The 72,089-nt window shown below is 37.6% G+C and overlaps 2 protein-coding genes across 3 annotated transcripts; both read right to left on the reverse strand.

Moving 5' to 3' along the window:
• Positions 1–10,983: 10,983 nt before the first annotated feature.
• On the reverse strand, positions 10,984–36,794 carry LOC140153597 (uncharacterized). Its single transcript, XM_072176380.1, is given in 12 exon segments — positions 10,984–11,362; positions 12,245–12,534; positions 13,823–13,914; positions 15,080–15,203; positions 15,832–16,176; positions 16,179–17,163; positions 19,189–19,282; positions 24,236–24,339; positions 25,155–25,264; positions 25,816–25,870; positions 27,524–27,603; positions 36,530–36,794. Coding segments are annotated over 12 exon segments (2,664 nt in total). The 5' UTR covers positions 36,639–36,794; the 3' UTR covers positions 10,984–11,086.
• A 19,336-nt stretch (positions 36,795–56,130) lies between these two features.
• On the reverse strand, positions 56,131–67,172 carry LOC140153588 (monocarboxylate transporter 12-like). 2 transcript variants are annotated; one of them, XM_072176369.1, is made up of 4 exons: positions 66,655–67,172; positions 60,592–60,732; positions 58,305–59,102; positions 56,131–57,158 (listed from the first exon to the last, which is right to left on the reverse strand). In XM_072176369.1, exons 1-4 carry the CDS (start codon positions 66,878–66,880, stop codon positions 56,986–56,988), a joined length of 1,338 nt encoding a protein of 445 aa, XP_072032470.1. In that variant the 5' UTR covers positions 66,881–67,172; the 3' UTR covers positions 56,131–56,985. The 2 variants fall into 2 exon arrangements, with proteins under 2 accessions (XP_072032470.1, XP_072032469.1); XM_072176368.1 differs by lacking the exon at positions 66,655–67,172 and adding an exon at positions 62,623–63,046.
• Positions 67,173–72,089: the final 4,917 nt, after the last annotated feature.

Genomic DNA, 72,089 nt, shown 5'->3' on the forward strand with positions numbered 1-72,089 from the left:
TCAACAAGAATAACCCATTTTTGAGCAGACGGCACTGAATGGGTGACTCCATTTGAAATTCATACTCCCTGTGTGGACGATTAAGGTCATGTCTTCCAATAGGGGTGTATGGATTTCAACAAGAATAACCCATTTTTGAGCAGACGACACTGAATGGGTGACTCCATTTGAAATTCACACTCCCTGTGTGAAAAATTAAGATCATGTCTTCCATAGGGGGTGTATGGATTTCAACAAGAATAACCCATTTTTGAGCAGACGACACTGAATGGGTGACTCCATTTGAAATTCATACTCCCTGTGTGGACGATTAAGGTCATGTCTTCCATAGGGGCGTATGGATTTCAACAAGAATAACCCATTTTTGAGCAGGCGACACTGAATGGGTGACTCCATTTGAAATTCACACTCCCTGTGTGAAAAATTAAGATCATGTCTTCCACAGGGGGTGTATTGACATTAACTGGAACAGCCAACTGTCACTCAAAGAGATATTTTACAAGTAGGTATATAAAAATGCTATTCAAATCACAATATACATTTCAAATTGGAAAAATTGCAATACATTATGTAACATACAATTTGTATTTGTGAACACAATATTTTACAAATGGCACAATTCCAAGGATCACAAATGAAATATCTAACCCGTTATCAGTAGAAATGAAATTGAGAATTAAAACCGAACTATCTTGGCACTATTTAAAAAAACCCATTATATACATCACTACTCCGTAACGATTTTGCTTTAATAAAGCTTTAAGTAGAAAATTGCAGCTGAACAGAGGCAAAATCGAAACGATGAAAGAAATACCCACTAGCTTCCCAATAACGTGGTTTACGGCAGGCTGCCATGAGCTTGCGGCAATAGGCTATTTCAGTTGAAATCCATACACCCCTGTGGAAGACATGAGCTTAATCTTCCACACAGGGAGTGTAGATGTCAAATGGAGTCACCCATTCAGGTAACCATTTGAAATTCACACTCCCTGTGTGGACTATTAAGGTCATGTCTTCCATAGGGGGTGTATGGATTTCATCTGGAACAGTCTTAGTCTCAGTTTGAGATGAGATTCAATGCACTGGCCAAGATACAGACCTGCCAACCTATCGAAGTCAGAAAGAGGGACATTGAGGTCAAAACCTTGTACATGTACACAAACCAGGTACCGACAAATTCAAAGACAATACTTTCAGACTTCAGGTCTAAATTTATCACAATAGACTAAAGAGAATGCTATAGCAAAATTTTAAAAATTAAAGTGAAATTTGCATCATTTTCTGCTGTTCTCACATTTAAATTTGCCATCACTGAAATTGTTAGAAAGCAGGACTGTCCCTTATTTTCACTTTGGAAAACCCCAAATGAGGGACAGTCCCTCAAAATGAGGGACAGTTGGCAGGTCTGAAGATATGGTTTGAAATGGGACAAGCACCGATTTCAATCCACTTACCAAACTGGAGCTAACAAAATTCTCAAAACATTTGTATCAATTTGTTTGCTTTAAGTTATTTGTGCTCAATGTTACGGCCCTTCATAGTAGAGCAATAAGACCAGTTTGTGTTACTTATTCAGCTCTCCCGGACCAATTGACAACATTCACAGATAAATTTGCGAAAGCTGGACAAATAATCAGGTGCTAGTCTAAATCAAGTGGCATACACACAACATGTTGTTCTCTATACTGGGAATTTCATTTGAATGAACACAGCTGCACAACAGTGTGACAATCATCCGCATAAGCCGTGTGATGAACGCTCATGTGTGCACGACACAAAAGTAAATCTAACCATGGCATCTCACTTGCGATTGGTTAGTATTTTAATTATTGTATCCAAGGTTGTGCGTTCGCGTTGTAGTTTGAAATACGCAATATACGATTGCAGTTGAAAGCTGTGTTCATTAAATTGAAATTCCCAGTATAGGTAATTAATGTCAGTGATTTGTAGATGCATTTCAGGCTATTTACGAGATTTCAACCAAATTAAACCATATCTAACATTCTCTCAGTTTAATGCCACACATGTCGTGACCATCCACCACAAGAAGGGGTTAGAAAATATTCCTTTTAAGCTATTGAAAATCCACTTTCTCCCAAATCTTAAGTTTACTGCCATTTCACAAAAATTTGATATTAGCCAAACTGCCAAAGAAAGTTTGTGCAGACCCACTTAGACTAATTCCAATCAGCCGTCTACACTTCGCATGTACTGTGTATGCTTCGTAGTGACGACTGATTATCTTACAACCAATATCATGACGGACTTCTGAAAACTATTCAATGCGACTTCAGTTGTGCGCCGTAGCGCGATTGACTAGCGGCGCCCGCGTACCGCGTCGCTGTACCGCGCCGCTGTGACAAGATTGCGCTCTGAACTTCTAAAAACAACAAACTCGGTCAAAAGGTCAATTTGGACACAACTGCGCATGCTCTATGCCACAGGAATCCTGTTGCAAAATCCGTCACTTTTTTTCCACATAGTTTTCTCAGTCGTCAATCCAGACGGTTGACGACTGAGGGCAGCAGTCTACAGACCCACTCCTTATTTGTGGTGGCTTGTCACACCTGGACTATTCCACTTGAATCCATAATCTTCCACACAGGGTGTATGAATTTCAAATGGGGTTACCTGAATGGGTGACTCCATTTGAAATCTACACCCCCTGTGTGGGGGGATTAAGGTCACATCTTTCATACGGGTATATGGATTTCAACTGGAATAGCCCGTTGTGGAGCTATTATGTAGTTTTACATACAAAATAATACTTGAAAGGATAAAGAAATTGCTTATTATATCATGTACAAAAACAAATATGAGTCATCATTAAATAATTGGTCCCTACGATTACACATCTGAAAAAAAAAATAGGATGACATTTTTCAAATATTACAAATTCTACATTTTCAAAAAGCAAAAACATCAAAAAAAGTTATGTACAATATAAAAATAAGGTGACTTTACTTTTTAGCTTCGCACTAAAAACGAGAAGCATAAGATTGAGGTGAAGTTACTTTCCTCATTACAAATTTGTTAAAATTTGGACATTTGCTTTTGACCAATGAAATGCCTGATACCTTTTGAAATATGATGTAAGAATCCATCTCATTGGTCAATCAACAAATCCGCCATTGCAAGATTGAGGTCAAGCTACTTTACAAATTTGTTAAAATTTGGACATTTGGGTTTAATTAATTACATACAAAATCATTGTAAAATATCAATGCCGTGTTGATCAAGAAGTTTAGGCAGAATATTATTTCAATCCCCAGCATTATACCATTGCTTTTGGCCAATGAAATGCCTCATACCTTTTAAAGCATGAAGTAAGAATCCATCTCATTGGTCAATTATCAATCCGTCATTGCAAGATTGAATATCCTTTTCAACTTCAATTATAATATTCCAGCTGATCATAGAATTATGTGAATTAAAATCTGCCTCCTCTACCCAAGTTGAAGTGTTATCTAGGATGTGGACCTACATAGCATTTATTCTACTTACTTCAAAACAGTTTATTACACAATTTATGTGGATCTATAGCAGACTATAGCAGGTTAAAGATGAAGCCCCGCTTTTGGTTTAAGTTCCTTAGGGAGTTAGTCAAGGTTAAAATGTATCCATGTAAATTCTGTTCTGTCTGTCACCAAAGTAACAGGTGTAAGTCAGTTCATCTGTGGAGAACTGGCCAAGCAGGGCTTCCTGTTTAAGACAGATTCATAAAATGATGTGACAATTTAATGAAGTTAATGCTAAAAGTTGGCTTTTTCTGCTACGTCAAGCACCATTTTACAAATAAAGCCACAAGCATGACTATCTCTGCATTTGTACCACATATATTGTAAAATTACTTTGGGTGGGCACATTTGAAAATTTAGAAAATCCCATAGGAAAATTGCTGAAAAATGGCTTGTGCCGCCCCCCCCCCCCTCAGACTTGGCGCCCCCAATCATGGTCGGTGGCCTCCAATAGGCCGACTCAAGCTACGCAACTGATCATAGATAACACTATTCTTGAAAATTGTTACCCTTCCATGCTTGGGGATGGGTTTAGGCTTTGTAGATTCCTGTGAGTGCAGCATTTTTCAAACACTTTCCATTATATGAACTCATCTTCAACAAATTGTTTCGATTTCCTCTGATAAAATTACAAAATACTGGCTTGAAATAAAGAACAGGATTTTCTTCCTTTGAGGAATTTTGAAGCAAATAATTTAAATAACAAAATATTACTGTCATTCTTGGTTCATTCTTTAAAAGCACCATTTAAAAGAAGCATTCAGATTTATTTGTAGGATTACAATGGGCCATTCCAGTTAAAATTTATACCCCTATGGAAGACCTGATCTTAATCTTCCACACAGGGAATGTTAGTTTCAAACGGGGTTACCTGAATGAGCAACTCCATTTGAAATCTACACCCCCTGAGTGGTAGATTATGGTCATTGTCTTCCATAGGGACTGTATGGATTTCAGCTGGAAAAGCACACTAATAATTTAATGATAATATAGCTTTAAAAAGCAGTTGGTTTTAAAATATTAAATATTTCAATTAAAAGGAGACATTTGATAATTCCACCACAATAATCACATTTCCTTCTATTGCCAATATATTAACATCAATTTACAACTCTAGAGACCATAAACATTAGATCTCTGAACATACTACAATACCATCACATATGTGACGTGTCATGTCAAAAGCAGACACTTTTGGGCAGGATCGTAAATGGAGAAATAGCCAAAAATCTGCCCGGGGTGATTTTTTCACAGTTTGGGTTTGTTGCGAATTTGTGATGTTATTAATGTTAAAAATATTGTCTGAGTTGTCTGATAGTTTCAGACCGGAATATAACTGGCATCTTGTATTTTTTGAGACATTTTTCAAGGTAATTCCTACTCTCAACATTGTCAATAATATTTTTAAAAGCCGATATCTCAATTTCCAATTTTATAATACCATAACTTACGAACTCATTATCTTCGCTTAGGAATGTCCAAATTCATTGGGGAAAATGGCGTTATGGAGCAAATTATATTTAAGATATGTAAAAACCTCAAAATTTATAACCTGCCCAAAAGTGTCTGATTTTGACATGACACGTCACATATGCTGATACTTTGTGACCTCATTTGACCAGCTGATCAGGACCTTACCATAAGGAAACTACTATATTGTCTGTGATAAACATCCTGGGTGTGCAATTATTTTGAAAGAGGCGTTTATTAGAAGCAAATTTTCAGTTTAATAATTGGGTGAAAATTGCAAAGTATAAGTCAATATCAGTTTGGTTCTGGGTTCAGGTCCAATATGGAGGCACCCATGCACAACGTCATCATCCCTATATCTTTGTGTCAAAAATTGCCATGATAGTACGCCGAATCCTCTCGTTTTTCAATAGCTACGCATGGCGATTTTGTTTGATATAGGCCAAGCGACTCAGGCTAAGCATACCATTTACACGATATGAGATATACCACAGAGTTTCTATTCTACAATCATTACGATTTGCGCATGCTCAGTACCCCATATGGTATTGCCATTATAAGAAAATTTGATTTGTTGTCAGGTAAAACCGATGTTTTGTTTCCAATACACTAACTGGAAATCCAATACACTAATAAGCGGCGATTGCTGTTTGCTGTGGATATATTTACTGCATTTTCACCATAAAGATTTTAAATCAAACATCAAAATTGTGATATATTCCACTGTTTGAGAATCATAATTATTATAAAGGTCCATTCAGCTCAGACCATGTGCTGTTTAGAATATTAAATCACAAGTCTATAATACACTGCCCCATAGGGAGACAGTATGCAACTTTCTTTATCTGCGTCAATAATAGAATATTGATTGAATAGAATTGAATACATCTGTACATTTTGAGTTTGTACTTCAGCACTGAGCGATCTAGCGATTGATTTCTAGCCAATCAGATAGGACTCCTTTTCTTGTGTTCGGTGAAATACCAATCGCCCGTCGCTCACCAACGGAGTATGGAAAAAAACACAGGCTGTCGACACTGTGCCACGTAACAGCATGTTATCGAGCTAACATAACATAACATCTGTAAATACATTTTAAGCAAGAACATGATTTACTTACTAAAATTCTACCATAATTTGGTAATGAACTAGATAGAAGTTTAATTTAAAATAGGTTTTGTCCATGCAATTTTCTGAGAGTGACGACCAGCTCCGATGCCAGTTTTAAGCTTACTCACACTGTACAGTATGGAAATTGTTGTATTCCAGTCAATTTTTCATTTGATAAATTATGGGGGAGGCGTTTATTAGGGGGGGGGACCATTTATTACAGACAATATGGTATGTCAACTTGTATAATGTGTCCATAATCACATCATTGCCAATGAGAACACTGGGTTACTAACCATTCACATCCAGACCTGGAAACCATTGGGAGATAGGGAGACTCCCTCTTTGGTACACATCCAGATTCTTATTGTTGCCACTCCCAGAGGTACACTGCCGCGCAGCTACTTCAATGTTTTTCTAGAGTACCTGTGTCACACGTACAGTACTGGTACTGCGCAGCTACTTCGATGTTTTTCTAGAGTACTTGTGTCACACGTACAGTACTGGTACTGCGCAGCTACTTCGATGTTTTTCTAGAGTACCTGTGTCACACGTACAGTACTGGTTCTGCACTGGTACTTTAGAGTAGCCACAAAGTAACTTGGCAGCAGTGTACATCTGGGGTGGCAACAAAATAGGAATCTGGTTGTGCAATGTTGGTTTCTAGAGGGACATGCTTGGTTTCTCTGATACAGAATATATGACAAATTGTGCACATTTTGCTATCTTTGCACAGAATTTGACTTGGCAAAATCTTTCCTGACAATATACATTTTTCTCCAGACCAGGGTTATAGCTAGGCAAATTTTAGCGCCGGGTAAAATTTATATGAAATGGTAAAAAAATTGAAATTTTGATAAGAATTGCTCATTTTTATACCGATTGTTCATTGATTTTAAAACATTTGAGACTGGAGTATTTGGGCTCAAAATTAACTTCAGTACCGGGTGGAAATTAAGAGTGCCGGGCAGGGCCGCCCGGCATCGCCCAACGTAGCTACAACCCTGCTCCAGACCTGTTTACAGCTTCTCAAGCAAGCAATGTTCATACTGTAAAAGTTGACATTTTTGTGTTGTTAATTGTTCACGCTTTATCTATTTCTCAATTCTGAGCTTTCTTATTGACCTCTACACAGAAGGAATATATTTTCATGTTGTTATTTTCGCTGTAGTTACTTGGACCACAAAATAAATGGGCCACAAAAATTGTCCTTTTTACAGTATGTTTGCTTGAATTCACATCGATGAACAAGTATAGGCTTTCTTCTTTATTGCTAACATTCATCATTTCATTCCTGAACTTTCATTGTATTTTACATGGAACTAGAAAACAAAAAAATTGTATTGTGACAAAAATATATTTGTAACAAAATTAGTGAAATTACTACTCAATATATTAACACTGGGGTTGAATTGGCAGGAGAAATACTTGTATGCCTTCCAATGGAGATACCACATGGGATAGAAGTGATGTACAAAAACGATGCTAGCTTTTCTCTTTCCTCCTTCTGCCTCTTGTGCCCTGAAAAATATCAGAAAATCAAGGAATAGGTAAAATAGAATATTACATTTAACATCCACACTACCCCTGTGGAAGATTTTGGAAATATCTTCTACAAGGGGAGTATGAATTTCAAATAGAATGAACACATTAGGCAGGTCTATTTGAATTCTATACACCCTCTGAGAAAGATTCAATCTAAATCCTCCTCCGAGGGAGGGTGAGTATCAAATGGAGCAGCCTAATGTGTTCATTCCATTTGAAATTCATACTCCCCCTGTGGAACATATTTCCAAAATCTCCCACAGGGGTAGTGTGGATTTTAAATGGAATAGCCCAATATAGGACTGGGCAACACTTTGTGTCATAGATGTTAAGCATAAATACAGTCTTTGGTACTACATCCAAAAAATAATTTCACATGCACAAAATTTATAGCAATATCAATCCTTCAATATGACCAAATTTAACTTCATTTTCATGCACAAAGACAAGAAGCAAATTTTGGCAACATACTATATCAGTACACACAAAATGACACAAATGGCGCCCTCTAAGGCGGCACCAACAGCATGTGCCCTTAACTACACCACTGGTTTAACCACAAGTTTTGGTAGTGACGTAGGAGCATGTTTGACTATAAAGTTGTGTCAAATAAATTTGCCATGGTTTGTATTCTTGTTATAGCAGGGATATCACCATTACATGATAACACTGCTGCCCCTGACAAAGCACCAGACACTATGGGTAGTGTCACTCTGGTGCAGCCCATCACTGAGAAGACCCGGTAGTCAGAAGACCTGCTATTCAGAAAACCCATTATTCAGAAGGCACGTTAGTCAGAATTTTCTGAGGAGCGGACCTTCTGAATAATAGACTTTCTGAATATGGGCTTGTATTTTATGTAAAAGTCCCGCTACTCAAAAAATTTTCTGACTAGCAGGCTGTATCCGTTACCCAGAAGACCCGCAACTCAAAATGCCTACTACTCGGAATTCTGACTAGTGGGCTGTTTTAATCATTTGAAAGAACTGAGTTAGCTCTAACACTAAGAACTGGGTTTTCTGAGTAGCGGGTTGTCTGAATAGAGGGTGTGATTCTGCTAAGGGCCCGTTAATCAAAAGGCCCGCTACTCAGAAAATATATTCTGAGTAGCGGGCCTTCTGATTAACAGGTTTTCTGATTAGCTGGTCTTCTGGTTAGCAGATCATTTTAAATGAAAACAAGCCCGCTATTCAGAATTCTGAATAGCGGACCTTCTGGGTGACGGCTTCTGAGTCATGGGTCTTCTGAGTGACGGTTGCCCATCCCTACCCTTACCTTGGTTTGTGTTCTTGTAATTGCAGGGATATCTCCATTCAGAGATAACACTGCTGCCCCTGACATAGCACCAGACACTACGGGTAGTGCTGCCTGTGATTGGTTTTGTTGTTGTGACATCATTTGGTGGTACACCTGTAGTTGTGGCTGATGTTCCTGTCAAATTCAAATCAAATGATTACACACATTATAGACTTACATGCATACAAATGGCTTACGGAAGAACATTCTTTGACCTACATAAAGCACAAAGAAGATGCAGACTTGAGAACACATCCGACTGCTCAGTGCCAGAAATGGGCAAGTGCAATAGCTGCCCTGTGAACATTTGGCAATTTACACACAGTATAGTGTATTCATCTACACATGGAAGCTACGCATAGTAGCTATTGCACTTACCCACTTCTGGCACTGAGCAGCGACTGCCAGAATATGATAAAATATTTTCAAATAAAAATTAAAAATTGCCGACATGTGACTCATTCCCCTTGATCATGTCACAAATATCAATTTCATTATGCTCAGGGTTCCTGCACCTTGAAGCCTTTAAAATTCAAGGACTTTTCAAGGACTTTCAAGGTCCAAAAGCATGATTTTCAAGGACTTACCACAACACAAAAATCATGATGCGGCTGTCCATGCGGCACATTTTAACGAAAGTGACAGCTCCTCCCCACTCCCAAATGTTGTCAAAATTATACTTTAAGTAAAATTCCAATTTTGAAGGACTTTCAAGGACCTTGTGCAAATTCCCAGGAATTTCAAGGCCTTGACAAGGTGTTTTCAAATTCAAGGACTTTCAAGGACTCTCAAGGACAGCGAGAACCCTGTATGCTGTTTACATACTGCAAGCCTAATTGTTTTTACATTGTAGTCTCACTTACCATTGCCGCCAATTGTTGCTGTTGCATGAGTGAATGCTGTTGCTGCAATAACATTGCCGTCCCTGCAGGTATTTGCGGACTTGCCCTGTTCATTGACAAACCCCTTCCTCCTGTAGGGGTTTCACTGTTGACATTGAAGTGGAAAAATAAATCACACAAGAATAATTATGCTAGTGAAAACAGGTTTATTATACAGTATTTGATTTTACAGTTTGTATTATAGTGATTTTGATTACTGTTTTATCCTTTGCTATGGTATTGTTAGGTCCGTTCATACTACCACCGCATTTGCGATGCGTTGCATTGCCGCACTGCAAACTACTGCATTGCAATATCACAATAAACATAAAGTTAAATACATTTTAACTGGAAATGCGACGAGTCGCGTTGAATTGCGGCAAAAATTTATCGATATATCAACATCACAAAGCAACGCATCGCAAATGCGGTGGTAGTATGAACGGACCTTAAGGCCATCTTAATTTAATAGTTTGTGTTCAAGCCCTTCTTAAGTTGAAAAGCTTTTCTGACAATAAATTGACCACCTTTCATCTCTAAAGGAGGTTTCACTGTGGTCAAGATGAAGACTTTTACTAAGATTTACGATTTAGGCTATTTTAACGTCTGACGATGCCACAGACGTGTGGTGGATTTGGAAAAAAAATAAAACAGCGGAAAGAATAAATTAAATTTGAGGATTTTGAGACAAACTATAAAATTAACAGAGATGCCAGTGACTCGTTGCCAAAAAACCTGAAAATTGGCTAAGCGTAATGAGCGAAGCGAGTGTAGTGCTCGCGTCATACGGCCGGGGGTCATGGGGCCCTTTCATGGGGCCCACTTAAGGGCCCCTGGTGGGGTCCAGGGGCAAAGGCCCGGTGGGGGGCGAAGAAACACTAAAAAAACGGATTTCCGGTTAAAACCGGAAGACTGGCTTCTCTGAATTAAGATAACTCAATAAATCAACTTTCAAAATCCAAAAATAGGAAGATATATTGATATTATCTCACCAATTTCTATTTGCATCAGATGTTGCGCTCTGTGGCTGATGTCTAGCCTGCATAGTGGTCACTCTGTCATCCGATGTTACATTCTGTGGCTGATGTCTGGCCTGCATAGTGGTCACTCTGTCTTGATTAACATGATTCTGCCCTGGTGTGGCTCTCCCCTGCTGACCGCTACCCGCTGACCTGTCGTGCCCCATAGCGGGTGAGGTAATGTGATCTGAACTCTGCATCACATGTGATGTCATGTGAGGCGAGGGGGTTACACGAGACACATTGACTACTGAATGATGCGACGCGCACCAGGGCTGAGGCGATTTGTCACCGGACTGGGCGTGCTTCCTGGGCGAGATGGCCCCAGATGATGACTCCCGGACTGATTAAGTGAGTGATTCAGGGATTGACTGAGTGGTGTGCTGCTGGAGGACTGATTTAATGATTGATTTGGTGACTGGTTGATTGACTGATTCAAGGAATGGTTCAAGGACTGGTGAGACATATTGAGGCTATGTGAGCTCAGAGTGCTACTGCTCCCATGGCTACTGTTTAGGTCTCCCTGCAATACAAATATGGAGAGCATTCAAAATTATTATAAGAATAAGTAACAATTTCCCTTTTTTTCAAAACATTAACAATTACAATTTGATAACAAACCAAGGTAAGGAATTGCGGTTTGGGAAGAGCGAAGTTCTGCAAACTGTGAAAAGTCACTGTATACCAACATATTTTTTTCATGTTTTCGTCTTCTTTGCCTCTTTTTGTGTGGTTAAAAGGTCAGAACCGCAAAGCCTGCCAAATCATGCCTGTATTTTGATCCATTATGGTTTAATGTGAAGCTATATGAAACCAACCACAAAACTGGGGAGAACTATTCAAACTGTGTAGAATTAACACTGCTTAAATAACTTGTTATACAGTATTGCTCCTACATGTACTTACGAGCAGTCTCAAAGCAGGATTTATTTCTCGATCTAAGTTAAACTATTATGGACCGATTTACTACGCGACTTCTTCCCCATACCATAGCTGGGAGCCACTACCCTCATATAGCACACAACAATTTTGGGGGAAGAAGTTATGTAGTAAATCTGTAACAAATAGTTTCACGCACTAAAGTCATTCTAAGATGAGAAATTGCTTTTGTGTAAAGTTCAATGTATGGAAGCTTAGAATCACAAATTTAACCCCATGATAACTACCTGCCGATTGGCCAAAAAGAAGTTTTCATTATCAATTGGACCAATCAGCAACATTGTTAGAATAATTTCACCATGCAAAAAAAAATTGGGGTGAATCATTTGCAAAGCTCCATTCTGATTGGTGATTTAAGTGAAGATATCATGTAATTGACCAATCAGAGGCAATGTTAGATCGGCAGGTAGTGCTCATGGGGTTAAAAACAAGTGGAACACCAAAGTGGTGAAGCGTAACAAAATACCTGTAACGAAGCAGCGATAGCAGCCGTGCTGTCACCATGGATCACATTATTAATCCTTGGACTTCTTGATGACGCCCCCATACGAGTATCCGGAGACTCGCTGCTACGATTGTTGTGTCCACCGCCAGGCTGTAATCCTCGTGGGCTATTTCCTGAGATGACCAGAGGAAGGGACAGACGAGCACTGACGGCCAGAAGATGATCCCGACGCTGCAGCAGTGACGTCACATTCTCTTCTAATCTTTGGTTTTCTTGCCGTAATTGGTGGAGACAGGATAATAATGATGCAACTGGTGGTGTAAGCAAAGTCAAATGAGAGGTGAACATTTATAAATATGTAGTACTACAAGAGTGCTGCACAACAGTAAATACAAGTCTCCTACACCCTGGGAGGAAACAAATCAGTGTTTCAAACGAGGAAAAGTGCAACACAGCTTAAGGCCAGAGTAATGGAAAACACATTCGTCCACGCCCGAATTTAAGATTTCTCTATATTTATCAACACTAAGATGTATTCTTTCACTTGAAACTGGTAAAATACAACTTGCTAATATTTATTTGTATTTTTGCTTGAGTTTATTTCACTCTTTTCAACTCTAAAAAGTCACATGGCTCAAGACAGCTTAGTAAATTGGCGGAAATAATGAGTCAGAAATGCGCGAATGCGAAATATTGTGATTACGAGATTCGCGTTGCGTGACGCGGCGCAACTCTGCACGTATGTCCAACGCAGGGAAGGCGCATTCGGTATGTTGTTAATGCCAGCAAATATGGTGTAAACAAAACCAAAATTTGCAGTCAAAATGCCACTAAGATTTTTAAATTATTTTGAATTTTGGCGCACAAAAAGCAGACATTATAGATTCATTGGTACAAAAAGATACATATTTAGACCATGCACCAGATACAGCTTTTACAAGTGCGAAAGTCTTTTATTTAGAAGGATCCCTGTAGTAAGGCCTGATTACTTACAAAAGGGCTTGATCATACGATGGATTTTGAGACTTATAAACGCATTGTAAATCTTAGTGAAATTGACACTGGGTTTAACTAGTTGTACATAGTGGAACATTCGGTATGCGTTCAGCAACACACACACACACACCCCCACCCACATCTGTTGCAGGACAGACCAATCATGCTCCTGGACGAGGTTGTACATTGTAGCAAGAGCCTTGGGGGACATGGACATGGAGCAGTGCGTCCTCAGATCATATGTATTATTCATCCATGGTGTTAAGATAAAGTTAGTCGGTCACAACACATAATGGCGTAGAGTGATATTCTAAATTTTCCGTTTCACATAGTGGCGTATAAGTTTAGAGCTAGCTATTTTCCTATAATAATTATTCCTTGTTAACTATTAAAGATATAGTTTAATAGTTTGAACCTTAAATTTCAATTCAAATGGAATCGGGCCACTGAGAGATTACATTTGAGTACCGACTCCGTTACTAGTAGCATATCCTCCAGAAACGTTTTTGCTCGGAAACATATTTTGCCCTTCACGTATGCCTCTATGTGTTGCGACCAACGAGTTATGAACTTATCTAAAGCAAGAGCACACAATTTACTTACTGTCTAAATGTGTAGCTTGAGCCATCAAAAAATTAGAACCTTGTTCCCATTGTCTCTCTAGCAACTGTTCCATGGTAGCTGGCATTGATGCACTAAAACAAACAAGTAGTTACTAATGTTATCTTAATTTGAAATGAAAGATTTGGTACAACGTTCTGTTTTGAGATCCAAGTACGCTTCAGATCGAAATAAGAGTTGTCAGTCGATCTTTTTTATAAAAGCGTGCTGCGGGTATCTACTGGTGAAGAATGTCACTTGCGCTTTGGAACCCCTATGCTTGGTAGTTGTTATAATAGGACTGTATGTGTGTGACAGACCTCAAATTCAGGATTTGAAAGGCTTATCCACAGTAATTTAACAGGGGACAAAGTAAATGGTTCAAATGATTTGGACCCTTTTGTTTGTTAAAGTATATCTTTTATTCTATGATTTTAATTCAAATGAAGTAAGTTTACACTATGGACCACAATGGCCTCATCCCAATGGCATAGTTCAATAACCTCAATTAAACAATCATAGTGCAAAATTTGACCTCATGTTGCAGAGCATGAGTTTTGAACTCAAATTTTCAAAGGTCATTCAATGAATATGCAAATGGGGTTAAAGAACTGTGTCCGGTAGATGAGCATGTTGTGGATCCTAGTGTTGTACGATAGTTTGGTTCAAAGTCTTAACAAATCATTATCATTATAATCAAATCATTATCATTATAAATGTCATGAACCCAGTCTCTCTCCCTCTGGTTCAGAATTCAGATGGTGCAGGATTGCGCTGCTGGTCTTCACAAGATCACACCATCAACATGTACTTCCATTAAAAGCCAAATGTATTGTACCATAGATCCTGAACCTAACACTTAATTTAGTTTTTGACCATTTTGGCTATTGGTTGTTTTTATACAGTATAAATACTGCACTAAAGATGTGGTGATATCTATCCAAGGGAGCACGGCGGCCAAGCAGAACGGGCTCTGACTCATAATAGGAAGGTTGCGGGTTCGAGCCCCGGCGACGCCATCGTGTTGTGCCTTCGAATAAGGCACTTTATCTCAATTACTCCTCTCCACCCAGGTGTATAAATGGGTACCAACATTCTTAAATGCTGGGATGGTAACAGACTCGCTGTGAAGGTGTAGCGATCCCCCTATAGCAACATTACATGGAGGAGTCTGGCCCAATCACCAATGAAGGAGAGATGGGTACTCCGACCACTGTTTATACAGGATTGCCACCTCCTTATATCTATCTATCTACTTACCCTACTGGTACTGGATTATTCATTGCTGGTCTGTGATGGGTCAAAGTACTTCTTGGTTGTGGGCCAATAGTTAGACCACTTTGTCCAGCTGTACTGAAAACATCCTGAATAGTAGCAGCCTCATCTATATACAAACAAGATATGAACAGATTTCAAATCTAGTTTCAATTTTTGACAACTATTAAGCAAAAAATTATGTATAGTTGAGTTGCTTTATGAAAAAGGACTAAAATCTAAGCCACTAATCTACCCCAATTACCCCCTTTGTGCTTGCTCTCTGTTCCTGGTCTGGTTGGTTAATTGCTCATTGCCTCAAGGATGATAATAGTTGAATTAGTGGTTACACTTCTAAGCTCTTGCTGACAGCTTATCAGTAGGGGTACAACTGTATGTCCTTTTTCATAGAGTAACTCAACTATGACTGCCATTTCTTTCACCATTTAGCATCTGCGATGGGATGGAGCCAAACCGAGTTGTTTCTTGGCTGGTTCCTGTGACTTTGGTCTCTATCGCTTCATTTCATCTCCTACTGACCAAAGATGCAGCCAGTGGCAGATTATTGGCTAATGGAGTCTTGAAATGTAAAATCGCAAAGAGAGAGAAACACACAAGTCCCCATTTTACTTGTTTGCAGCTCCAAAAGACTCCTTCTTACCAGTACAGCGTCAGCTTCCAAAGACCCACCACCTCAAAATTCCTGGGAAACATACCGTACCAAATGTCCCCCCCCCCAATCGCAATGCCAAACTTACCAGTCAACTTATTGCTTGTCCTTCCTGCATCCACACACCCAGCAGCATGAAACAAAGCAGAAAGTCCTCCAGGAGAAATCGATGAGCCTTGTCCTCCTTGTGTAGCAAATCCATACGTAGCACCGTCCGCTACCATCGTCCCTGGGTAGGAAGAATTTAACAGGCCCACTCCAGTCGGGCTGTTTGGCATAGACCCACTGGATTGTCTTGCCCTTTTGACAGGCATATCGTCCCCCGTGCGGCCAGAGCGTAATGAGGATCTAGGCCTGCCTACTTTGCTGGCCTTCCCTTCCTTACTACGTCTCGCACTTCTGTGCTTTTTCCTCTCATGCTTTTCAATTTTGTCTAATTTTTCAATCTCAACAACTGGTTCAAGTTTGAGCTCTTTTCAGGCTCTTCAATTTTCTCAACAGGAGAATCCTCCTTTTCTTTGCCCCCATTCACAAGACCTGTATCCATGGCTTCTTCATGCCCACCACATTCACTAAGTTTAGGTTCCTCTGTAGTAGAGTCCTTTTTGTTCTTTTCATATCTAGCCATAAACTCCTCGAAGGAACTCTCATAAGTCTTTCCAGGAGTATTGTTAGCAGCACCTGCAGAGTTATTCTCCTCATCTGAATCCTTTTTCAAACCCTCACTTGGGTTGTCAGTATTTTCAGAATTTTCTGACGTAAGAGGTAAGTTTTGTTCCATCAACGTTTCAGTGATCACCGTCGGTGTCGCTGACGGCGTCGCCGACGGCGTTGTCGACGGGGTAGGAGTTCTTGAAGGTTCCCTCGAGGAAGATTTTTTGGATTTCCCAGATTTGACAGATGCAGTTTCATCGTTAGATTGCGAAGGGGATGTTGCAGCAGCTCCTCTTTCGCCAAAACTTAAACTAAACTCGCCCACACTTGTACCAACCGCACAATCAGAGTTCCTTCTCATTGGGCTGCCGGCATTGCTGCTTGCCGATCTGGATGACTTACGCCCTCTTTGGGTGACCTGAGACACTGAGTTCCTTTTGAATTTCAATATGAGTGAGTTATCGCCACTCCCAGCAGAGGATTGTTCTTCATTTGTGACCAAGACAGTCTCGGTAAAGTTTGCATTTGTAAATTTACTTGGGGTTTCCTCTGAGCTGCTTTGTGTGGATCCTGGCGTATTCGTGCTCAAACTCTCCTGTGATGACGATGGTCCAGTTTCTGATAACTTTGCTTTTCTTTCAGGTTTCTGTCGACATTTGTCTTTTTCTCCTTTTGGTTTTTCTTGTCCTTTGTCCTTTTCAGGCGTGCTGTATGAACTACCAAGTGGTCGAAAGGGTGGAATTGTCTTGATATCTTTGTCTTTCCTCTGAAAAAATGATAATTAAAGAATAATGGTGTATAAATTCTAGGGCTCTCAACTAACAGGTAATTATGTAACTCGGGATTCAGGGTCCCCGAAAATACAAAAAAAATGCATTTTTTTAAAATCACTTACAGGTAATTTGAAAAAAAAAAATTGAAAAAAAATTACGAACAAATTACAGTTTGTTATCCTTAATATGTAAACCACAAACTAATGTTTACCTCTTCATCTATCACATATTATTAATTACATGCATTTATAAGGATAACAAACTGTAATTTTTTCGTCAATTTTTTTCAATTTTTTTTTTCAAATTACATTGTAATTTTTTCGTAATTTTTTTTTCAGGCGTGCTGTATGAACTACCAAGTGGTCGAAAGGGTGGCATTGTCTTTATATCTTTGTCTTTCCTCTGAAAAATGACAATTAAAGAATACACAATGGGCCATTCCATTTAAAATCCACACTGCCCCTGTGGAAGATTTAGCTAAAGTCTTCCACAGAGGGAGTATGAGTTTCGAATACAACAGACAATTGGATAACTTCCATTTGAAATACTCACCCCAGTTGTGGAACATATAGGTAAAGCCATAACACAGAGGGCGTATGGGTTTCAAAATGATTAACTGTGACCAGTTACATTTGACAAACATACTCCCTCTATGGAAGATATTTCCAAAATCTTCCACAGGGGTAATGTGGATTTCAACTGGAACAGCCCAATGGTTTATAAGTTCAAGACAAAACTGTTCTGTTTGTCTAAACAGGTGAAAGGACAAATATGACAAGTTTAGTACTGTATGCATGACAAAATGATATCAAATAAAGGTGAGCCACCTTAACTTAATAGGTACAAATACTATTATCCCATGGATCTCTTGCAGGCTTTCTCTCCTGTCAGCTCATTGATACAATACGCTATTCCAGTTGAAATCCATACACCCCCTATGGATGACACAACCTTAATCTTCCACACAGGGGGTGTAGAATTCAAATGGAGTCACACATTCAGATAACCCAATTAAAAATTCACACTCCCTGTGTGGAAGATTAAGGTCATGTCTTCCAATAGAGGTTGTATGAATTTCAACTGGAATAACACATTTTGGAGCAGACGACACTGAATGGGTGGTTCCATTTGAAATTTGCACACCCTGTGTGGAAGATTATGGTCATGTCTTCCATAGAGGGTGTATGAATTTCACTTGGAATAACACATTTTGGAGCAGACAACACTGAATGGGTGGTTCCGTTTGAAATTTGCACACCCTGTGTGGAAGATTAAGGTCATGTCTTCCAATAGAGGGTGTATGAACTTCACTTGGAATAACATATTTTGGAGCAGACGACACTGAATGGGTGGTTCCGTTTAAAATTCACACCCCCTGTGTGGAAGATTAAGGACATGTCTTCCATAGAGGAAATATGAATTTCAACTGGAATAGCCCAATCCATATCAATAATTAAATCCCATTTATTGTTTCTTCTTTCCCCTCCCCTCACCCCCACCCCCTCCCCCACCTCCACAGGATGGTTGATTTTTTTTATTTAAATCGATTTTTTAAATTTTTTTTATTCCAAGAACCAAGAACTGCTATACCCTATGATAAAGTCCAAAGAGTACCAGTGAAATGCTAGTGATGTGCACAATCCTACCAGGTATTTACAAAAAAATCAAAACATGTTTTACATGTGAAAATTTCAAAGAAAAAATTTGGCAAAATCATGGGAAAAAAACCTGTTGAATTCTGCACCTTGAAAATTATTTTTTAGCAATAGATAAAGGGACATCATAGAGGTATTTTAATTGTATACAAAAGTTGAAGAAACATTAGAAATGAAGTAAAACAGTCAATTTAAGAAAGAAATTAACTGATATTGATCAAAAATGGTAAACAATTTAAAAAGTTGATTTAAATCAGTGATTAAAAAACAAATCAAGTGATTTAAATCAATGATTTAAATCGGCGTGATTTAAATCAAACAACCCTGCCTCCACATCCCTCCCGCCCTCAAGGGGATACATACCAGTTTGGTGTAATGAAGGCTACAATAGCCTGTGTATTTGACATTGTCATTGTACTGCCCTGCTTCCTCACAGAGTAATCCTTCTTGTTGTGCACTGAAAAATGAAACAGTCAAGGATTTTGTTTATAGTTTTCAGCAAAGTACTCCAGTGGTCTGCCAATTTGGCACATGGCATACATACGAAAGTGGGGTTCTGATTGGCTAATTGAATCATGTCATCATCACATCGCCTCATTCGCTAGTCAAACTAGTATTGCTTGACGTAGTTCTTTTTACACGATAATCAGACAGAGTGGTCGGACACCGCTGAAGTAATTTGCTGGATAGTATAGCATGTAATGACACAAAACTGCACCTAAATATGAGGCATGACAAGGACCAAAACAATATTATTTGTGCCTTATAGTTTGATCAGCTCGTAATAAGCGAGAAATGTTAGGCTTGTACCACTACGCTGAAAAGTAGACCCATGTTAAGAGTGCTATTAGTTGACCTGTCAGGTCCGTATTTTGTGTGTTAAAGAAAGAAGATAGAGTATAGGACTTGAATTAATAATTTGTAATGCTTGTGGCGAGATGTCACAAGAAATTTCTCAAAGTAAAATACTTTGATATTAATCCGCTCACCGTAGGCGTAGTTTTAAGGAGAGGCGCCCCAATGATGGCAGCCGCCTCCTCACTTGTGCTACATTAATTGTTTGAAAACTGTGTTCATTTTGTGATTTTTGCTTTAAAATTTATATTGGTGAATTGCACTAAATACCTGGATTTGACTGGAATAATTTCTGTTTCATTTATTGGATAACTTTAGTGGAAATAGTTATTTGCTTTTTATGCATCTTCTGCTCTGTGATGGAAAGGCCTACATGTTGTATTCTACTACACTGTTCACTATGGATTGAAGGACCTTGATGGACTTAATCAACTAGCCTTCAACTTTCTGCTATATACATGTACATGATACTCTCATAATTGAATAATGGGGCACAGCCAGGAGTGCTAGTGCTACTCATTTTCCTCTTGTTTTATGGATTAGTTTTCTGCAACAACAACAATATTTCTAGTAAATATTGGCCTAAAACAACTTCACCTGAATTAAATGCTCACTACAATGGATATAAGATAATACACAGGCTGAAATATCTTGGAACCCGCATTACCTACCATGGAAATACTTGTGCAACTTTTCAAATTGACTTGCTTCAATTTGGTGATATAAATCCCAACCCAGGCCCCTGTCTGACTCCAGATTGCTATGAAATCAGACATGATCCACAGCCTCAGTTATACAGATATACTACTGAGCAATTACTTCAATTAAACACTTCAAATTACAAACAAACTCTTCCACGATTAGCTGCAAATGTCTGGAATAACATTGTCACTCTTGGTGTGTGCCGCTTTTCCTCCTAAACGCCGTGGAAAAAGAGGTGGTCGGCGCAAAAAGGGCTCGCCAATAACCACTCCTTGTTGGAAAATTCTAACTCAATTCAGCAAATACCCGATTACATCAAAGACTCTGGTCATAATATCAATTATCAACTTAATAAACAGAAACCGTCAAGCATTTCCTTTGAAAATCTGAAATCTCTTCATGTTCGTAATGACTCTGGATTTAACTTTTGTTGTCTCAACATGCAATCTATAAGAAACAAAACGGATGAATTTAGTGATTATGTTTTACAACAAGATCTCCACCTAGTAGCCATCACTGAAACCTGGTTCATGCCAGGGGATGAACTTATTGAACGCGAGTGTACTCCCCCAGGATACACCCTCCACCATGTCCGAAGGCAGGTAAAAAAAGGCGGTGGAGTGGGACTTCTGTATAAATCAACTCTATCTGTGAACATTAAAGACAATCATAAGGAATATAATACATTTGAATCTCTGCATGCAGAAATCTCAAGCAACTCAAAATCAATTCGGCTGATTGTTATATATCGACCTGAGTTAGACACAAATGGACATCGTGTAACTTTCTCACTGTTTCTTGAGGAATTTGAAACCCTCATTTCCAATTATTTAGTTCACCCATCTGAAATTGTACTCACTGGTGATTTCAACATTCATTTTGAAAAATCGGACAGCTACTCAACTAGGTTTAAAGAACTACTATCTTCATATGCGCTTATTCAACATGTAAATGAGCCAACACATCGTTTAGGTCATTGTATTGATTTTGTTATTACTCGTGATATTCCTACACCATTTGTTTCCAATATTATCGTGAATCCCGGTTTTTCTGACCATTTTTCTATACTTGCCAATTTCCACTTGAAGAGACCGTCTGTGCCTAAAGTGAAAATAACAACCCGGCGTCTCAAAAATATTGATTCTGAAAAATTCTGTAGCGATATTGTTAACAGTCTTTCAAACACCGATTTTTCAAATAATGATATTGATTCTTGTGTGGAAAGTTATGAAAATGCGCTTCAATCAACACTTAACAAACATGCTCCTGCTAAAACCCGTGCCGTCAAACTTTGCACTGAATCTCCATGGTTTAATGATGATATTCGCGCAGCCAGGAAGAAACGGCGTCAGCTTGAACGAAAGTGGCGAAATAATGGGAAACTTGAAGTTTACAGGCTGGAATATCAAAATCAACATGCCCTGGTGAAAAATATGATCCAAAATGCAAAAGTGGAATATTATTCTTCACAAGTTAGTGACAGTGCGGGTGATCAAAAGAAACTGTTCAATGTCATTGACAGACTTCTTCAAAAATCTAAAATAACTGTGCTGCCGTCTTCTGATTCTGATGAATCACTTGCAATTAAATTTGCTGATTTTTTCCGTGAGAAGATAGAAACCATTCGGAAAACATTCATTATCAAACCTATCTGTGCTACATCAAATCCATGCTCGTCTGTACCAAAATTGAATTCTTTTTCGCACCCACTGATTGTGATGAGGTTAGAAAAGTCATCATGAAATCACCATCGAAATCATGTGAATTAGATCCTCTACCTACATCTCTAATTAAGGACAACATTGATATTTTTGTGCCATATATTACTGACATTGTCAACAAATCGCTTCTTACAGGAATTTTTCCACAAAGTCAAAAAACTGCTTATGTTCGTCCTCTTATTAAAAACCTACTTTGGATAAAGAAATCTTCAAAAACTACCGACCTATATCCAATCTCAAATTTCTTGGAAAGACAATTGAAAGAATTGTTTCTAACAGAATTTCAAACCATATCAATAAATTTTCCCTATCAGATCCCTATCAATCAGCTTATAAACACTACCATGGAACAGAAACTGCTCTTCTTCGAGTTAATAATGACATTCTCACATCACTTGACAATGGCCAAATCACAGCTTTGATTCTTCTCGATTTAAGTGCTGCATTTGGCACTGTTGACCACAATATTCTTCTTTCCCGTCTTCACTATTATCTTGGCATTCAAGATCTTGCCCTGGACTGGTGTAAATCATACCTTACAAATAGGCCGCAATATGTTCGCATTGGCAATGCTACTTCTCATTCTACCATTCTTGATTATTCTGTGCCTCAAGGCTCTGTACTTGGACCTCAGTGGTTTACCATTTACACCTACCCTGTACGGAATATCATTCTTCGCCATCAATTGAATTATCATGTTTATGCGGACGACACGCAACTTTATTTATCATTTGAATCTTCTCAACATAGTGCTAATTCTGCAATTGCTTCTCTTGAAATTTGTATCAGTGAAATCCGTAATTGGATGAAATCAAACTTCTTGAAATTAAATGATGATAAAACAGAATTTCTTCTGTTTGGATCCCACCAACAGCTCTCTAAAATCAACATTGAAAATGTTTGCATCGGTGACTCTGCAATTGCCTTATCTTCCAAAGCACGCAATTTAGGTGCATTTTTTGACACTCACATGACCATGCAACCTCATATCTCTAATGTCATTCGTTGTTCAGCGCTTCAACTACGTAACATCAGCCGGATCCGCAAATACCTAAGTCGCGATGCTACTGAACAAATTATTCACTCATTCATCTCTTCTCGTTTGGATAACAACAATGCACTTCTTTATGGATTACCAGCAAACCAACTCTATCGCCTTCAGAAAATTCAAAACACTGCCGCTCGAATTCTTACTTTCACCAGAAAATATTGCCATATCACGCCAATCCTAAAGGAACTGCATTGGCTTCCTGTCACACAAAGAATTGTTTTTAAACTAATGTTGATTGTATATAAATGTATTAATGATATTGCTCCGTTATATTTATCTGAACTCCTTTTACATTATGTTCCCACTCGTACGCTTCGATCTGGAAAAATGCAACTTCTTCAAGAAAGAAAATCCAACCGCACATGGGGTGACAGATCATTTGCAATCGCAGCTCCACATCTATGGAATGAACTGCCTATTTATATCAGAACTGCTAAAAATGTAACTGTGTTTAAAAAGTTGTTAAAAACTCATCTTATGTCAGAGACATTCTGTAATTCTTAAGTTATGTTTCTTAATTTAGTTCCAGTTTTCTTTGTCTTGTTAGTTTTTGTTTGTTTGTTTTGTTTTAGTGCCTTGAGCGCTCTTAATTGAGTGGATATGTGCCTTGTCGCTATTATTATTATAGTTTGATCATTACACCCTACCTTACCTAGGGATGGAATCAGTCAGGATCTTGTTGTTGACCTTTTCTAGGCACCACAGAGCAGGAAGTATTGCACCTACATCCATGTTCAAGGCATTCGACCTGATCATGTTAACTACAAATTTCCCAGACTCCTAGTTTTAAATTAACTTTGCTTCAACGTTTTGAAATGCTTGACGGCAGCCATTTTTGTTGCAAGACATACATGCCCCATACTTTTATCAAAGACCAATTTAAAAAGACTAGTTTGCGTTTGACGTCAGAGCACAGGTGCGACGTGATTGGTTACTGACCTGTGCAGTATGGCATTTTCGTTGTAGTTGACAGGACATCATACGCAAACTAGTCTTTTTAATTCGGTCTTGAATTATAGCTTTGGATAATCTGCCTTTGGTTTTACAAAGTACCAAATAGCTGCTACATAAGAGTACTCACCAAGTGACGTGAAATGCCTGACGGCAGCCATTTTTGTTGCAAGTCATACATGCCCCCATACTAGCTTTGGATTCTCTGCCTTTGGTTTCACATAAGCAGCACACCTGGAAAAGACATGTGTACATTGAACTGATCAATGTCTACACCCTCACATGCATCATATCAATAATCTATTGATTTCTCAATGATTTTAACAATGTTTCAAGTTGTTTCTTTAAATTCATTGTAATTGAACAGGGTCTAGGATTGTATTATTTAACTTGCACAGTAATAAATTATACACACACTATAAACATACTCATTTAAAATATATTTGTTGTGCATGTTACTGCCTGCTAATTATATAACATAAAACTTCAGGAAACTTACCTAACAAGTTTATCAGGAATTATTACATAATCATAATTATTAAAATACCTCTAATATTAAGCGCCCCCTCACCTTCACACCTGGGGACGTTCAATTGAGTAAATATGTGACCCGTTCTGACAAAACCAAGAACAAGTCGCATTTTTGACATTTCATGATTTGAATAAAAATGTAAGCACGGGACAATAAGCTTCAAAATGATACCAAAATTATATACATAGCATCAATACTTTTCAAGATATGGATAATTTTGCAAAAGATACCTTGATATTTTTGCCGAACTGCTATTCCGAGAAATTGGCTAATTAGTTTCCTGCTTTACACAGGATTGAATAGGGATTATCATAGTTCAACTGTTAATTATTGATTAAATAAACCTCTTTTTAATAAGTACATTCAAGAATTTGAAAGTCCACTCACTACCATGAAATTAAGAATTCCAAAATTTTTTTTATGCGAATGTCATCTTTAAAGGACTGTAACTCAAAAACATGCCTGGCGACTTGTTCCGAGCTTGTTGGAGCTGGTCACATATGGTATTTAGACTTACTTTTGAGTATCGGTCGTGAGGAACCGAAGTCAACAAAATAGGTTCCATAGTGCTCACATTGGCAAAGCAAACCTCAGGGATGTACAATGCACACACAACATGAGCCCAGCCTGAAAGAAAGGAGAACAAATATAATCTTACCATTATAAACAGTACACACACAATTTTTAATGACTCATTTAACATATTTTTGGTCTCATCAAGTCCTTAAAATGAAAATGTTTTGAATTTGAAAATAATAAAAAAAGTTCCAAAGCCTTTATCAAATGAAATTTACAGCTTAAAAAGTAAAAAAAAAAAAAAAAGAAAAAAAGGAATCCCGACCTACCTACGCTAATTTTTTTTTATGTTACTCCAATCAAACAATTTTTTAGGCCTAACTGTGAATTTTGCAGGTAAAAAAATATTTTTATTAACCTTTTTGGTAACTCCTGAAAGGCTTCATGATTCAACCCTACATTCGTCACACTGAGTTTGCACACCGTTACTGCGCAGTTCACACAGCACAATGACAATCTTTTTGCTAACAATGAGCACATTGGTGTGTAACAGTGACATATTTGGGATTAAATTGCCAAGTCTTTTTGGATTTTCTGAAAATGTGAAGTTAAAAAAAGCCTGGAAAGTTTCCTTTTGACACACAGTATTCAATTGAACTTACTTCCACTGTCTGTTCTTTTAAGGGCTCCTTCACGCTGAGGGCACAGCTCACATCTCTGTAATAAAAATAAAAATTCAGTTTTAAGTTTTTGAATTGCTTCACTTAATTATTTTCTTTACCTTAAAAACAGAAGTATTCATGGTAGTAATAATGCGCTTGCATCAAGATTCATACTCACAATATAATTACAACCTAAACCCACACTAAAATTCACTGACACAGGATTGATCTAAAAGGCTGTATCAAAATGATTGGTACCATCAGTTTCCATTATCCAACATTGGATGCAACAATGCAACATTAAAATTACCACAATTTATACTTCTACGACTTAAGGGGGTACTACACCCCTTGATAAATTTGTGACTATTTTTGCATTTTTCTCAAAAACTAATAAAACACTGGTAACAAAAGTTATGTATATTATAGGGGCAAGGAATCCAGTTACTACACTTGAATTTCAGTGACTCAAGACAAGTAGTTATTGATTTATTGATCAAATATTGGTTTTCCCTCATTTTTGACTGTAACTCCACAACTGTTGTCTGCGCTGAAATAAAATTTACAGTGCAGTAGTTGTAGTCCTTGCCCCTATAATATACATATTTTACTTGTCACCAATGCGCTATAATTTGTGAGAAAAATGCAAAAATAGGTTTAAGGGGTTTAAGTGAACCATAAGTTGCATTTGATTTGAACATGGAAGCAGGACTGGAAAAATGTGGAATGTGGGGAGCTCCTTCCCAGGAAGTTTGGAGGGAAATTAATGTCCTTAAATAAAGAAATACATAAGAATTTGGAAGGAAATTAGTCTTTTTTGAAGGAAAATTTTGATCATCTTCCAGGGAAATTTTCATTTTTTCCAGCCCTGCATGGAAGCAGTGTCCATAATCACCGATGGATTCCAATCATATTGAGATACATCCGGGTAATTTTGATCATCTTCCAGGGAAATTTTCATTTTTTTCAGCCCTGCATGGAAGCAGTGTCCATAATCACCGATGGATTCCAATCATATTGAGATACATCCCGCATGACTGGGGCAGGTGCCTACTGCCTTTAGCCTTTTAGGATTAAAGTGACGGTGGCATAATTGGTGACTTTGCCCAATCTTGCTGACCTTACATGTACAAAGCCAAGCATTGGCCTGAGAATATATATTTTGAGTTCTATGTCACCTGAACTTTGGATCTAAACATGACAACCACAGGGACAAGGTAACATGTGATGATGATGAACTCTTGGGCCCTACAATGCAAGTATAAGTATTGATAGATCAAGATACAGTCCAACCTCTCTTATCCGGACCTCTTTTATATGGATCTCTCTGTTATCCGGCTGTGAAATCTTCACAGGAAAACATGTTTTTGATGATTTAATACCTTAATTCCATGCTCTGAATGCTTAGAATGAAATATCTATGTTACATAAAGCACTCTAAAGCTATCTTTTAGTGCTATTAGCCCATGTTAAACCAATCTTTTGTTGTAACAATTTCAGTCCTTGGAACTTTCAATGCAGAATTACATGTAATTCACTTATCCGGATTTTTCCCTTATTCGGACAATGCTTGGTCCCATCATGGCCGGATAAAAGAGGTTGGACTGTACTTCGGTGTTAAAAAGGTACAGGGAAAAATCTTAAGTTGTGCAATGTAGCTGCTGCAGTAAACTTGCATGTATCATAGATAGAAAGCTACATAACTTACCACACGTGCTGCACGCTCCTGAGACTCACATTTGCGACAAAACCAGGGTCCAGTTGGAACAGTAACAATACCATAGCATGCTGCAAACACAAAGTGAAACATCATTTTAATTACAGGTGCCTGTTAATTTCTTTTTGAGCTCAGACAGGTTTGATGAGATACTTCGTCACTGGGCGGGAAAAACCTCGTATGTACTTTTTGCCCTTGAACATGGATAAAGCCTTGTAGGTGTAGACTTTATATTGAAGAGGTTGCCACTGTGAAAAAAAAGTAACTCGTATTGGACAAACCACCTCGTTTTTAATTCCCTGTAACAATGAGGAATTATCCTTTGTCTCCCTTTTGTATTGGTTACACAATCCACTTCAAAACGAGTAGCAATTCAAGACCAGCTCTTGACATTCCACTTCAAAACGAGTACTAATATGAGAACTAATTCGAGATCTTCTGGCCACTATTTGTATGGAGCATTGTCTTGTTTATTGATTTGTTATGCTGGGTGGCAAAACACTTCACATTGGGTGTAATAAGTACTCGTTTTGTACCTGGTTTTGCTATTTTGGGTGGTACAAGTACTTGTTTTATACCTTGTTTTACTACTTGTATTGCCAGGATAACAAATCTAATCCACCATTGTTCATGGGCACTTTAAAACGAGGTGATTTGTCCAATACGAGTAGTTTCCTTTTTACAGTGTTGCTTCATCCATGTTCAAGGGCCAAAAGTAAATGCAGGAAACACCTCATATTTACTTTTGGCCCTTGAACATGGATAAAGCCTTGTAGGTATAGACTTCATATTAAATGGTTTGCTTTATCCATGTTCATGTACATTCAGAAGACTTTGAGGACCCAGAACTTCTAAATTATTGAGGCTTTTGTATTTTGAACTCTTGTATTTGAAGTATCTCTGATAGAAGTGTAAACCTGAAAATTTAATTCCAATCTCATTCTCAGTTCTATTCTCAGTTCTATTCTATTCTATACAAGCATTTATAAGCGCTCTACAAAGAACACAGCGCTTTACAATGAGAAACATATATATACTACAGGTAAAAAAACAACAAATCAAAGCACAAAATGAAAAAGTGAGCAACAAAAACTCAACATGGGAATTGAAATGTTTTCAAGATATACGCTTGAAGCAAGACACAGACTCCGCTTCACGGATCTCCATAGGCACGTTATTCCAAATGCGAGGAGCACCGACAGCAAAGGAAGAATCACCCGCCTTTTTGTGAGATCTCAGAGTGGACAGACGGGTGCAGTCGGCGTGAGAGCGGAGTCGGCGTCTAGCACCAAGGGGATTGTTACTTCTTTGTAAACAAATAAGCTCTTCCAAATAAGAAGGAGCTTCACCATGAAGACATTTGTAAATATACAACAGGATCTTATACTGAATTCGCTCATTAACAGGGAGCCAATGCAATTCCTGCAACAAGCCGGCAGAAGGCTGGTCTCGACCGCAACTAAAAACCAACTGTGCGGCCTTGTTTTGGAGACGCTGTAAACGCTTAAGATCTACTGCACGTGTGCCCAGCAACAGAGAGTTTGCATAATCAGAGAGGTCACAAAAACACCTCTGTTGGCAACGGTTGCAGACGTATTCACAGAAATTGAATTTTTTGAGTTACTTGTGTTTCAGTTACAATTGCTCTGTAGTGTTCATATCTTTGATGGAAACTGATACAGTTTTGTTTGCAAGAGGGACAAAGCAAGAGAAAACCAGCAAAGAAAAAAATCAGAGTCTTTATCTTTTGGTCAATTTTCTCAATGTTTGGCCGTTGCAGACGTACATTTTTTTAGTTGCCGACGTACAAATTGAAATAATTTGCATGTCCGCAACGATGAAATATTATGACATATTTCTTAATACTGAACAGGGATGCAAAATCAAGATGCCTCATGCAGAGAAAATCCGTTATCAACTTTTAAAATATATATGCAAACTTAATTTGTTTGAAACTAAAAGAAGACTTTAAACAAGGTGGTTAAAGATGGCAGTTTTGGGAGTAAACATCCGCAACATTCGGTCAATTTTCACATTTGTACAGGATTAAAAATAAACTTGCTCTGATTTTCTCTGATTTCGCGCTCTGAGTTCCACGCCTTAAAAGAACCATTCATTATTATTATTATTATATCATGACTTCTTACTGCAATATTTGTTCTCGGCTTGCGTTATTCCTTTTATTTTCTTGAACGTTGATGTGTGCGTTACATGTTTAAGGTAGCTGTGTACTCTCAGATACGCATGTAGTAAAAGTGCCATAACTTTGTAATTATTCACGCAAGACAAGTAAAAATAACAATTATGAAGAAAATCACAAAAACGTGAATTTTTGGCAATTTTTGTTCGGTACATCATAACAAAAAAACACTTTTTCCAAACATTTTTGTTTTGTTTTTTTCTTAATCTTGAGGCGCCATTCCAAAAACGGTTTTTTTAGTTTTTTGATATTGGCCTTATTTTTGGAGATATTGACCATATAAGGCATCAGAATGAACTTTTTAAAATTCACAACCGCCTATTTGCACAAAATTGACGCCTAAAGCCTAAAATTGGAAATAGACCAAAATATAAAAAAATGAGAAAACCGTTTCTTAAGTCAATCATGCTTTTTATGATGAGCATAATTGCTTACATATAGATGCTGTATTTATTGAGTTATCGTGTACCTAAATCGTCATTTTACCGAGAAAATGAACATTGAAATAAAGGCCGTTGAAGTTTAAAGTGGTCACATTTTGCACTTTGATCGAAGCTTACAGGAGAATGCGGCAGTTCTCGTTTTTCTACCTTATATTACGTGAACATCGGGTAAATCCACATCCCCTTGAGAAGTTTGGGCGAAATCTATTCATATCTTGATGTTTAAATCGGGGAAAGAACTTGAAAAAATCACATTTCATCAGCTAAACGGAGCCATTTGACCGCTAGGTTTTTGTGAAATCAGTGCTTCCGTGGTGTTTCCATAAGATGCGCCACGCATGCAGATAAGCGTCAGCGTATCGTAAGCGATCTGTGCGTTACCAAATTGCGCTGATACGCGAACGCGATGCGTTGTTCGCTGCAAGTGTACCCTGCTGGTTCAACAAAGATTTTCTTTCCTTTTAAATTTCAAACACGAGTGGAATAGTGAAATAAAATCCTTAAAATATTGCAGTTGGAGTTTATAAATCTGGATTTTCATTCCTTGTATTTATAAAAAACATAACAAAGTACAAACATATAAAAAAAACTCAATTTCGCGAAAGAAACAATGTCTAGAGTACACAGCCGTGTTAACACGCATCAATGTCAAGTTGAAATACGAGTTGTTGTGTGCATGGCTGCATGTACGATATTGCTTACGACAAAGTTTTAGAATATTTATGACATTTTACGGTACCCCAAAATGCAATGCGAGACCCGCAAATGTGCAGGTCGCCATTTGGAGTAATTCCAACAATCGCGATTTTTGGACCACTAAATTCACAATTTAATCCAAGCTTTTATTCAAAATTTGATTAATATTTAGTTAAGGGGGTACTACTGTAACACCCATTGCATTTTTTGGACAAAGTGGTATGCAAAATGAAGGGGCAAATCTTCTCGTTCTATTGGTGGCATCCATACCGCGGAAACATGACATGTTGCCTCAGGGGATCGACGCTCAGTCAGGTACCGCGTGAGCAAACTCAAAAATAGCGCAAACAGCGCGAAATACACAAAAAGAAACTTCACAGCGTAAGATAAGCGATGTCGCCAGGTCTGTACGCTGTACCGGCGTCAGCTGAATTCGAGCACGCTTAGAGGGCACAGGCATGAAAAATTCCAATCTGTGTATTAATAATCTAAGGTGGCATCGGTATCAACGTAGCTTACATGCTTTTAAAGGTAGAAGCCAAAAAGCACTTTCCGTAGCAACGTTACATCTTGTCAAAGATAGACTTTCATCAAAAAGATTCAGCTAACAAAACAGCATTTTGGTGGTGTTTCTAGATCTTAGTCTCATGATGATAGCAGCTTTTCTATGTGGAACTGCTATCAAAATCCCTCTAAAATTCCATGTGCGAGTGTCTCATCACCATAAACAAGAGCACCAAGGGTGCTGTAGCTCAATTGTTATTTGAAATTTTAAATGTTCGGATATATGTATAACCGTTGAATATATCAAATTGGGTTTTTTTTAATACACTGGTATTTAATTGTGTTTATAACATTTCTTTATTTATTTATGTCAAGAATATTGCTAGTTGGTTTTATAAAACGAGTTAACTCTCAACATTAACAATAAAACTAAATAATATAGTATTTGGTGCATCTCACATTCTTACCAAGTTCAACAATATGACATGCTTGATCATACAAATGAATCCAATTATCTTGGTGTTACATTAGATCCACTTCTCATGGTGGGGATGTGAAACAAAATTTTAATTTTACGTGGCATAATGTACATGTATATAAAGGTCATTTATGTGCAACAGGGCCCTCCACCTTTGTTCCATAACCATTAAGGTGTGGCCATGCGTTTTGAGTTGGGCCGGTAATGCGTTACATGTTTTTGCGAGATGAAAATTGCATGTTTTTCGTTTGGATATGAATATCTTTCACACATTATACCCAACATATATAAAAGTATACATTTTCTGGCTGCAAATGAACCAAGGAATCCAAATATGCACTTTAAAATGACACAGGGTGTGACACTAAGGAGTTATGAAACTGAAAATACCAGATATTTTAGGGGAAAAATGTAAAATTTGACAAATTAAAAAAAAGAGTTAGCTTCACCCCACATATTTAAAAAGTTCCATATTTGAATTCCTCTCAATCAGAGCTTTAAATACATATATAACATCATAGGGTTCAATAAAATTAAAATGATTTTATGCGCCAGCCTCTTTTAAGGCATATTTTCCCATTGACTTCAATGTGTAACCTGAACGGAAAATAAAATATGCAAAATTGCTTCTCAAAGCAAATTAAATTACCTGGAATATGATTGTATGGTGTTATAGTATGCAGTTTAAAGTGAATTGTAAAAATGTGAAAAAAGAAATGGACCTCTTGCATCATGTGACCCCTGGGGGTCACTTTTATTAAATTTGCTCCTCCTGATCCTCCTCCTCCTGATCCTCCTCCACCCCGCACATTATGCTAATTAGATGCAAATTATTCAAATGTTAATAACTTTTTACAACTTTTTTAAGGTTTACCTAATTGGTCTTATCACAAGCTTTAATTTGACACCAAATTTAACTACATAGGCTGCATATTAACTGAGAAAATTAAAAAGATGAACCCTAAAATGCCGCGCGCATGTAACATCTCCACCTATTTACTGGCCCAACTCAAAACGCATGGCCGTATAGGAATTTTTTTTTTGCTATAGCCCCCAAATGAAATGTATTTAATTATGCTTGTACTCACTAAGGTAGCATTGTGTGTGAATTTTACAGCCGAACTAAGTGCTATTCTTTTTTATGGTCATTTTAGTGACTAAAATGGCCCAAAATAAGGGTTTTCAATATTGCTGTCCATTTCTAATCCCATAGACTTTACATGTAAAATAAAAAGGCCCATAAAAATTAAATAGCACTTAGTTTGGATGTAAAATTCTCACAAAATGCTTTTGAGTGATTACAAAAATAATTAAATACTTTTAATTCAGGGGCTATGTGGAAATTTTTTTATTGTATTTCTTCATTTTCTTGTGCAATGACATATAGGTCCTTTCACAATAAAATGTCCATCTGAAACAAAGGTGGCCATAGGAACAACAGCATAGCCAGCATTTTAGTGTGCGGGAGTAAAGCCAAACTCTGTCCCCATTTGTCAATTTTTGACCTTTTTCAGTCATTTTAATGACACTTTACTCCGATCCCCATCTCCATTTTCAGCACTGGAAATTTCTGTGTTGGGGATGCAACTTTCCCCCTAGCTCCCAATGCCACTGCTCAGGAGGGAGGCAAGGTGCTGAGGTTATTCTGCATATAAATTGTTAATGAATAATAAATAAATGAATGGGCACCAAATATCTTCAGGTATAATCTGACAGGAATATTAGCAGTAATAAATATTTGTCTTTAGGCATGTCCACACAGCTAAAGGAATTTTTGCTTGAGCAAAGCGGTTCTCGAACAAAAACTTGGGAGAAATCTACCATGTGAACGCTCTCAAGGATTCCAATTACTAAGTTTACCCCAAATTTATCTGTGTCTGTTAATTAGTTGAATAAATGTAGGCTTTCAAGACATCCAAATTGCACCTGCATTGCTGAAAAGCCACCCAATTTTTTTTTCTTAACCATCTGTTTCTGTGGGACAGGAAATTGTTGAAAGTCTCAGGAAAATCTTCAAAAGTTACCCATTTGGGCTACCGAACTATGAGTTTGGCAACCCTGATTACTTTGTCCTTGTCAAGCACTTGAACTAATTCTTAAACAAACACTCTGTTAACAATAGGTTTTAGTGGTTTATGCATATTTAAGAGCTTTAGAATTTTACAATCTCACAGAAAATAATTACTATGTAAAACTATCCTCACAAATATCTGAGAGGTCTCTGCAAAAATACACATGCTCCAAATCTAAACCTCCATAAAACACAGTAACATCATTGGCAAAGCTAAAATGTAAACATGTAACAGATGACTTATATTGCTTAAAACACCTAGTTTAAACCTGGTGTAGCATGTAAGAAATCTAGGAATGAGATTATTCTTGTGAAACTGCACAATTTTTCGTGACAAATTGCTCGAAAAAGCACACTTCCTGTCCATTTTTCCCAGCAAAATAAGTAACTTTCATGAACAAACTTGCAAAGATCGCCACCTCAAATTACCAGCTCCATTACTCAAATGATGTAGCAAGAGAAAGTAAACAAGAAATGTCTTTAAAAAGACAACGCCATGGATGAAGATCATGTTTCATAATTTTGCATGCAAGTACTTGGAAAGCTAGTTAATTTGAATGTTTGGCACAACTAACTGGGTGCGAAATATTGGCATTTATTGGTAAATAAATACCACCAATGACATACTAGGAAATACTCAAAATTTTCATGTCGAAAGCTGAATTGGAAAATGTGTGCTAAGGAAAAACATAGAGAAATCCGGATCATGCCTATAGTCTCAATTTGCCTTGCAAATTGAGCTAAAAATCATATTTAATATTTGGGTCAAGTGAAGTATAGACAACATATATGTAGGTTTCCTTGACCTACTCGTGCCAAGACCACCTGAAATGATGCCAGCAAATGAAGCGTTTCTAGATGATTTCAAGAACACCACCGCGCATGTGGAAGACATTTTTAGCCTACATTTCGTATCCTACTATCAGATCGTTGAAACAAGAAAACCTCATTCGCTACCATGTGTATAAATTTAGTCTCAGGCCAGCCGCCAGACTGTATGTGGCTATCATGGGTTTGTTAGGATCGACGAGCGTCAGGCCGACACAATCTGGTGGTGTAGGAGACTATCATCGTGACGCCCACGTTGGAACCATTGGATTAAGGAAGAAATATTCATTACCAGTGCAGGACTGAAGCAATGTGGTAATTTATATGTTTGTACCGGGCAAGTACCGGACATTTTTCAACCCGGAGATTACTACAAATTCGTCCAAAGGTTACCCTGAGTAAGGATAAACACTTGTGCTGAACGTCAAATTGGTCAATTATCGCTCACTGTTCAAAATGTGACATCTATACCAATTACAGTCCCCGAAATGGTCTACTTTTTAGCCGACCTCAATTCCGAAACATTTAGTGATAGTTAAAAATGCGATCCCCAACCCTTTGGTTACCTTTGGGACGAATTTGTAGAAATCTCCATGAGTCTCTGTGTCTGAAATTCCCGGTACAAACATCGAAAATGCCGCAATTCTCAGTCCCGGTGATGATACTATATCCGCATCGCTGTTTTCATACATGAATATCCATATCTCTGATATCACCGATTGTGACCACGTGGTCGGTTTCATGAATATTTAATAAGCAGCTTGATACTGACGTCATATCTGAGGCTAGTTCTCTGTGTTTGACCTGCTCCGACGTCTCGATTCACACGGAATTATTCGTAGCTGCTTACCATACAGCAATACTGCGTATTGCTGTATGGAAGAGATTTACTTGTTTGAGTAAATAACGGGTAATAGTAGGATTTCAATTTTTTATTAATGAAGTTACTTGTAGTTTTGAGGAATGACAAAGTTGTTTTTGGAAACTTAGGATGTTTCTTTCAACTGATGATGTAGGATTGCAAGGTGAGTGAATTCGTGAAGAGATTTGCTTGTTTGAGTGATAGTAGGATACGGGATGTAGGCTAGTTCTCTGTGTTTGACCTGCTCCGACGTCTCAATTCACACGGAATTATTCGTAGCTGCTTACCAGACAGCAATACTGCGTATTGCTGTATGGAACCAGACATATCCAAAGGTAAAGGGCATGAAGGGTTGCGGATCGTATTTTTAACTTTGACTAAACTGTTTCGGAGTTAAGGGTCGCTAAAAAAGTAGGCCATTTCGGGGACTGTATTAAATTTGTTATACATGTCACATTTTGAACAATTAGTAAAAACCGACAACATTTGTTGGTGAATTATAGCGACGCTGTAGTAGACCGCCGTTCACGGAAGAACGGCAGTATACAAGTTCAAGTAGACCTATCCTTCAGACCTACCTGTTCTATTAAATTTCTATGTAAATTATGTATTGTGTTCTACTAGCGAATTTGGCTGACTAGCAAATATGTTAATTAGTTAAGGTTTGTCTGGCATACCTACTTGTTGACCTTGAGGCTTGAAACTGAATTGTTCAAGTGCTCTTCTTCAACAACTCAAAAACAATTTATTTACATCTTCTGCTGTCTAAAAGTAAAAATGGCCTTAAGCTTCAAATAACATACACATAATTAACTGTTAATCAAACGTTATGAATGTTTCATTTTCCATTCAAATATCATTAAAGCATCGCGCTATTTATTTATATAGCTCGATGATTTTAAGCTTATTACTGACCTTGATGTACAGCGACATTGCAACCATGTCCATCACAGTAAACCAACGGGTTCTCGTCCCAGCCACGCTCGTCTCCACAAACGCAGCAACCGCCGATCATCTCCTTCATTTTAATTGGTAACAATATTAGTAGGTAAGACTTTAACACTTGGAAATTCGGCTATAAAGCCTATTTTATCGTGTTTATTACGCCCATTTCAGCGTAATCGGTACGGTAGTACTTCATTATTTTCATCTTATTTTGTCGGAGATTCCGTTCATTGCGCTTGCGCAGTGACCTTACAAAGCATTATGGGAAGGAAACCCTGCGCGTACGTTCAGAGTCCAATACTTATTTCATGACCGCTAAATAGCGTTTACGATCTTCATATTTCAGGGTGTTCATAATGGTAAACTCAATACAGAAATCCGGTACTGTGCACACTCGATAAAAATCGAGGCTGCCATAACATTATTGCGGTCAAATGTGTCAATCAATTAGTCAGTCAGAGGGTAGCAGTCGCAGTTCCTGGCATGGTAGCTTCTTTGATTGACGGCAACAAACGAAATACAGAAATGAGCGTTCCTTTCTGGAGACATGGTATAAAATTTGTTGTAAAAGACAAATGTCCACCTGATTTGCACCAGCAATATTGCAAATTGCAATAAAAATACAATGCCGCTGATATTCCCATCCGATTTTGCCAATGATGAACCGAAATCCTGCAATTTTGTAACTGGAAATGCTCCCTTGCGGGATGATCTCTGTTTTTTAATTAAAAATAATGTCACAAAGTAATCCTTTACTTCAAAAATGTTTTAAATGTTGGGGGGGGGTATTAATACCTCTGAACATCCCCGGAACATCATCATTTATATGACATGCCGATTTCGCGGCGACAAATAAGTTTCACCAGCAGTGTGAGAGTAGCCTTTTTAAAATTCGAGTAACTCGGTCGAAATTTTGTTGGTTCTTATTTAAATGTTAGACTTTGGAATGCTTTAAAAAAGAAAACTTGTACAAATAAGTTTATTATAGAACAAGGATCACTTCCATTGGAAAAGACTGAAAACTTAATATGCCCGCTATTATGCTAATTTTACATTGAAGTAAAAAAAATGCCCTCCCTCATCAATTCATGAAAATTCTCTGGACAGAACTAAAAACATAATAATTTTATACGGCCTAAATTAAAACAGGTGGTGGTCGCCGTGCATTCTCTAAATTCAGTAAATTTTCATCGTCAACCGTGTAATTGAATGGGATTCTTTTGAAATTTTAAAACGTTTGAAATATCACAAACAAATAGGCCTGTGTTAATAAATAATATAAATACAAGCTAAAACCGTTGGGGTTCGATAATGAACCGGCTCGATCATGCCATTCGCCGCCTGAAATAAAACACATTTACACATTTGGTGAACTGCGCCGTATTTAACTTTGGATATTTAATTTTTCCACCCCGCTATGTCGGGTGGAGGTGGAAAATAAAGAAAATAATTAATTACCATACGGTCATACCTTACCTTTTGATGAGTGTTACCTCACTTTTTTGTATAAGTTTCATTTGACACCACTGGGGTATATCTTCTGGCAATACGAGATATTAGATAGAACCCAAAATATGAATATTGATCCGGGTCTTACGTGGAGTGTCACCCCTGGTGGGGAAAATATTTTACAATATTCTTTACTTTTTCTGTTTCATTTGACACCCATTACTCGTTGACTGCCGATAAAACGCCCAATAAAGACTTAGTCACCGGACCGCGCCGGCCAGTTAAAGTACATGCCCTATCACACCACTCCACACCATACATAAATTCTCCCAGTCACATTTCCCAAATATGAAATTTAAAAAGTCAAATTTTAATTTACTTCTTTTAAAGTTTGGCAGAGGCGGGTTCGAACTCACGGCGTAACGCTTAGTACTCTATGAGCCTAGCGCCTTAGACCACTAGGCCACTTGTCTTCTTGTTATTCAGCTGAAACTTATTTAAAAATATAATCGCAACTTCAACATAGGCCTACCACGTGACAAGCAAAGGCAGAAAACGTATTATATTTTGGAATTTTATCTGCTTAAAACATTAATGTGTATTATAATAGAGCTACCATTATTTATATTGTTGAATTCTCAAGCGCATAGAGACAATTAATCTGAAGCGTCCTATGATACATACACAATACATAAAATCGATTTTGATCTTCTGCATTGGGCTATTCCAGAAAATAAGCGCACACCCCCTATAGAGGAGTTCGGATATCCGGACTTTTTCTATCCATCCAAGCTCCGGATATCCGGACTTTTCATATAGAGGAGTTCGATATCCAGACTTTTTCTATCCATCCAAGCTCCGAAACCGGACTTTTCAAACATTTTCCCTACATAGTACCGCGCTCGACCTATAGAGGAGTTCGGATATCCAGTCTTTTTTTTTATGCATACAAGCTCCGGAAATCCGGACTTTTCAGACATTTTCCCCTCATAGCCGTACGCTTGACCTATAGAGGAGTTCGGATATCCAGACTTTTTCTATGCATACAAGCTCCGGAAATCCGGACTTTTCAGACATAGCCATACGCTTGACCTATAGAGGAGTTCGGATATCCAGACTTTTTCTATTCATCCAGCTCCGGAAATCCAGATTTTCATCGTGAGTCTGGACTCGGACTTTTTTTTGTCGGATTCGGACTCCGACACAAACAGACTTGGCTATACTCACACTTTCGGGCACACGGGGGCAGTCATTTTCTTGGTAAAGGGAGGGGGTCAGTGGGTCACTGTTTTTTACTACCATCAAGAAGACAATTTTTAATCAATGTACATGTACAAAATAATACAGATATCTGGGTATTTGTGTCTGTGAATTGGAAGGGTCGTAGAAATGTCTGGTATCTGCAGGGGGTGGGTCTCAAAACAGGGAAGATTATAAAAACAGTGGCCATGATCTTCTAGTAGCCAGAAGATCATAAATATAATAATAAAAAAGGGTTAGTATCCTTTTTTATGAAATAGGAGATGACCACCTCCCCCCCCCCACCACCACCCAAAAATATGACTCAAACTTGGAGCCGAGTCATTTGATCATTTAATCCTAAATTGGTTGGCTTCACTTATTTGCCAAGGGGTCTATATTTAGATTTATCTGTCACAATAGTTGAATCGTAATAATATTATCAATTAATAACAGAATATTTATTTATAATCATAATACATATTTTGCCTAGATATATCCCACTTCAACTTCTCACAAAGTTTAGGGACCGTTCATTATTTCTACTGGAGGGGGCTAGCAGACAGAAAGTCACTGCCGAAAACTATATGACCCCCTTCTCCGATAATAAAAACCATATGACCCCCCCCTCCGAGCTACATGAAAATCATATGACCCCCACACACACACACATTAACGCCAATCTAAACAAGAAAAGGCATTCCCATAGAGAGGGGGTGTAATTTTGATTACAGGGATGTGCCAGGCATTTCTCTAAACCATTTTTCACCCTGATATAACAGTGATGTTGGTGTGCATTTCATTACACAGCTTCATGTGCTTCACAGCTACATTTATTTATTTATTTATTTATTTATTTATTTATTTATTTATTTATTTATTTATTTATTTATTTATTTATTTATTTATTTATTTATTTATTTATTTATTTATTTATTTATTTATTTATTTATTTATTTATTTATTTATGTATGTATGTATGTAGCTGGTGGACGCTTAAAGTGCTGGCATACGCATTTTTACGCGATTAAAGACGCATAATAGATGCGCCGCATGGATCAACCGCATTCGTCACTGACACACAGGCCCGTCGCAGGATTTTTTTGGGGTGCTGATTTTGAAAAAGTGGACTTTTTTTACAAGGGGGGCAACTTGGTGAAAAGTGGACATTCTTCCCCAAATTTGGACCTTTTGACCAAAAAGCGTAAAAACCTGATTTTTGCTCGCAGATTCTGAAATTTTGGGACTTTTGTATACTTTTGTATACCCCCCTGCGTGCAGGCCTGCTGACACATCAGGCTGAAAAATTGTGCCTACTTCTTGCTGCTTTCGCCACTCGGCTATGAGTATTCCAAGTTTTCACAAAAAGCACCCAAATTTACCCTAATTTGGCACATCCCCCCCCCCAAATATTGGTCTCCACTGAATACCAAAATCGTTGAAAAGGACCCCAAAATCATGGCATATCCCCACATACCTTCAACCAGGTAGAACCCCACACGGGTATTTTACTTGTTTTAATACAATATTATTTGTTTCACATGCAGTGTACACAGATTTTGGTTCAAACTGCCACCCTGTGCTCCAGCCCAGCAGCTCTGATGCTCCAGCTTTAGTATGTGTACTTCAATACCACAGGTCCCTGAACAAACCACATGTGATATTGATTCAAGTTACAATTTTGGCAGGTTTGGAAACTTGGGGTCAAAATTATTAATTCAATTTTTTTTTATATAATTAGGCTAAAACGGCTGTAAATTGATTGACAATTTAGGGTTGGATGAAATGCTACTTTTAATGAATTTAAATCATTGAGTTCAAAATTTCTTTTGTAAAGAGGTTGTAATTTAAACAAATCATACAGAATATAAAAAATCAAATAAGTTTAATTTCTTCATTTATCAAGCTATCAAGCGGCTGATTTATAATTTTTCAGTCTCTTAAATTGTAAATATGCATCAACTTCTCAATATACCTGTTGATACTGGGTGAAGCACAGCCTGGGTACACAGTGAAGTTAGGCAAAAAAAAAAAATGTTGTGTTGAGTTTTTTTTTAATTCCCTCAAATATTAAATAATGCTTCTTCAATTAGGGGACATTTGTCAATTTTGACTTCTGGATACCTGTTAGACATCAAGTAAAGACTAGTCTTTCAATAAAATATTAATTTTAAGTGAAAAACATTGATTTTTTGAACAAATCTGTAAAAATCATCATTCAAAAAAAAAAAAATGCCGACCCTGATTTTTCAGGATTTAGGGTCGGGCGGTTGAGGGCAACACAACAATTTTTTTTTGGCCTTATGCCAGTCCTTTCTCAACATAATGTAGCTTGCATATTGAATAGTGTAAAATGAATGAGTTATGAAATCTACTTCTAAGTCCGACTCGAGTCCACTTTTTGTTGGACTCTGACAAAAACAGACTCGCTCGGCTCAAACTTGGACACAAAATGTCCAATTAAATCCATGTAAAATGTGAAATGATTATCTAAAAATGTCAAAATAGATCTCAAATTTGATTCAAAATTGTTGACTTCACTTTTGCCCATTTTCCTAATTAATTGGGGCTGTCAAATCTGTGATCTGTCATAATATCCTACATATCCACCAAATTATTTAGATTTATCTGTCACTTCCCAGAATCAATACTGTTATCTTTAATGAAATAATTGATAATTATACAGAATTTAATAAACATTTTGACTGTATAAAATATCTAAAACTTCTTTCATGGAGCTAAACTCTTGAAAGAGAGAAAACATGCACACAGACATGTACACCCCATCCATAGGGCTAGTGTTTGTGTTCACTACTTACGGGCAGTCACTGAACATTTGTCTGGGATATTTATCCAATTTAAAATTTTAAAAAGATGTTTAGAATAATTGATTAATATCACACAAAACATATTTCTGAAACGGTGAATTTCTATAAGTATTAATATTATTATGAAGATGATGATGATGATGACAATGTATGCTGCACATGCAACCTAGTGACACTTCTCTAGTACCTGGCCACTTATATGTAGTGTGTGTCACACTAGAATACTTTGGTCACAGCGGACTGTTGACATGTGATACCGTACATGTAGTTTTTACCTTTGGAGTTACCTAGGGTATGGAAATGACTGTGACACTTGTGTGGGGTGGGGTTTGACAGTGGTTGTGTATAGGGGAAGTGGTGTGGGGTGGTATAGTTGTCTCATTGTAAAAGAACAGAGAAGAGTCTGACCACAGCATTACTGTGCAGCAGCTTGATTAATCTTAATTCTCTATTGTTTACAGTGACAGTGTACATGTATATTTATGGAATTTGTTCAAAATTCTCTATTGGAATCTTTGCTATGAAATTATAACATTATAACTTAATATTCGACATGGATTTGGCAGGGGGCACTCAACTTTACAAGTGACAGGTAGGGGAGACCGGGGCGTGTCTGCCCTATTTTCTTCAATCTCGCCTAGAGAGGCAATTCTCATGTTAGAAGGCTATAGTTTTTACATTTTTAAGCTGTACACTATAGCTAAATACTACCACATTTCAGTAACGGCAGGAGAAGGGTAAATAAAATCATGATGACAGGGCGGACTTGCCCGTGCTGGGGCAAGTCCGCCCCTATGGTGAAACAAGTTCGCCTGATAAAAAGAAATAATATTGCAAAACAATTATAAATTTAATGCAAACGTTTAGTAAAGGGTATATTAGGCGCTCACTCTCTTCCAAAGAGTCTACTAAATTTAATGGAGGGGTATAATGTAAGCTAATAAATGTAGGGGACCAAAATGAACAAACCTTTATTTACAACTTCGACATTTATGGTTTTAGAGCATAAGCGGTGGTATGAGTAATACTGATACCACTTAACTTAAAAAATATGCTTGCATGTAGTTTTACCGTTCTTAAAGGTATTATTATCAATATTTTGCATATCGCCGATGGGGCAAATCCGCCCGAGTCCGCCTATGGAAAACACAGGTCGGACTTGCCCTTCACATACAGGGCGGACTTGCCCCAACGGTACTTTTTTTTTTTTCTTTACCATGTGTACGCCTACTAACATGACTAAACACAATATGTTGATCTTTTAATTGCATAATATGTTGGCAAAACGTTCACCTTCCAACTGAACTGAATTTAAGAACCAAAACCGTCTCTGTAAGGTCTTGAGATTATTGCAATATTACTAATTTTTAAAATGTAAACTTCCTCGACTCAAAAATGTTTTTTGACGATAATAATAATATTACTCTGGCGAAATGTGTCGGACTGTCTTGTTTTCTTGGGTACTTAGCTATGACGTGTGCCAGCTTATTACATCATCATTGTACTTTTCCAGCAGTCACGAGATCAGAAACATGGGGTGGCGGACTTGCCCTCGAGGGCGGACTTGCCCGGTCTCCCCTACTATGAGTCTGTCACTATAGGCTCCATTTGAGGTTGGCTATCTTTCTATAATTTTCAAAATGCCATAAAATATAAAGAGGAAACTTTCAAATTCTCTTATTTCAGCAAAATCTAGAATTTTTCTCCATTGTTTGGAAATGTTCTACCAAATGACCCATTTTTTCAAGATGTTATACCAAATTACTCCTTTTTCATTTTGTTATACCCTGTGACCCCTTTTTAGAGCATCATTTTATACAAATAGGCCCCTACTAAGCAATGCCAGTAGACAGATACCTGTCACATAAAGTTAAATGACTCCCAACACCAAACCCCGGCATGGACTCTGACTGAGTCCACCGGACTCGGTCTTATTTTTGTTGGACTCGGACTTGGGGCACCCCGGATCGAGTTGGACTCGAGTCTAGACTCGGACACAATAGGACTCGGCTCGGACTCGGACAAGCTGGACACTTTATTTCATTTGCCGTGTAACTTACTGCATGTAGGCCTAGTATTGAAATGTAATACAGCTTGGTCAAATTTTGTAATTGAATTTCAATAGGACCTACCGTATTCATTCCAATAAGCGTGGGCGCTTAACAAAGTCATTTTGGGTGGGCGCTTTTTTTTTACCTAGTTTACATAATTTTTTCGTAAGAGGTGTTGAATAGAGACAAATTTACGTATGTTTTAAAAGAGTCCTGAGACGTTCTAGCTAGTAGCTTTTCTGATGTAGAAAATGTATTGCAGGTTTACACAGGACTTGTAGTCCTCCAGCCATGTCACCGTCTCGACGTCTATTTGTCACTTCAACATTGATGGTACCCAATAGCAAATTGGAAATTTCCTGGGTGGGCGCTTATTAGGGCACGGGCGCTTATTGGAACGAATACGGTATATGTATTGGTAAAAATTGACATTATCATGATTATAATAATTAGTTACAATTACAGAATTTAGTCCCTTGGTGGTGCCAAGTGGGTGTAATTGTGAACTTAATAACACAGAAATGCATCCAAATCATGTAGTTTTGGTGCAAATGTATGTGAATTCACACCATGGCAGGTGAAAAACAAGCAGATTCCTCCAAGGCCAGACATAAGTCCTGACTAGGAGTGTCAGTGTTGGGTGGAGACTGGGGAGTAACACATGGATCCCGATAGAAAGCTATAGCAAGTGCCCTTAATAATTTTATTTAAGCTTGGTCCATGGCCCTGAAAAAGATAAACCCAGCCCTGGCTCCACAAAATGGTCATGAATGCTGCTACACTGTAACAGCCTGTGCACATTTGCCACCCATATTCATGTATCATATATGCTACATGTCTCATTCACACAATGACTGATCAATTAATACAGAAAAAAACCAGCAAAAAGATTTGTTCTTTTGTGGGAATTTCAAGTTATCATGTTAAAATATCATTATTATATAGCTTTTATGTTTATTAATCATTTTGATATTCCCCATCCAAATACACTCCACTACTTGTATGCTGCACACATGTGGAACTACATGATAATGTGACTGGTGTGAGATTTTCTGCCAGCTAGCCACATCACATGTATTTTTTGTGCCCAGGCTTGGACTAGTGCATCTGAGCACAGACCCTAGAAGGAGGGTCTGTGATCTGAGTCAATGAATACAGAGGTCCTTACCATATACAGAAATTTGGGGTTAATAGGAGATTTATAGGGGGTTTTAAATACCGGTATTAATAAAACACGGATATAATAAACTGGATGTGCATAATTAATGATAATAATTATGATTAAGCTAATGGATAATCTGGAGGATGTAGATGTGCATGTCAACTGCATGAATGATTCCACTTACTTGGAAAATTGTGGACAATTAATGTAATTCCAATTGATGTTTTGTGATAAATAATTTTTCCACATTGTACATGGATTGATTGGACTGGAATCGGACTCGGGGTCGATTGAACCCAAGTACTTTTTGCAGAATCCGACCGAGTCCAGCAAAAGTGATCTTGAGTCCGAGTCCACACTCGAAAGCTACATCACCTTTACCCATGGCCCGCACTGTACCCATATTGGGAGCCGTACCCATACTCAAGTCCCAATTTCTGTACCCGCACCCGCACTGCACGTACCACGGCTTCGGGCCCGCACTGCACTCATGCCCTATTTTGACTTTGGACCCGTATCTGTACTCATGAACTGGGACCCATACCCGTGCACCCATGGCCTGGGACCCGCACCCACTCATGGTCCAAAACCCGTACCTGTACTTATGGCGAGTCCCAATACTATAAGTCTGTTTATATTCATTTAAATTTGCATTTTTGCCCAAGTAATTCTCAGAACGTCTTGTGGCTTTAATTGCCATACACTAGACCTTTTTCGCAGTCCATGTTAAATTTTTGCATCTAAAATCCCAATAATACCGATGCTCACACTACACCGGCTCCAGAAAAATACAATACTAATTTTTTGTAATAAAATAAATATTATCCTGTTTTGGCAAATGAAATATAGGCTTAGCTAAATCCTGGCCGTGACAATCAAGACCAGCCTTGTATACTAAAACCAATTTCAGGTTATGGATTCTAATTTTCAGAAAACACAATTTCTAAATAAAAATTATATCTTTTATTCTCAATTTTCAAAATTAACATAAAATATTAAATTTATGAACAAACTCATAGCCTATACTCAAAATTTTGAATACATAGAATTGAGCTTTGAATATTGTGACTGCAATTGTAAGAAATCATGCAAAATTGCATGTTTTTAGCTAATTTTCCCTCAAATTGCAAAACTATTGAAATTTGACTTTTATTGCCAGTTAAAACTAACTAAAGGATTAGGATTTAGCCGGGGACTCGAATATGAAAGTGACCTGTGCCTTACAACACTAGGGGTCTATAATGGCAGTTTTTGTCGAAAAAAGAGGGCATCAAGAAAATTGGGTTCATTATGCACATGTGCAAAAAATTGGCTGTCAGTGAGCCTGAAAAATAACTTTAAGCTAAAAATATGAAAATAGTCCAAAATGCACGCAAAAGCATGCAAAAGTCACCTCAAAAGTGGAGTGCCCCCTCTCCCGAACACCCGGGTAGACAATGGACCTTTTCTCTGTGGTCGGTTCATATTCAACTAATCAACTTTTAAAATAAAATGTTCATTTTATACCAGTCAGTACCGGTATAGGCCAAGTAAAAAAAACACGTTTCTCATCCCCTACCGCTTCCTTTTTTGAGGTAACTTCAATTTCAAAGTTTTTTGAAATTGAGTTATAACATTTTTTGAAAGATGTCTAGGAAGTTGAAATGCTTTATATAAGAAACACTTTTGGAAGGTTTTGTGATCATTAGAGGGGGCCTACCTACCACAAATGAACAATTTTTACTTGGCCTAAGGTTACAAAACTTAATCATCATCATCATCATAATTATTATTAATATTATTATTTTGTGTCATTTTGGACCTATTTCCATTATTGGTAAATAGTTGGACCCATTTCCATTACGTTCCATTTCGACTCATTACAAAATATTATTTTCAAACCCCCATTTCTGAACACTCCTTTGCATATGTGACCAGCTCCAACAAAACCCGGAACAAGTCGCCAGACATGTTTTTTTGAGTTATAGGCCTTTAAAGATTACATTCCCATAAAGAAATTAAATTGTGGAATTCTTAATTTCATGGTATAAACCTGTGGGACTTAAAGTGGACTTTCAAATCATTGAAAGTACTTATTAAAAAGAGGTTTATTTAATCAATAAATAACAGTTGAAATATGATAATCCCTATTCAATAGGCAGAAAACTAATTAGCCCATTACTCAGAATTGCAATTTGGCAAAAATATCAAGGTATCATTTACAAAATTATCCATATCTTGAAAAGTATTGATGCTATGAAACTAATTGGCCCATTACTCAGAATAGCAATTTGACAAAAATATCAAGGTATCATTTACAAAATTATTCATCTTGAAAAGTATTGATGCTATTTTATAATTTTGGTATCATTTTAAAGCTTATTGTCTTGTGTTTACATTTTTATTCAAATTATGAAATGTCAAAATGCGACTTGTTCCTGGTTTTGTCAGTGGGTCACATATTGATATCATGATTCATGATAGACTGGTATTTACTGAATATGTACAATTTACTATAGGGTTGATTGTCACAGCATACAAAAACACCCTATAAAACATGTTTTTGGTATATAGACCTATAACCAATAAAACATTAAATATGACTTTTCAGTATAATAGTTTGTGTTACTAGCAAGTTGGCAAAACAGGATAATATGATCCCAAATTCTGGAATTGGAAATAGTCCTATGACTCCTATCCTTCAAGCAATAAACTTCCCTCGGGAACTTCCATAAACCCCTTTTTTTTTTTTTTTACCTCCTCATGGAAATTGTTACAAACAAATTTGTGTATTTAATTATATGACATATTTAATAGGTGTAAATAAGTATTATATATATGCAAAATGCCAAAAGCATTTAATGCCAATGCCATAGAAAGTACATGTACTAGTATACTTAGTATACATGCAATTTGTATGTCAGTGCAAATACTCCACCTTAAAAATCAAATTTCCCGCTACATACAGTATCAAAGAGCTAGAGGTTAAATAGTGGTTGGCTCAAGGTTAAAGATCAGATATACAACCCTGCTCTGCCTGTGTCTGTGATAAAGCATAGTCTAATCATACACGCATATCAGATTACTATCAGAAGTGTGATTCAAAAATCATGCAGTTGGTATATTTGTCTTGAAAAGAAAGGAATTTCAAAAGTTTTCAATAGTACTTTAGTAGCCCATTAACTTCAATAATAAACAACATACACATTTGTACAGCTGTAAATTAAATTCACAATCATGTCAAAAATAAAAATGACATTTATTTAATATGTAAAAATATAAAAGAGAAATTATAAGTCCTAAACTTTTAAACCAGTAAAAATCAACCATGTAGGCTGTGGCTAAAAATACAAATACTGTATTCAAATTGTTCCCCCATACACTCACAGTCAAATTTTTTTAATTTTTGTTGCTTTTATCATAATTAATGTCTATCACCTCAAAATATTTTTTTTTTAATAGACTATTGATCAAATTGAATGCCACTCCTCTACAACCCTTGGAAATCTGAACATTTCCTACTTGTCGCTAAAAAATCAGGACATTTCATCGTATCTAAGGCCATCCATTATACTCCTTGAAATCCGGAATTTTGACATTTGTCATTAAAAATCCGGACTTTTTCAACATATTTAATGTCATTCCTCTATACCCCTTGGAAATCCGGACTTTTTACATTTGCACTAAAAATCCGGATTTTTCAACATATTTGATGTCACTCCTCTATACCCCTTGAAATCCGGATTTTTCAACATATTTGATGTCACTCCTCTATACCCCTTGGAAATCCGGACTTTTACCCACTTGTCACTAAAAATCCGGATTTTTCCTCATATTTAATGCCACTCCTCTATACCCTTCTGTACAATATGAAGTTGGAATTCAAACTTCAACATGAAAGTGGTTAAAATTTCCGGGTTATTTTCACTTTGTAATGAAGAATATGGAAATCCGGGCTTTTTCTTTGAATATTTGTGACCGGAAATCCAGACTTTTGTACAGTGATAAGCTTGGAAATCCGAGTTTTTCTCTCATTTCAAATTCACTCCTCTATAGGGGGTGTGCACTTATTTTCTGGAATAGCCCATTACTCGGTGACCTCCGATAAAACGCCCAATAACGCCGGTCAGTTAAAAAAAATGCTTAAGTACATGCCCTATTGAGATAAGCAATCCTTTTGTGATATGTCCATTCATCCATATAATAATAGCAATCAGATTTTTGGATGGATGTTTTACACAGTGATTGGAGAAGAAGCTATGTAAATAATCAAAAGTACATGTCTACAAATTGACAAGGACAACTCCTTTTGTCAAAATTGTTTTCACCTATTTCTCAGTATGTTAATTAATCCGATTAATTACGTAATTTCGCCAGCGTATGATATATCAGTACTAATATGTAGGCCCAAGGAGGTTAGATATAGAAAGAAGAGGAAATAGATTACGTATCGCATAGGGGAGGAAGAAAAAAAGGAAGGAGGGGGGGGAAGGAGAGAGAGGAGAGGGAGACCGATGGAGTCACAGGGCTCTAAATTACATAGGCGTAGATCGGGGGGGAGATAAATGCCACAATATTTTGCCAGGGGGATGGTCAATATAATCACCCCCCAATATTGACGCCTGTGTATTGGTTTGTGTCGAAATTAACCTCATATTTGGCCATTTTATAGCCACAGAATACCATTTTTAGCGCTTTGCGAGAATTTATTCCACTTTTGTCCCATATTTCACCAGTTTAGTTTCAATAGGCCTATGCTAAAATTTTCGCGCGCATTTGTACCATAAGGTTCACTGTACTGGGTACTTTAAAAAATCCTAACCTAACCTAAAACATAACTTTAACCCTTAGATTGGAGCTCTACTAGAAGTAAAAATATAGATAGTGAACGAATTTAGTATTTCTATATCTATGTGAGAATGATACAATAGAGGCCCTGCATGAAATTATTGATTGGCTCCAAACAAAGGTTTTCAACCGGTGTCCTTCACCGTAGTTATGGCGGAGTGCAGTCCATTCAATCAAATGTTGTCATCAACCTATTTGATCGTAGTGCAGGATTATGTGTGTGAGACGAACTGTCACGGTAGATTGCAATCATGCTTTTGTTGAATGCATTTGAGTAGTCCGCCATATTTACGGGATGATACGTCGCATGCAAGGCCTCTATATGACATGATGAACATAGTCATTGATGCATCAGTTTTAAAATAGACTAGGCGGTTACCCATATTTGGCGGTTCTCGTCTGGGCGCGATTACCAGGCTGATGGTGACATGCCCATATGACAATTTTTACTAATTTGACCTCAGATGACCCCAGGGTGACATTGGATGGCCCCAAAATGACCTAAACTTATAACTCTAAATGTTGACTGTACCTACCAAGTTTCATGCCCATATATGAGCTTTTACTAATTTGACCTCAGATGACCCGTGGTGACCTTGGATGACCCCAAAATGACCTTAAAAAATGCTGCTTTAAATGTTAACTGTACCTACCAAGTTTCATGCCCATACGACACTTTTTAGTAATTTGACCTTAGATGACCCCTGGGAGGGGACCCCGTGGTCGGATGACTTAACGAACATAGACATCTTCTTGCCAGGACAGAACTACACCCACCCACCGAGTTTGAGCCCCGTACGACCTACGACGGCCTCACATTAGCAGTCACAGACAAAACCTAAATCTACAGAATATATCCATTACTCGTCGATACTCGAAAGAGCTCAAAATAAATAACTTAGAAAATTTTCTTGATGTCCTTTAACATGTTTTCATAGTTAACCATCGTTAGCCATGGATATCTATCATGAGAACTGACCGGTGACTAAGTCCGATTTATTGGGACGTTTATCGGCAGTCAACGAGTAATGACTCGTCTCATAGGGGTCATACCTCATTTGCATTTCTATGAAAGAGTGCCAAAGTATGAATCAGTTTGACCCGGGTCTTATGATGAGTGTCACCCCCGCCATGGAAACCCACATTTATCTAACACGGTTCTTTGAAATATTCATACATGTTTAATCTATACTATTCGGGGGGAGGCTAACTTAGTATACAAATGACCATACGGGGACGTGCCGCAAATATGGGTAGCATTTTCGGCCTTTTGCTTTGGTATATCAATGACCCCTTTTTCTAAGCCAATTTTGGTATATGAATGGGTCCTTTTTTCAAAACCTTATCGAAAAATAGCCCAATTTGGCGTCAATTTGGCCAAAATTTCGAAATTTGTAAAAACTATAGACAATATGGGTTAAATTTGGATGAAAAGTTTGGTATATCAATGGGTCAAAATTTCTTGAAAATTTGGTATATTTATATGGGTCCACTTTCAAATTCTCAGCGGCACAAGTACACCTCTACCCCCCCCGGATACTAAAGAAGAACTTACCGATAATCGATATTTTTTCAGTGACGGATCGATTCAGGTTTTTGAGAATCTAAATCCGAGTGTTTTTATTTATTTTCAGCCCGTTTTGGGGCTTTTTGACATGCATTCACCATGTTCACGTGCTGATGATGTTCAGTTGATAGTTGATGAAGTATGTGTGCTATCAGCAGTAGATAGTTGATGAAGTAGTGTGCTATCAGCAGTAGATAGTTGATAAAGTAGTATGCTATCAGCAGTAGATAGTTGATGAAGTAGTGTGCAATCAGCAGCAGATAGTTGACGAAGTAGTGCGCTATCAGCAGTAGATAGTTGATAACGTAATGTGCTATCAGCAGTAGATAGTTGATGAAGTATGTGCTATCAGCAGTGGATAGTGGATGAAGTAGTGTGCTATCAGCAGTAGAGAGTGGATGAAGTAGTGTGCTATCAGTGGTAGATAGTTGATGAAGTAGTGTGCTATCAGCAGTAGATAGTTGATGAAGTAGTGTGCTATCAGCAGTAGATAGTTGATGAAGTAGTGTGCTATCAGCAGTAGATAGTTGATGAAGTAGTGTGTTATCAGCAGTAGATAGTTGATGAAGTAGTGTGTTATCAGCAGTAGATAGTTGATGAAGTAGTGCGCTATCAGCAGTAGATAGTTGATAACGTAATGTGCTATCAGCAGTAGATAGTTGATGAAGTAGTGTGCTATCAGCAGTGGATAGTGGATGAAGTAGTGTGCTATCAGCAGTAGAGAGTGGATGAAGTAGTGTGCTATCAGTGGTAGATAGTTGATGAAGCAGTGTGCTATCAGCAGTGGATAGTGGATGAAGTAGTGTGCTATAAGCAGTAGATAGTTGATGAAGTAGTGTGCTATCAGCAGTAGATAGTTGATGAAGTAGTGTGCTATCAGCAGTAGATAGTTGATGAAGTAGTGTGCTATCAGCAGTAGATAGTTCATGAAGTAGTGTGCTATCAGCAGTAGATAGTTGATGAAGCAGTGTGCAATCAGCAGTAGATAGTTGATGAAGAAGTGTGCTATCAGCAGTGGATAGTGGATGAAGTAGTGTGCTATCAGCAGTAGAGAGTGGATGAAGTAGTGTGCTATCAGTGGTAGATAGTTGATGAAGTAGTGTGCTATCAGCAGTAGATAGTTGATGAAGTAGTGTGCAATCAGCAGTAGATAGTTGATGAAGTAGTGTGCTATCAGCAGTGGATAGTGGATGAAGTAGTGTGCTATCAGCAGTAGATAGTTGATGAAGTAGTGTGCAATCAGCAGTAGATCGTTGATGAAGTAGTGTGCAATCAGCAGTAGATAGTTGATAAAGTAGTGTGCTATCAGCAGTGGATAATGGATGAAGTAGTGTGCTATAAGCAGTAGATAGTTGATGAAGTAGTGTGCTATCAGCAGTAGATAGTTGATGAAGTAGTATGCTATCAGCAGTAGATAGTTGATGAAGTAGTGTGCTATCAGCAGTAGATAGTTCATGAAGTAGTGTGCTATCAGCAGTAGATAGTTGATGAAGCAGTGTGCTATCAGCAGCGGATAGTGGATGAAGTAGTGTGCTATCAGCAGTGGATAGTTGATGAAGTAGTGCGCTATCAGCAGTATGTTGATCAAGTAGTGTGCTATCAGCAGTATATATTGTAGTGGATCAGCAGTAGATAATTGATAAAGTAGTGTGCTATCAGCAGTAGATATAGTTGGTGAAGTAGTGTGCTATCAGCAGTAGAGAGTGGATGAAGTAGTGTGCATGCATAACTCAATTTGGCCAGTATGGACTTGGGTGGGTTTTGTATTCATATATTCAATTGATAAAGTAGTGTGCTATCAGCAGTAGAGAGTGGATGAAGTAGTGTGCTATCAGCAGTAGATAGTTGATGAATTGAAGTGTTATGCTATCAGTATTAGACAGCTGTTATAATGTCTTGACACTTAGTGGGGTTCAAGCTCAACGTGTCAGTGAATTCTTCCCAGTATATTAGTATGGTGACCACGTGAAAATTTCAAACCTATACCCCTGGTGTTGTTCAGGATTGTTCCTCCTGCAAAATGATTTTTAAAACTTTTTGAATTGCCTGAATCGGACAATCCGTTGCGGAGACACGGCCTTCTAAAGATTCACATAACTGGCAATTTTGACCCCATTTTTAGGAAAATTCTGATTTTGTCATAAATTTGAATATTCACGGAGCGATAATATTGTGAAAATTAAAAATTGCTGAAATCACAAAAATAACACTTTTGCAAGTACTTTTAAGGTATAATTCAAAGATTCTTGTAAGCAAATCCAAAATAATGATGTTACGTACCTCAATGACAGTTTCGTGCTAAGACATAGCACTTTCTCAAATTAACTGGCCAATTCCTGCAACTCGACGGCTGCGCCCGGTTGGAGCTGACGTGTGGCGCCGTTAGTATTTGGTCGTAGATATGCCGAAGAAAGTAGTACCCTTCGTCCCCGTTGAGTGTTTTTGGATGATATTTTAGTAAAGTGTCAGGTCATCCACTTATTTCCAACTGATGATGCTGATGATTGCCGCCGAGAGTCATTACGGGCCCGGGGGTAACTGAACACCCGGACCCCTTATTACGGGCACCCTGAGGTCTTTTTCTTTGCTTTTATGGGCTCATTAAGGTATGTTTTCTTTATTTTTAAGGGCCCCCTAGAACCCCGGGCCCAGGGGTAACAAATCCTTAACCCCCCCCCCTTGTCGGCGGCACTGCTAGCGGGAGAGCCCGCACTCCGCGTAGCTGAGTAAATGGGAGCGACCACTCAAACGAAAATGATTACTGAACAGGTGACATAATACTATTGCGATATATTCAATACCGTACCGAATTGCTATTTTATTGTTCTTCTCACTCCCCCACACACCAAGATAACAAAAATAAGTTAGGACCACAGAATAATAGCCAAGATACTACCAAGAGCTATTTTATTACGTAAATAAATACCTAAAACATAACCCCTACTTGGGACAATGTTTGACATTTCATTTTTTATGCTAATTATCTCATTTGCATATAACTTGAGACAGAAAGGTCCACTCACGAAACTAATACCACTTTCAGTCTTCCTTGTGAAATTTGCCACATTTTGGTACTATAAAGGTCGATATACTTTGGACAATGGTTGATATTTTTTATGCTAATTGAATTTGCATATAACTTGAGACAGAAAGGTCCAATCATAAAACTAACACCACTTACCATGCTTACAGTCTTCCTTGTGAAACTTACCACATTTTGGTACCAAGGTCGATATACTTCGGACAATGTTTGACATTTTTTATGCTAATTAGCTAATTTGAATATAACTTGAGACAGAAAGGTCCAATCACAAAACTAACACCACGTACAGTCTTCCTTGTGAAACTTACCACATTTTGGTACCAAGGTCGATATACTTTGGACAATGTTTGACATTTTTTATGCTAATTAGCTAATTTGAATATAACTTGAGACAGAAATGTCCAATCACAAAACTAACACCACGTATAGTCTTCCTTGTGAAACTTACCACATTTTGGTACCAAGGTCGATATACTTTGGACAATGTTTGACATTTTTTATGCTAATTAGCTAATTTCAATATAACTTTAAACAGAAAGGTCCAATCATACTGCAGTTACTGTCCGTTTTCCTATACACAATACACAGTGCTCTCACCATTGACGCGCGACCTTTACAAATAGTGTATGTTAGAAGTATATTGCATTTGCCTAGTTAACATCACTGTGTGAAAAATAACCGGCCAATATTTCTAGCAAATATATTTCTCTAACATGACCTAAAATTACAGCTAGGTTAGATGTTCAGAAATAGTCGCACTTTCGTAGAATATGAGTGAGGGCAAATCATAGCTAGCTCATAGCTAGCCAACTCCCCGTGTTAATTGAATGGAGATTTGACCGAAAATATTGAGCTATATTGGTAACGGACCGTTCCGTTCTGAAGGATGCCACAAAAAAACGGTAGAAGCTACATTTAAACTATTCTATGAAATTCTAGAAAATATAGTTTTGTAACATGTCCTAAATTTTTAGCTAATTTAAGTGTTTGGAAATAGTCGCACTTTTGTGTTTTAGGAAGGATATGTAAACGGCAGATAACACCAAAAATATGAAGAAATTATTTCCAAACCGTGTTAAGTCAACAATCATTATGTTGCTCATTTTCAAGAATGATGGTTAACAAAAAGCAGGCCATTGTCTCATTTCGTGAACAAAGGTCCACATACCATTGTTTCCTTGCGTTTCCTTTATAATCAGTTACCCAACTGAAGCTGTATTATAGCACCTTATAGCGATACCGCACATATAAAATAGACACATGTGCACAACCAGAGAAGATCCGATTTAATCAGTTGAGCTGTTTCAATGAGTGTTATCTTGGTTTAATAGCTTTTAATGGGGTTTAAGTCCTGCAAAGGTCGAGATGAATTCTACTGTAGACATGACTGCATCATGTCATAAAATTAACACACATTCAGTCTTCCTTGTGAAACGTACCACATTTTGGTACAAATGTTTGACATATGACAAAACTAACACCACTTACATTCTTTCTTGTGAAATTTGCCACATTTTGATACTAAGGTCGATATACTTTGGACAATGTTTGACATTTTTTATGCTAATTAGCTAATTTGAATATAACTTGAGACAGAAAGGTCCAATAACAAAACTAACACCACTTACAGTCTTCCTTGTGAAATTTGCCACATTTTGGTACTAAGGTCGATATACTTTGGACAATGGTTGATATTTTTATGCTAATTAGCTAATTTCAATATAACTTTAAACAGAAAGGTCCAATCACAAAACTAACACACATTCGGTCTTCCTTGTGAAACTTACCACATTTTGGTACTAAGGTCGATATACTTTTGACAATGTTTGACATTTCATTTTTTATGCTAATTATCTCATTTGCATATAACTTGAGACAAAAAGGTCCAATCACAAAACTAACACAACTTAAGTCTTCCTTGTGAAATTTGCCACAATTTGGTACTAAGGTCGATATACTTTGGACAATGGTTGATATTTTTTATGCTAATTGAATTTGCATATAACTTGAGACAGAAAGGTCCACTCACAACATTTTTAAATACTAATTAAGATTTTGACCGGAAATAACCCCTTAATGACTTTTGACCCCAATTCTGTGTACATCCCATAGACAATGGCTATAGCCTATTCATATGTGCAAGTGACGTCATTGTGCTATGTAATATGTGGCAGGAGATGCAGAAGAAGGATCCGATAGCATCTCTAGACCTAGCCGGTTACCCGGCTAGGTAACAAACATAAATAATATACACAGTCAGCTAGGCCACAGTTGATAACGGTTTCATATGGACATCTGAAAATGTTCGTCGTTGTCGTCGTCTCAAATAATTCGTTATAGGTAGAGCAGCAATTAATAGAGAACACATCATGAAGCAGCCAGCCGCCAAGTAGAACGGGAAACTGTAGCTACCGGTGGCATCAAATAGAACACCTGCAAAGAAAAACACAAACTTTACATTTTCATGAGAGTGAAAAAAACTTTCTTTCCAAAATAACGATGGATAAAAGTCAAAACTGCTCATAATACAACAACGAAGTAGGTGGGTTTTGTTTCTAGAAATACCGAAAGTCTCGATTTTTTTTTCATGAAAAGTTGTAAATATTGTAGGTACTTTGTCCTAAAATGTGGAAGCAGGGGATCAGAAGTTTTCCTGTAATCTTCATGGGAAAGTCATTTACGTTACCGGGTTTTTACAATGACTTTTTAAAGGAAACTGTTAAGTGCCTCAGAAAATGTTTGTATTGCTATGGTTCAATAATAAACTAAAAGCAAACAATATGACTTTTCAATATATTATTTAGATACAGAGACCCTTAAATAACGTAAATGACGGAGAAAATTCAGATGACAGGCTCCTGGTCTAAAAAAATCAACATGGGAAAGAAAATGCTGACCAATTTTTCCCAACGTCTTTTACACTAGGAAGAAAATGGATACCTGACTTGTTTCGATGCTAGGAAAATATTATACCGACTATTCATTACATTCTGTACTTTAAAAAAACATTCTTGCTTCAACCGTCCGCACGTAATGTGTTATGGTATTACTATACGACAAGGGTAGATGTCGTTTTATGTTTTTTTTACAAGAATGGAGTGTCTCATTGTTTTCCAACACACGCCAAATCGCACGTACACCTTAAAACTCAAAATTCTTACCTTAAAATTATTAAATATGTCATTAGAAATCGGAATTTGGAATTGGATCAAAACAAGAATTTCTTTTAAAAATCTCTTCATGCAACATGCGAAAGTGAGGTTGGTCTTTTTGCAATGATGAAGAGTTCATGACACACAATTTGAAAGACGAATTTCGTTGCCCTTAAATTCAAGTTAACAATAAATTGTGACGATCATGACGATATGGGCAAGTTCCGAAATCACTATTCAGCAAAAGCAAAAGCGACATTCATCCTGATGAGCATCAGACAAAAGTGTTCCATTTTTCCAAAGACCTTTGAATATTCGTCTATTGCTATCAAAACTTGTTCTCTATAAAATGCATGTGTTCAATTTGTATGATTTTTTATGATTTTTGATATGCGAACTTTAGACAACTGAATGTTTTAGCCCCTACCTGTCGAATATGATCCAAGCATAACTCCACCTCCTATCGCAAGGAGTATCCAGCCTACGGCACCGGAAACATGATCAACTCCTACGGAATCTTTTGCTATAATAGGTACAGTAGAATGATAAACTCCGGCAGATACGCCGATGACGATACCGACAGTCATTAAGAATGCATATGAGTCCGATAATGGGGTAACGGCACAGGCTATGCTACATAAAAGATAGGACAATGATGTTAGTCCACAGGCAGACAGGATGCGATGATCTATAATGTAGCCGTGGGTAACTCTGGATACCAAAGAACCGATTCCGATGGCTGAGACTAGGTACGCTGCATTAAGATCTGATATACCTGCTTCCACAGCTCTTGCTGACAAATAGTGAAAAGCTATTATGTACACGCCATATAAACAATATGAAATTAAGATAAGGATGAAGAAGAAACTCTTCAGAAGATGAAAGTCCCAAATTTCTAAAATGGTTGCAATGATCTTATTGATACACCCGGCTCTGGGTTGAGTGCTAATTGGTTTATTTTTGATACTGGTCTTCCTCACAATTTCCAAATTTGTTGGTCTGTACAGCGCGGCACATACACCTATATTGGCCTCTAGTCCAGCTAGAATAAGGATAGCCCCTTGCCAACTGTAAGTGGTTATCAATGTCTGTAGGAGTGGTGGGAGGGAAAACATTCCAATAGCAGACCCAGCCGATACAAATCCGTTCGCTCGGGCAAGTCTTCGATCAAAATAGCAGGTTAATATTACAAAGGAAGGTTGGTAGCTTAATCCCAGTCCTACACCTGAAAAGAGATGATGTCAAAGTTTGACGAAAAGGGGTTGGAAAAAATGCAAACAATTAACATGTGACCGTGCAGACAGATATTTTTAACTTGTAAACATACAATGACATGACAATGGACATGATGGAAAGAGTTTTACCAAAAGACATAAAAACAAAACAGATATGTTTATATCAGGGACCCCATTGTTTTAATCAATAAAGTTTGATATTTTTCAATAACATTGTGTATACTTTCAGTCATCTGGGGAAAAGTTCAAATTGTGTAAAATTGAATCTTGTCAACCAGAAAAAAACTCACTTGTGGAGGGAGCGTAACCAAACTGGCTGCATAGGAGACTACGATTTGTTCCGACATATTAGTCAGGCACAACGCACAGACGTTGATCAACAAGCCTTAGCGCACTTCACAGGTTGTCGCTGACCACTACGGCCCACCATGCCCACATCATTCCATAAATGTCGGGTTATATAAAGGTCATGAAAACGTTTAAAACGTTTTGTATGAAAACACACTACAACAGTATTTTTTTAATGCTTTCAAAATGCTATTGTAAACTATTTTTGCAAACATATTTTGCCTAATATTTTGTCAACACTTAAATAACATAATTTTAAAATATTTGCACCCAGCAAACACAGAAATGTTCTTAAGATGTTATTTTCAAAACGTTTTAATAACATTTAAATGTCGGGTTATATAAAGGTCATGGAAACATTTTTAAAACGTTATTGAAAATATTTTGGTCAAACATTTTTCGCAAAACATTTTTTCAACCCCAAGATAACATTCTGTTTAGAATGTTTTATATCAAGTTTTCAAAAATGTTTTTGGAATGTTATTAAAACGTTTTTATACCCTTTATATAACCCGACATTTAAACGTTTTCTGTAAAACATTTTGTGTTGGCTGGGCAGTAGATTATCATAAAATGTTTTTTAATGTTATGAAAACGTGTCACACCCTTAATAGCTCTTAATATACCCTTTATATAACCCGACATTTAAACGTTTTCTGACAACCTTTTGCGAATGATGTCGAAATCGTTTTGTGTTTGCTGGGTGGGTCATTATATGTTAAGAAATGAGGTACATTCTAGCGGTACCTCTAGCTCTTTTCTTATCATTAATAACGTACCGCTTGTCTTGAGTCTTTGAGATTCCAGAGTAGTAACTGGATTCTTTGCCACTATAATACACACAACTTTGGTTACCAGTGTGTTATTAGTGTGTTATTAGTCGCAACTTTATCAAGGGGTGTAGTACCACCTTAACTTTGGAAATCGTAGAATTATTTCTCACAACGTCAAGTATTGGATTTCCTCCTTTTTGACCAATAATCTCATTTTGTCGGAATTGTTTTTTGTTTTGTTTTTTAAATCACGGATTTCCCAGTATTCATTTCATGCTGGAATTCTGAAGCAGGCTATACTTCCGAATACCTCTATAATTACTGAATTTTCTGGAACTCTGTGGGAAAATTGCATTACCTGCCAAGGTAAATGTTATATAGAGATGCCAGACACTAGAAGCCATCGATGCTGCCATAAACGAGGCACTGGTAACGATTGCTCCTCCCATCACTACTTGTCTGATGTCGAATTTCTTGCATAGAGCACTGCCTAACGGACCTATCAAGAAATAAAACACATCATGTTTAATCAATTATGTATTAGTAAAGTACCAAATACTATAGAGGCCTTGCATGTGACGTATCATCCCGTAAATATGGCGGACTACTCAAATGCATTCAACAAAAGCATGATTGCAATCTACCGTGACAGTTCGTCTCACACACATAACCCTGCACTACGATCAAATAGGTTGATGACAACATTTGATTGAATGGACTAGCTACGGTGAAGGACACCGGTTCAAATCCTTTGTTTGGAGCCAATCAATAATTTCATGCAGGGCCTCTATTGCAACCGTTGGAACAGCCGAAGGAAGAAGAATTCGATATAACAAAAAGACAAACATACAGGTATAGGCTATACGCAGACATAGACAGAAACCGAAAGAGAGATAGATAGCCTATTACTTGGATCAGCTCGTAATCGGCTGGAACTGTTAAGCTTTTACCACTACGCCGAAAAATAGACCCACATTAAGAGTGATTAGTTGACCTGTCTGATCTATATCTATATTGTTTGTGTTAAATAAAGTAGGCAAAGTATAGGACTTGAATTAATAATTCGTGATACTTCTGACGAGTTGTTACAAGAGCTTACAAGATAATTCTCTAAAGAAAATATATTGATATCAATCCGTGATGTTATAAGGCCCGCCGATTACACTGATCAAACTATACACAGAGAGACATACAGAAGGTTACAGATAATATAGGATGCAAAAACGGTCGTTAACTTGACTCCGGACTCTCACTAACCACCTAATCAATTTAACAATCAGTATTCTTTGCTACCCCAAGGCTGACACAGCTACTACAGCATTTGATAAACAATTCATATGTTTCCATGCATGAAACCATGATCTATGACGAAACACATCACATCTCCAGTGACTGCCCTGCCCAGAGAAAGCTGAGCACCTTACTGGGGGTTGGACCGGCCATATCAAAGATGCACATGGGGGGGTGTTTGGCAAGGCCCTAATAATTTTCATTTCGCTCTTGTGAAATTACTCGTTAGTTAGGTGAAAATCGAACACAGCTGAGCGCTATTTACTACTTTAACAAGCAAAATACTGTAGATATTTTAACAATGTAAGTTGTTTCATATTTTACATGATCTTTTCATGTTTGCAAAAATTGACATCACCAACATGACATCGTGTGACCATCAAGATTGGCAACAGTTTGATACGATTGTTGCAAAAAGGTAAAAAAGTGTCGAAAAGTTCATTGGAGATCAATATTATTATTAACAAGTGAGCGAGTCAGTAAATCTGAAATAGCTAATCCGTGTCCGTCAATCCGCCACCCTGCAAGTGCAAGCTTGATTTATCATAAAATTAATTAACATCAATGGAAAATACTGGTTTTGGTTAAAGACCTAAGCTTTAAAACAAGACTAATATGAAAGGTGTAAGTATTCATCTTCATTTTGAAAATATCATTACCATTTCATTTTTCAAGAAAAATGTCACGCCTCCAGCCTTTTGGAGGTCCCAACTTGTGAAACATGGCCATAATAATACACCCAGCATTGATCAAATGTCAGAATATACGTCTTAAGGCTACAGTACTGTTCAACATCTTACGGGCGCTGCTGTTACAAAGAACACATCGATTATAAGAAATTGACGCTAGCGTTTCGGCGCGCCGCATCTATCTGTAAAAGCTTGTAAAACACCGCTGCGTTTTTCACTGCACTAATACAAACTCAGCTAATCACTTGGCCGGAAACCGAGAACCGCAAGTCGTACACGGTTGTACTTTTGTTTGATGTGATCATTTATTAATTCTTCTAACAAAACATATAATTTTAAATTCTAGACCTGGACAATACCAATTTTTAGCATTGATTTTCGCCGTAGGGTCCGGATTGAATATCTCTTACCAACAATGTATGTGATTCCACCAAGAAGGGACGTAATCCATGTTAACTGCATCAGAGAACCGGGAAAATATTCCTGCCATGCTATGATAAAGACACCAAGCGAGGAGATCATTCCGTCGGTCAGAAGCCTACATAGAAAACATCCCGCTAGAACAACCCATGCCCACCCAGTCTCTAAGACATGAGCCCCAGGTGCCATCTTTGTTTCCATGGCTTTCATCTTGCTATCCATGGTTGAATTGATTTTTCAGTCCTGCCAACACGTACATAACGATTTTGAACTGCTTTAGATTCTGCATTCAGCACTTCATTTACATGCTGTCTCTTCATTAATGTTGCGATCTTTAAAAAAATTCAGATAAATAAATAACAAATAATCCATGTATTGACCATGACGCCTGAGTTCATAACAGCCAGCCGGGAATGTCCCTGCCAATTATCATGATGATTCAACTCTGCCCTTTCCATGGTTGGAACTATGCACTTAATAGTTAATGTATAGTATTACATGAGCACATATATCTGGCATATACGTCATGACAGCAGTCTGCTGCCATGATGTATATTATTAATGTTAAACAAATTTTCAAATTTTGACATTTGACATTCTATATTAAATTATAGAACAATCAATTCGGCGTCCGCCTTCGGCATAACAGCAATGAGAGAGTCTTGAAACGGTGTTAAGTACGTTACTTGTTAGCTCTGCCTCAATGCTAGACCCTCCCTCGGGTCCGTGGAGAACGACTGGTAATGTAGATTACATAGCATTAAAAATCAACCCAATACACGGACCCTCCCAGTCTGTAGGCAATTTGACTTCCAGCTCCCACAAACTGCTGGAAGTTCACTTTTACGGATTTGGAGTCACGCAATCTTTCTATATACCACGTCCATGTTTTCACTACATTAACGTTTGTGTAAGCGACTAAACAACGATATTGTATCCGACCAATCAACGCAGCTTGGCAGCGCGGGGATATTTGAAAAGGCTTCCCTAGCTAAATAATGTGCAAACATTTGCAAACCGCACGCGATAATGTACGCAATATGGACAATAGGCCTAAGTCCGAGTCGAGTGGTTGCCTTTTATTATTGCGCGTACCATGGGTCTATCAGACGCGTGCCACTTGAGCTCAATACCTCTCAGTTGTTGACAAGTGTCCCATCCGATCTTGCGTCACATCCCGCGGCATAGCTTTGTGCTACCATATTTGAATTGAAACTGGGGCGGGGCTTTCGTAATTGACATCGGAATCACCGTGCTTCGTTGAACGAATATTTGGAAGTGAGATCTCTAACAGATTGGACCAGTCTCGGAATCAGCGCTCAATGGACTTTCGCGTTCACTTATAATACGAGTATATTTCTATATTGCTGCATGGTTGACTGTGGTGGGTGTAATTAGTGGCGTCGATTTGTGGATGAAGAGGAATGGGTTTTTGGCATTGAAGAAAATAAGGGGGGGGGAGTTGGCTTTTTTTTTCATAGGGCATTACGTAATTATTTATTGTTACATTATCCAGAGATGGAACCGAACCGAGACTGGGGGCCAGTCTACCTCAATGCGCAAAAGTTAAAATGCATGTTAAAGCCATATTATAACATTTTCATACAAAATAGGTTAGCATTTCTTGCCATAAAATGTTAGTTTTTACTGTCGGACATATCCCCTTTTATTTTTGAGCCGAACAACTACGGCAAAGCAAAGAAAATTGGAATTTACTACCAGCGCATATGTCGCCAATACGTACCACTCCTTCGGTCATGTTATGGTACGACCCTTTGTTGTTTAGATCACCGTCCCGCACGTCGTGTACGTACTGTGTGTTATGAACATCGTGTATGCGTTCGACTAATAATTCCATCGTAATAATAAAACGCCGGTTCCGTCGTTTTATTCAAAATCTCGGATTCTGACAAAACTACAACACCTAGAGTCTTGATTTTTGCAGGGTATATTGGTTTAATAAAGTACAATATCATCGTGTAAAAAATGAATTTTAAAAAATCAGTGAGGGCGTCCTCCTCAGCAAATGTTATAATATTGCCGGTAATAAATATTCTGGACAAATCACATGCATGCCAAGTATAAGTAGACAAATCAGGTAATTTATATAATTGTCATAGTATAGTAGTGCTAGTAGATTTAAATCAGGATTTAAAACAACAGTCACAAGACAATAATAATTGTCTTTCGCAGATCACACTGTAACGTATAAGCTAAACAAGTACATGTTACCCACCAAATGAATGAATCTACAGTATATATGAAGAACTTATTTCCAAATCGTGTTAAGTCTACAAACACATGTGTCTGATTTACCTGTGCGATATTGCTATGGGTTGTGATGCTATAGGTATTATAATTTGAGTTGGATGCACCATTACAAAGCAAACAGTGGATGGGCGCACGGGACGCACAGTAACAATACTGTGCGAGGCCTTTGATTCCCAAATGAGAACAATAGTCTGCATATTGTTAACCAGCATTGTTGTGGTAAATGATGGCTTGTTGATGGTACAACTCATTGTTGCTAATGTCAAACTTGTCAAAGTATAAATTGTGATGGTATCACACAAGTAAATGAGAAACTTGTGGTTGTGGACTAAACACGGTTTGGAAATAAGCTCTTCAAAAAACAGGGTGTCACAAATGATTAACAGTACACTCATCATGCGTATCGTGTAATTGCGATATTGTCAGAGGCAATTCAAGTGTCGATTCGTATAGAGAGTAAGCAATACGACGTCACTCAATAGACTACTCTTGACAGAGTCATCCCCGGGTCATCCCCATTTAAATAAAATTCTGGCCTCCGTAAGGTTCCACGGGGCACTTGAATCAGCATGATATTAATATAAAAACAGGCGATAGGTATGAATTGTTGTCGGGAATCGAACTAAAGGCCTGTCCCTCGTGTCATTCAGTGATTTGCTTATCCGGACGATCGTAAATATCAATCATCAAAATTCAGATTATGGTACCTTTGTCATTGTCACAGATGTGCTAACATAGCCTGCTAGTGTTTCAGCCGAAAGCCGTGTATTTAAGACAAAGTAAGACATTTTAGTACATGAATCTATAATTCATATAATACTGACAGTATATAAATTAGCTATTAATTATATAAATTAGCTATTAATTTGAATGGGGCTTCAACTTTGACAATACTGCTTTTTCTTCGTTTTTTGTTGCTTTTTTTGTTGACAAATTTTTCATTTCAAAAATATAAAATGACAATTTGAATGACTTATCCTTCACTTTTAAGCAATTAATAAACAATTTTAATTTTTTTTACACTTGCGCTGGGATCACTGAAAGTGTTTTCAACTGTCCCCCAACATGGCTGACATTTCCGGTTGGTTTATTACATACACTCTATTTTTTACCGGGATTCAATTTTTTAAACTGTTTGTGCTGCTCAAGTTGCACGATGTAGCAGTAGAAGGACAGGGGCAGAGTGCCTTCTGAAAAAAAATGAAAGAAAACCGGGAAGACAAAGGAAAAGAGGTGCCCGTTTTCCACTAAAATCCACCCCGATCATGGGTCAAAATAATGTATAATACAAAAAAAACAAAAAAACGGTGCCGGCTACTCGCTCACATTGTCCTAATATAAAACCCTTTTCACCCCGATCGTGGACAAAAAATCGTGTTTAATACATTTTTATTGCCACAATAAAGCCTTTTTTGGAAGCTCAAAGACTTTACATTACAGTCTCTGTAAAAAGAACCCCGGTATAATGTATATTTTTTTTGTTTTAGCCCCCGGAATTTTTAATTTGCCTCCCCGCTCCTGACCAAGAAAGCTACGCCCCTGTGATGTAGTCTCAATTTGGAGCATAGCCACTGTAATCGTAAATGATTACTAACCCGGGTACTAACCACTGTGTTTAGTCATAGCACAGATTCTCAAGTCATAGGTATTTGATTTCTCAAATACCTATGGTTTAGTTAACGGGTATCTATCTTACCAACAATGTATGTAACTCAAATACCTATGGTTTAGTTAACGGATATCTATCTTACCAACAATGTATGTAACTCCAGCAAGAAGGGACGTAATCCATGTTAACTGCATCAGAGAACCGGGAAAATATTCCCGCCATGCTATGATAAAGACACCAAGCGAGGAGATCATTCCGTCGGTCAGAAGCCTACATAGAAAACATCCCGCTAGAACAACCCATGCCCAGCCAGTCTCTAAGACATCAGGTGCCATCTTTGTTTCCATGGCTTTCATCTTGCTATCCATGGTTGTATAGATTTTTTTCAGTCCTGTCCAACACGAACAAATTTTGAAATGCTTAGATTCTGCACTCAGCACTTCATTTACATTGTTGTTGTCTCTTCATTAGCTTTCATTATTAATAGTACAGTGGCACTGGTAGATGTTATTTATTAAATAAATGATAAATAATCCCTGGAAATATTCCCATATATTGACCATGACGCGTGTGTTCATAAAAGCCGGGAATGTCCTTGACAATGATTATGATAATTCAACTATAGCTACCTTTTGCGTGGTTGTACCTATGCACATTATAGTTAATGCATAAAATAATCACATATATGTGATCTTAATATGTCATGATGTTAACCACTAACCACACTAACTGTGGGCATGGTGGGTACTAACATGATTAATGGTTCACGGTGGTTAGTTATATAACACAAGAAATACAGCGCTGTAGAGTCTGATACCAAACCTATGCACACAATTTACTTCCCATTGATAAACACATGAGGTACATGCATTGCAGTTGCAGAATGGTACAAAATATAAATTCTAGGAACACTCCGGCAATCACAACATTATGCCCACTCCTCCCTACCCCATACATAAATTCTCCCAGCCACATTTCCCTATAAAAAAATCGTAATTATAAAATTTAAAAAAAGTTACTTATGTTCGGCAGAGGTGGGGCTTGAACTCACGCCGCAACGCTATCATGGATTCTAAATGAGCCTAGCGCCTTAGACCGCTCGGCTACCTGACTTGTTGGTAACCATCTTGAAACTTATTTGAACATATAATCGCAACTTCAACATAGGCGTATACACGTGACAAGCAAAGACAGAAATCGTACCATATTTTGGAATTTTATTTGCTTAAAAACATTAATGTGTATTAATAGCGCTCAATTGTTGATAACTGTGTGTTCTACATACAGAAATCCGACAATAAATGAGCCTCCTAAGTGCACAATACATTTATTTCGATTTTGACTCGCCGGGCTGCACGTGCGCTACTCGTATAATACATTTGGGTCAGTATATGGAGCCTACCATTGTTCTTGTATACACGTCAATATTTTTATCATTTATACAAAAAATCCACATTAGACCCCGAATTGTATTTCAGGAAATAAAAGATTAGATTACCATAAAAAAGAAACAGTAATGTTTGGCGGGGTCTAATGTAATTTTTCTATCGTCATTCTCAGTAAATTAAAAAAATATTTTGGCGTATATAAAATGGAAATAAAATTCTCTGCCTCTTAAATGATATCAAATGTGCCACAATTGGGCATCACGAATCGTTATATGTGCAGTGAATATTCATATTTTCTTTTATACAAAGGATGCTTCAGTTTTGACACAAAAAAAAACCATTTCATTGAAAATCTTCTCACTCAGCTATTTCAAAGAGGTGCTTCCCTAGAATATGCAATAAATTAGCATTAAAATGTTTCTTATTTTAACAGCATTCTAGAAACTCTTTGCGTTTGGCGAAAAGAGGAGTACATTATGCCTTATATGTTAGAAAAACAATTATCAAGCACGAATCACATGGTATACATCTGACTGAACCATGTGAACAGCACACACAGAAACAGCTGGCAATTTGTTATTGTAAATAATATGAAGGGGTGACACTAAATTCACCAGGCACTATATTGTCAGTCCGGGGGGGGGGTAAACGTTAGCATCGTCCCTATTTTTACTCTCTCTCCTGCTCTCCTCCCTTTCCCCTTCCTCCCCTTTCCCTTCTATTCTCCCTCTCCTTTCCCTTCTCTTTCTCCCTTTCCTCCCCTATCTCTTCTCTTTTTCCCTCTCCTTCCCCTTCTTCTTCTCTTTTCTCCCCTTCTTCGCGTCCCCATTTGTCCGTTTTCCGTCCCCATTTTAGTTGTCCGGGCCGGGCAGTGTTCACCCCGCGCTGGCTACGCTGCTGAAATTTATGGTTATTCTATGAAGCACGCAAATCGACATACATGTATGCCGCTGGTTTGCTAGCTGTATAGAAAATGAGGCCAGATCGGTTATGAATAATTCATATATTGCTGGGAGATTACGCATAAATGGAAAATCTTATCCAAGACGTCACCATTTTACGCGGTCTACCATCTGACCACTTTGCGGTCATTGGTCAATTTAACTGTTCGCGTCCTAAACAACTAAGCACACTGTTTCTTACAGCAAAATGGGTGATATTGATCTAGATCGTTTCAAACATAACATCAGTAAATCCGCTCTTGTACTTGCAAATTCTGAATGCGCCTCTGATCTAATTGTAGATTAATACAACAGTGTTTTATGTGCCCTTCTCGACCAGCATGCCCTGTTAGTGTGCTATCAGCAGTAGAAAGTTGATGAAGTAGTGTGCTATCAGCAGTAGATAGTTGATGAAGTAGTGTGATATCAGCAGTATATATATAATTGATAAAGCAGTGTGCTATCAGCAGTATATACACCAGACACAAAAAGAAACTCGTCAGTTATAGTCTTCCTTGCTGTTCAACAACCTATAAATAATTTTGGATTATTCTGAAATATACATTTTGTTAATTGGACTTTGCTTTCTTATTTGACACCCTGTGCAAGAAAATCAAACAAAACTTGACCAAGATATGCGCCTCCAAACCCTCAAACCCCAAAATCAGAAGTTGCAATTTCAACGATTTTCAATAGGAACCTATCATTATATTGCACACAAGCACCACGGGCCAATCAATAAGGCACAAAATGTAACAGGCACAATTGAATCGTTACAACAGTAACGTTTGATTTTGGGGTTTGAGGGTTTGGAGGCGCATATCTTGATCAATTCATGCTCGATTTTCACGAACAGGGTGTCAAATGAGAAAGCAGAGTCCAATTAATAAAATGTATATTTCAGAATAATCCAAAATTATCAGGTTGTTGAACAGAAAGGATGACTAACTGACGAGTTTCTTTTTGTGCCTGGTGTAGTCGACGAAGTAGTGTGGTATCAGCAGTAGATAGTTGATGAAGTAGTGTGCTATCAGCAGTAGATAGTTGATGAAGTAGTGTGCGTGCTACCAGCAGTAGATAGTTGATGAAGTAGTGTGCTATCAGCAGTAGATAGTTGATGAAGTAGTGTGCTATCAGCAGGCAGTAGTGTGGTATCAGCAGTAGAAAATTGATAAAGTAGTGTGGATCAGCAGTATATAGCCTAGTTGGTAATTTGGTAAAGTAGTGTGCTATGACTGCTATCAGTAGTAGATAGTTGATGAAGTAGTGTGCTATCAGCAGTAGGTAATTGATGAAGTAGTGTGTTCAGCAGTAGAAAGTTGATGAAGTAGTGTGCTATCAGCAGTATGTAATTGTTGAAGTAGTGTGTTATCAGCAGTAGATAGTTGATGAAGTAGTGTGCTGTAAATAATGCAGTTAAAATCAGGATACTCAACATACTGCTCAAAGAGTATTACTGAGTGTGGTCATGGAGATCATGAGTTTCCTACAGTGCTATTTAAAACAGCCTCTGAGCGATGAAGATGGATGGATGTTTTCACCGACAAGCTGGAAGTTATTTCGAAGCTACGAAAATGGACCAAAGTAAGACATAGGGTCTACTGCAGATTGAAATGGACTTTATGAAAAACGTTACAATTATTATCATCTGGATATAGATCTGACAGGCTGCAATAGCCTTTATTATGACAGAATGTCATGGGGGATTGTAAAACTCCACATGTGTGTGTTGGTCTTCGTGCTTCAAAAAAGAAGTGCATTTTAACCAGTTTACCTAGCCAATAATTGAGCTATTTTAATACAGCAACGAAGGAGATTTATGAGTGAGTACGCGAATGTGGTCTTAAGTTATTCTGTCGACTTGCTGGAGTCTGGTAATTTAAAACCACACATCTGTCAAATACAGTGGAGCAATGCAGAAAAAGCCTGTTCCCTGTTGAAAGAGTGATTGGCGAAAGAAACACCATTTTTGAAGAAAGCAGCGCAAGGAGATAAATATTTGGAGAAAGCAGCGCAAGCAGTCAGATCATTGTTTGGAGTAAGCAGCACCATTTTTGTGCGAGGATTTTATACGCAAGGATATTTATAAGTGCAAGTGTATAAAGGACTTCGCTGATTTTCGCAGGACAAGAGAATAAGGATATATACATCAGCCGTCCAGAACATTGCAAGAACTCTATGTTATCTTCAAGAAGAAGAATGCTGGCTAAGTACTGAGTAGTTAAAATAATTATTGTGATTGTGTGATTATTTTTTGTATGTGCATTTATTGTCATATATTTTACCAATCATATCTTGCTTTCAACTAAAGACTCAGATTTTGTTAGCTTAATCAAGCAGTGTATTTTGTGTTGTGCATTCGTGTGAGTTCAGGTAAACGGCGATTTTGGCCTTGAGTCAAGTACGACTCGTAACAATACCCCTGGAGTTACTTTTTCTGTCAGGATTGTTCCTCCTGCAAAATGATTTTAAAAACTTTTTGAATTGCCGGAATCGGACAATCCGTTGCGAAGATACCTGAATCGGACAATCCGTTCCGAAAACACGGCCTTGTCAATAAATAAATAAATGGATAAATAAATAAAAAATAGTATAATCTACAAAACTACTGATGCATCTGTTTACGGACGGTCTTCTAAAAATTTACAAAATTGGCAATTTTGACCCCTTTTTAAAGAAAACCCTGATTTTGTCATAAATTTGCATATTCACAGAGGGATAATTGTGGGAATAAAACTAAAGCCGGCATGAGTTGTATTTTTATTTGTTTATTTAGTGTTACTTATTAAAAATTAAAAATCCAGGGTCATAGTTGTAATATTTTCTTCTTTACATTTTTAAAATTGATGAAATCACAAAAATAACACTTTTGCAAGTACTTTTAAGGTATAATTCAAAGATTCTTGTAAGCAAATCCAAAATATGGGTTCGTACCTGACAGTTTCGTGCTAAGACAGCACTTTCTCAAATTGACTGACCAATTCTCGCTATTCGCAATAAGGGCGCCGCCAGCGGTTTGCGATGTGCGATGTAATCGTGATGTATCATTGGAAAAGGTCGACATCCAAGTCCGCGGTGTGAGTCCGCGCAATACGAATATTACCATGCTATTACATAGGAACACGTGACAATATTTTTTAGTTTGTCAAAATAAAGGTGTTACACGCGAATCGATACTCAATAATACTTAATAATGTGATTTGAAATGTGCACAATAAATTTTTTCTATCGATTTGCGTGTAATACCG

The sequence above is a fragment of the Amphiura filiformis genome, chromosome 5 (genome assembly GCF_039555335.1).
Source record: "Amphiura filiformis chromosome 5, Afil_fr2py, whole genome shotgun sequence".
Lineage (NCBI taxonomy): Eukaryota > Metazoa > Echinodermata > Ophiuroidea > Amphilepidida > Amphiuridae > Amphiura > Amphiura filiformis.

What these genes read in the sequence shown, in the direction of transcription:
- LOC140153588 (XM_072176368.1), bottom strand. Translation starts at nt 62,854, where the DNA reads ATGGATAGCAAGATGAAAGCCATGGAAACAAAGATGGCACCTGGGGCT. An exon ending in TGGAATCACATACATTGTTG is followed by an intron (nt 60,733 to 62,622) that starts GTAAGAGATATT and finishes ATTTCTTGATAG; the next exon opens with GTCCGTTAGGCAGTGCTCTA. An exon ending in GCTTGGATCATATTCGACAG is followed by an intron (nt 57,159 to 58,304) that starts GTAGGGGCTAAA and finishes TTTTCTTTGCAG; the next exon opens with GTGTTCTATTTGATGCCACC.